Source organism: Oncorhynchus keta, chromosome 4 (genome assembly GCF_023373465.1).
Source record: "Oncorhynchus keta strain PuntledgeMale-10-30-2019 chromosome 4, Oket_V2, whole genome shotgun sequence".
In the NCBI taxonomy this organism is placed as follows: domain Eukaryota; kingdom Metazoa; phylum Chordata; class Actinopteri; order Salmoniformes; family Salmonidae; genus Oncorhynchus; species Oncorhynchus keta.
The window spans coordinates 28,590,287-28,662,375 of NC_068424.1; the positions used below are offsets into that span (position 1 = coordinate 28,590,287).

The 72,089-nt window shown below is 41.7% G+C and overlaps 3 protein-coding genes across 12 annotated transcripts; all 3 read right to left on the minus strand.

Annotated features, from left to right (window-relative positions):
- Positions 1-7,531: 7,531 nt before the first annotated feature.
- LOC118372691 (ADP-ribosyl cyclase/cyclic ADP-ribose hydrolase 1) lies at positions 7,532-19,287 on the minus strand. Its single transcript, XM_035758651.2, has 10 exons — positions 18,217-19,287; positions 16,827-16,957; positions 16,594-16,717; positions 10,909-11,035; positions 10,542-10,680; positions 9,736-9,818; positions 9,484-9,557; positions 9,300-9,392; positions 8,902-8,988; positions 7,532-7,813 (listed from the first exon to the last, which is right to left on the minus strand). The coding sequence occupies exons 2-10, from the start codon at positions 16,879-16,881 to the stop codon at positions 7,717-7,719; spliced, it is 879 nt and encodes a 292-aa protein (XP_035614544.1). The 5' UTR covers positions 16,882-16,957; positions 18,217-19,287; the 3' UTR covers positions 7,532-7,716.
- Positions 19,288-20,615: 1,328 nt separating this feature from the next.
- Positions 20,616-26,517, minus strand: LOC118372699 (E3 ubiquitin/ISG15 ligase TRIM25-like). Its single transcript, XM_035758659.2, has 10 exons — positions 25,858-26,517; positions 25,652-25,747; positions 24,958-25,191; positions 24,713-24,872; positions 22,773-22,819; positions 22,444-22,683; positions 22,177-22,317; positions 21,614-21,844; positions 21,353-21,457; positions 20,616-21,142 (listed from the first exon to the last, which is right to left on the minus strand). The coding sequence occupies exons 1-10, from the start codon at positions 26,443-26,445 to the stop codon at positions 21,131-21,133; spliced, it is 1,854 nt and encodes a 617-aa protein (XP_035614552.1). The 5' UTR covers positions 26,446-26,517; the 3' UTR covers positions 20,616-21,130.
- An 11,428-nt stretch (positions 26,518-37,945) lies between these two features.
- LOC118372707 (eukaryotic translation initiation factor 4 gamma 3-like) lies at positions 37,946-57,028 on the minus strand. Of its 10 annotated transcripts, none has more exons than XM_035758686.2 (18): positions 56,844-57,027; positions 54,696-54,878; positions 54,345-54,437; positions 53,952-54,185; positions 53,632-53,781; positions 51,559-51,795; positions 51,263-51,367; positions 50,784-51,035; positions 50,290-50,385; positions 47,583-47,807; positions 44,845-44,956; positions 44,592-44,615; positions 43,354-43,403; positions 42,976-43,209; positions 41,596-41,721; positions 41,117-41,353; positions 40,931-41,035; positions 37,946-40,725 (listed from the first exon to the last, which is right to left on the minus strand). In XM_035758686.2, the coding sequence occupies exons 2-18, from the start codon at positions 54,729-54,731 to the stop codon at positions 40,690-40,692; spliced, it is 2,352 nt and encodes a 783-aa protein (XP_035614579.1). In that variant the 5' UTR covers positions 54,732-54,878; positions 56,844-57,027; the 3' UTR covers positions 37,946-40,689. The 10 variants fall into 10 exon arrangements, with proteins under 10 accessions (XP_035614579.1, XP_035614571.1, XP_035614622.1 ...); XM_035758678.2 differs by lacking the exon at positions 56,844-57,027 and adding an exon at positions 54,971-56,818; XM_035758729.2 differs by lacking the exon at positions 54,696-54,878 and having other exon boundaries at positions 53,952-54,173; positions 56,844-57,028.
- Positions 57,029-72,089: the final 15,061 nt, after the last annotated feature.

A 72,089-nucleotide genomic window follows, 5' to 3' on the forward strand; every position in this document is an offset into this window, starting at 1 on the left:
GCCAAGTCAACAAACAGATTACCGACCATTTAGAATCTCACCATACCTTCTCTGCTATGCAATCTGGTTTCAGAGCTGGTCATGGGTGCACCTCAGCCACGCTCAAGGTCCTAAACGATATCTTAAGCGCTATCGATAAGAAACATTACTGTGCAGCCGTATTCATTGATCTGGCCAAGGCTTTCGACTCACCACATCCTCATCGGCAGACTCGACAGCCTTTGTTTCTCAAATGATTGCCTCGCCTGGTTCACCAACTACTTCTCTGATAGAGTTCAGTGTGTCAAATCAGAGGGTCTGCTGTCCTGACCTCTGGCAGTCTCTATGGGGGTGCCACAGGGTTCAATTCTTGGACCGACTCTCTTCTCTGTATACATCAATCAGGTCGCTCTTGCTGCTGGTGAGTCTCTGATCCACCTCTACGCAGACGACACCATTCTGTATACTTCCGGCCCTTCTTTGGACACTGTGTTAACAACCCTCTAGGCAAGCTTTAATGCCATACAACTCTCCTTCCGTGGCCTCCAATTACTCTTAAATACAAGTAAAACTAAATGCATGCTCTTCAACCGTTCGCTACCTGCACCTACCCGCCTGTCCAACATCACTACTCTGGATGGCTCTGACTTAGAATACGTGGACAACTACAAATACTTAGGTGTCTGGTTAGACTGTAAACTCTCCTTCCAGACCCATATCAAACATCTCCAATCCAAAGTTAAATCTAGAATTGGCTTCCTATTTCGCAACAAAGCATCCTTCACTCATGCTGCCAAACATACCCTTGTAAAACTGACCATCCTACCAATCCTCGACTTTGGCGATGTCATTTACAAAATAGCCTCCAATACCCTACTCAACAAATTGGATGCAGTCTATCACAGTGCAATACGTTTTGTCACCAAAGCCCCATATACTACCCACCATTGCAACCTGTACGCTCTCGTTGGCTGGCCCTCACTTCATACTCGTCGCCAAATCCACTGGCTCCATGTCATCTACAAGACCCTGCTAGGTAAAGTCCCCCCTTATCTCAGCTCGCTGGTCACCATAGCATCTCCCACCTGTAGCGCAGGCTCCAGCAGGTATATCTCTCTAGTCACCCCCAAAACCAATTCTTTCTTTGGCTGCCTCTCCTTCCAGTTCTCTGCTGCCAATGACTGGAACGAACTACAAAAATCTCTGAAACTGGAAACACTTATCTCTCTTACTAGCTTTAAGCACCAACTGTCAGAGCAGCTCACAGATTACTGCACCTGTACATAGCCCACCTATAATTTAGCCCAAACAACTACCTCTTTCCCAACTGTATTTAATTTATTTATTTATTTTGCTCCTTTGCACCCCATTATTTTTATTTCTACTTTGCACATTCTTCCATTGCAAAACTACCATTCCAGTGTTTTACTTGCTATATTGTATTTACTTTGCCACCATGGCCTTTTTTGCCTTTACCTCCCTTCTCACCTCATTTGCTCACATTGTATATAGACTTGTTTATACTGTATTATTGACTGTATGTTTGTTTTACTCCATGTGTAACTCTGTGTCGTTGTATCTGTCGAACTGCTTTGCTTTATCTTGGCCAGGTCGCAATTGTAAATGAGAACTTGTTCTCAACTTGCCTACCTGGTTAAATAAAGGTGATATAAATAAATAAATAAAAAGAATGACAATAACACAAGAGTTGTGTCACACCCTGATCTGTTTCAACGGTCTTTGTGATTGTCTCCACCCCCCTTCAGGTGTCGCCCATCAATATAAATATTTAATGTGCAATTTAAAGTTTAATAAACATATGCACAGGTTGTACAACCTTGTCTCTATAGGCTACCTTTGAATTGTCTAATTATCCATTAAGCCATCGTTTACCGAATTGTGTGGTGAGACCCCTGAGGGGGACGGGGGCGGTAACGGAACCAGATTGTAACACCTACAATAGCAAATCAACTTGATTCTTGATCACAATTAAAGCTGGTACTTTTTTTTTATCTTAACGCTTGAGCCACCAGTTGTGGCTCTCGACAACATAATTGGTGGCTCCAATTATGTTGTCCTGGGTGACCCTATCGATGAGAATCTCACTCAGCAGGTGATCTTCCTGCTCTCTTCCCCTCCTCTCTCTCAATTAGCATACCTTGAAACCTGTGAGCTAACTTGTAGGCTAAGTCATCGAAGTCAATGGAGTCAATTTGAAAAGGGTATATTTATAAATGAAGCACGAATAACACTTTTACAGAAAATATATTTTTCAGTAATGGAAAGTTTCTAGTGCGAAGTGTGGCGATGCGCCTCTTGCATGAGTAATATTTCTCAAAACGTGACAGTTCTATTCAGATTATGTTTGTGATTTGAAAGACAACTTTGGCAGCATTACACACTTTCAAATCTAATTCTAGTATATTCTACAGAATTAGAGACACATCTCTGGCGATATCAGTTCAATTCTGTTTCCGACAACAGCAGCAACCTATCCTTAATGTGTAGGTCTATAGAAAACACATTTGAAGGCCAACATTGTGGAAAAAACATTGTGGAAAAAACACCAATCATGTAGCCTATATTCAACCTTAGAATCATAATATCCTTAGAATACTTCAAAAACCACATTTATTTTGTATTTCAACAGAAATTAGGCCACCCTTGTTATGTTATCATTGATATGGTTTTGACATGGCTTATGAATGAGAATTATCTATTTTTAGTGGCCAAAACAGGTTTTAGTTGCATAGGGCAGATAGAGTGGAATAAGGAGCTAATTACTTATCAAGGGAATGATTACATTCATTTTGTATTTTATTTATTTAAGCTTCATTTAACTAGGCAAGTCAGTTAAGAAAAAAAACTTATTTACAATGACGGCCTACTACGGCCAAACCCTAACAAACCCTTTAAAATTATTCTTCAAAGAACCCCTTTTAATGGATCCTCAAATAACCTTTTGAAGAACCTTTTGGGGTGCATTTTATAGCTACCCCCCCACCCCTTTTATTATTATTAATAATAATAATACTACGCATATAAATAACAACAATAACACAATATTTTAGTTATCATTGTTTATGATTTTAGTGGCAAAGCAGAATAAAAACATCTAAATATGAGGCAATCTCCCAGCAGAGCCCCAAGTCCAATGGGTATATCCTCTGTCGTGTTGACGATAATGTGTTGATGTTCTCCTTATCCATAGCCAGAATGATTTTGCAGTGTATGGTGATCGAACAGGTTTCCTGTTATATTCATCAGAGGTGTAGGGAGGGTGAAGTCTGTGAATCCAAAAAATAGCAATTATACAATGTTTAATAAAACAATATTCATACCTTGGTTTTTCTGGTGAATGTGAATGAAAAAAACTGTTTCAATAATGGTTGTCATACACGTACCTTGTCCATAATGTAGAGGCCCATGGGATTTTCATTGTAGAGGTAGGGGAGGAGGATGGTACATTTGATCTGCATAACATACCAATACCAATTGGCATACCTTTGTATGCCTCCTCGTCTATATACCTGCAGACACAGACACAAAAGTGAGCAGTTCAGTCATCTGCACCCAGTACAGCTAGCCTGACCTCTTTGTTGATTGATAACCATAGAATTGTGTCCATTTTCACAAATATGAAAAGGTAGATGGTATCATCATGAAACAATATCAATTTAGATCAAACAAGGGACAAACCTTACCTTAAATGTAGGAGATTTTTTTTTTAAATGAAGTTAACTGCCTGCACCTGCTGTCCATTCATATTCAAATCCAAATGTTTCAGTTCAGGAAAGAACGGTAGGCTCCTGCAACAAACCTCACCAACTAAGGAGGTTCCAAGATGAACTCCACCTCCTATGAGGTTCTTGGAAGAACCTTTTGGGGTTAATTTCAGAGCCAAGAACCCTAAGGTTCTTCAAAGAACTTTGAGGATCTTAGAAGAACCCTCGTTGAACCCCGAATTTTGCATAGGGCATAGGGTCGATTTGGGATTGGGCCGTGCACCACTTCCAAGACCCAGTTCACTACATGCAGAGGCACAACACCATTTGGGGTGAAGGGATTGAATGTTGCAGAGTGGTAATAAAGTGACATTAAATTATGAAGTGATAGTATTCAAATGTAGAAAGAAGTGGAAGGTGCGCAACCAATGTGAGTCAAGGTGCAACTGAAACTTTTTACCATAACTGAAAGGAAAGGGTTAACGCCGCTTACCATTATATTTGTTTTTACTTTATTTAAACAACTACTAAAGCAGGGGTTGGAACCAAAATTATTTTTCAAACTTTTAGTTCTGAACAGAAGCACTCATTTGTTTCGTTCAGTTACCACTGTTCCAACCAACAAGATAAAGTTCTGAACCAATTCGAAACAAAACAAAGTACTGGCTTATATCATTAATTTCTTTTCCTTTTCAACCTTTCAAATCAACTGTTTTTTTCTGAATTTTAGCAAATTAAATTAGGATACTTAACCAATCAGTGCAGATAGAGTAGGCAAGATATTTGTTTACATGCACAATGGACAGACAAGTGTAGCCTATGGCGCCAGATGCAACTGAAATTTTGCGGGTGGGGAGAGAGTGAGAGTGGGTTGAGGAGAAGTCTCGAAGCACTAGACATCTTGTTATGACATGCATTATCTGAATTAGGTCCACAGAATTACAGTGCATTTGGATAGTAATTCAGACCGCTTCACTTTTTACACATTTTGTTATGTTACAGCCTTATTCTAAAATTGATTAAATCATTTTTCCCTCGTCAATCGACACACAATTACACAATCCCTGCTGCTGAAAAACATCCCCACAGCATGACTCTGCCACCACCATGCTTCACCGTAGGGATGGTTCCAGGTTTCCTCCAGACATGACGCTTGGCATTCAGGACAAAGAGTTCAATCTTGGTTTTATCAGACCAGATAATCTTGTTTTTCATGGTCTGAGAGTCTTTAGGTGCCATTCGGCAAACTCAAAGGGGGCTGTCATGTGCCTTTTACTGAGGAGTGGCTTCCATCTGGCCACTCTACCATAAAGGCCTGATTGGTGGAGTGCTGCAGAGATGGTTGTTCTTCTGGAAGGTTCTCCCATCTCCACAGAGGAACTCTAGAGCTCTGTCAGAATGACAATTGGGTTCTTGGTCACCTACCTGACCAAGGCCCTTCTCCCCCGATTGCTTAGTTTGGCCGGGCGGCAAGCATGAGGAAGAGTCTTTGTGGTTCCAAACTTCTTCCATTTAAGAATGATGGAGGCCACCGTGTTCTTGGGAACCTTCAATGCTGCAGAAAGTTTTTGGTACCTTTCCCCAGATCTGTGCCCAGACACAGTCCTGTCTCGGAGCTCTACGGATAATTCCTTCGACCTCATGACTTGTTTTTTCCTCTGACATGCACTGTCAACTGTAGGACCTTGTATAGACAAGTGTGTGCCTTCCAAAATAATGTCCAATCAATTTAATTTACCACAGGTGGACTCCAATCAAGTTATAGAAACATCTCAAGGATGATCAATGGAAACAGGATGCACCTGATCTCAATTTCGAGTGTCATAGCAAAGGCTCTGAATACTTATTGCTGAGAATAAAATGAAAAAATCAATTAGAATAAGGCTGTAACACAAAATGTGGAAAAAGTCAAGGGGTCTGGATACTTTCTGAAGGCACTGTATAATAATGAATATGATCAAATCCATATCAATGATAACACAACAAGGGAGGCCTTCAAATGCAAAATGATTGTGGTTCTTGAAGTATTCTTCGGCTATTATGATTCTATGGTTATTAGGTTGAATATAGGCTACACAATTGATGATTTTTTCCACAATGTATTTTTCCACAATGTTGGCCTTCAAATGTGTTTTCTATAGACCCACACTGTAATTGTCGGATTGTCGGAAACAGATTTGAACTTAAATCGCCAAAGATGTCTAATTCTGTAGCATATACTAGAAAAACATTTCAAAGTATGTAATACAGCCAAATGTGTCTTTCTAATCACAAACTTGAGCGGAATAGAACTATCACGTTTTGGTAAATAGTACTCATGCAAGAGGCACATCTGCACACTTCGCACTAGAAACTTTTTCCATGACTAAAAACATATTTTTTCTATATGCCTTTTTCAGATTGACTCCACTGTTTGATTACTTCGCCTAAAAGTTAGCTCACAGGTTTCAGGGTATGTTAATGGGAGAGAAGAAGGGAAGAAGGCAGGAGCAGCAGCGTGCCGCGTGAGGTGAGCGTTGACAGGGTCACCAGCTACAACTCAGGACAACATAATTGGAGCCGCCAATGAATTACCTCGTACCCCTGCACATTGCTCGGTACTGGTAGCACTTGTATATAGCCAAGTTATCGTTACTCATTATTGTATTTATTATAACTTTTATTTTTACATGTTTTACTTTCTCTCTGCATTGTTTGTAAGGGAAGAGGTCCCTGAACCAATAGTTGGTTGTATTTACGAAAGTAATATGGGGTGGAAGCTATTGGAGTTTTAAGGGAGTATTTTGTATTTAAAGCCCATTTGCATTCATAGAAAATAACCAAATTGCCATAGACTGTACAGAGGACGCCCCTGAATCAATAACAGTTGGCAGTATTCAGGCCAAAAAGATCATCAAGGACATCAACCACCCAAGCCATGGCCTGTTCACCCCGTTATCATCCAGAAGGCGAGGTCAGTACAGGTACAACAAATCTGGCTTCTATATCAAGGCCATCACACTGTTAAATAGCCATCACTAGCCGGCTTCCATCAAGTACCCTGACCTTATTTTTTTACGAAACCGAACAGCAAAAACAAGGGGTGTAACTTGTTCGCTATCGTCAGCTGATTTAGAATATGATAATTATATCATCTTGGCATGTTCCTCGAAGAGGTATTGACAAGAAAAGTCTGAATCTTTAATATTAAGCCAGTGGTGTGTATTAATGGATGCCAAGGGAAGCCAGGCTTCCCCCAAAAATGTTTCAATAATTAAAAAAAAAATCATATAAAAACACATATGTCTCTGTGTTTCATAAAAACAACACACCTCTCTGTATGTGTAGCCCATCTATCTGATGCTGTCTGGTCAAAAATAGTATGACATTGTTGACACCTGTAGCATTGAATTCAAGGGAAGCCAGCAGCATTTGGCATTCCTTGATAAAAAAAAGTGTAATAGCCAATCAGCGTTGACCTAAACCAGAGAGTAAGAGGAAGCGAGAGGCCCAACTAGGCGGAAAATCTTTGTCTGTCCCTCGTTTATCAACCAACTGTACATTCTAATCCGACTGTAAAATAGCCTTGTGGTCATTTTCACACAAAGATGTGTATTTATCAATGTGAATGTGATCGTTTGGTGTGCACAAATCCCAAGTCTGCCCTGAGCTGGGTGTACACAGTTTTACAGGTGAACAAGTGGTGCTGGTTTTGGAATACATGATAAAATAGAACTTGATTGTCAAAGTACATAGACTAATAACTGGGTTTGATAAGTAAACAAGATTAGGGACCAATCAGAGAGCAGGGTTATTATGATGTCATTATGAAAGGACCAATCACAGAGCAGTTTTGACGATGTCATTATCACATAAATATAATGAATCTGTCTTTATTTCAGTTAAAATCAACAGACATAGTAAACAAACAGCTAAATGTATGTATATCTAAAGACAACTTGGATAGAGTATAATGCACTGAAAAGTGACAGCCTACTATGGGGGTAATATTTTTAGGGTGGATGTAACCCATCTATAGATGTGGCCTCTGTCTGTGCAGTAGGCTGTTAGCACAGGGCAGGCAGGAGAACTGTTGAGGGTTCTGGATGCACTGGAGGATCATCAGTGTTCTGTGAGGAGACATGAAGATTCAAAATAACAATGTGCACTCTACCGTGTTTAGGGTTCTGTTCACTTTCCCAAAATTCCCAAGTTTTCCAGAAACTCTGTTACTCTGTCGATCCCGCAGAGGCACGGGAGCATGGTGACCTAAAGCACTGGAGAGAGCATACGTGACATTACCCCCACCCCGGCGTGAGGCTCTCGCCGCAGGACACCAACCACAGGGACGATCCCAGGGATCAAGAGCGGACCGGTCCCCTCTTCTGAGGCGCAAGAAACCTGATGAAGCGGCTGAGGCGTGAGAGCCAGATGAGCCGTCTGAGGCCTCCCTGGCTGCCTTGGTCGAGGCACGGGAAACTGTTCACCTAGCTGAGGCATAGGAGTCTATCGAACCCGCTGAGGCATCACAGCCTGTCGATCCCACTGGGGTATGGAAACCCGTCAAGCCAGCAAAGGCAGGGGAACCCGTCGAACCCGCTGAGTTATGGGAATCCTACAAACCTGACTCCCGGACCAGACATCACCTCGACACAAACACTAAAAAACTCTGATGCTTCCCTTTGGTGAGGCGTCATTCTGTAACGTGTGCGCTGGGAGTCGGAAAGCAAGTTCAGGGAGTGAACAATTTAATCAATGAACGAAACATAATACAAAACAAGAAACACAAACAACGCACAGACATGAAACTGAAACAGAAACAAGGACACCTGGGGAAGGAACCAAAGGTCGTGACATATATAGGGCAGGTAATCAGGGAAGTGATGGAGTCCAGGTGAGTGTCATTATGTGCTGATGCGCGTAATGATGGTGACAGGTGTGGCCATAATGAGCAGCCTGGTGACCTAGAGGCCAGACAGGGAGCACACATGACAAGCAGTGGTAGTCTGGACGTTTAAAATTGCTTTGGTGTTGGTAGCTTTTACGGTTTTGGCGCTAGAGGTTCCAGCAGATGGGAAATAATAATCACACGTATGAACAGTGTCTAAAGTTTGCTTTGCTTTCAGCAAGCATACCGAAAACTAGAAAGTTACCGAAATGTTCAAAACAAATAGTGTTTTAGTGAAGGAGGAAGTGATGTATAGGTGATGTGACTTACAGGTCACTGTCTGTGCAGGTCCAGCGGAACCCTCTGGTCTGTAGGACATTGATCAAATCCACAATGGAACCCTGAGTGCAGGATTCTCTAAAGGAGGAGAGAACGAGGATATATAAAGTACATAACATACAGTATTTCTAAAGGTTGGTGTATTGTAGACAAACCGTTTGTATCTGATGCAAACTTGACAATAACATAATTTGCATGACATTTGCACAGATAAACTTATTTTGTGTTGATATTGAAAGATATGCCCAGTTCATAACGTGGGTGTTTATCTAGGGTTCGTTCCAAATGGCACCCTATTCCCAATGTGGTGCATTACTCTTGACCAGGGCCCAACGGGCTCTATGTAGGGAATAGAGTGCTATTTGGGACGCATTCCCAGTCATTCTCACATGAAGGGTCCCTCCAGGTTGGCCACCACCTTGATGTTGACATGATCCACCATTCTGGGGTTCAGGCTGTCCAGCTCCACACCCCCAAACATGCTAGAACAAGATGAAAAGGACCAGAGTGAAACAATCACTACCCCTGTTAGACCACTATGTACTGTCAGTGGCTGTCACGTCTTCGCCTTACCTTTTCCTGTTGAAAGCATTCTCTATGGATCCATTGAGCAGCACTGTGATGTTGCCACATGCCGCTGCAGCAAACTGGCAAACATACAGAGATGAGGCCACCATAGCCAGACATAGACAACAATATACAGTAGACATGTCATGCAGTCACCCAGTATCACAAAATCACAAGGCACATCCCTACCACAAAAATATTGCTGTGAGATTAGTGGCATTCATGTAATTTAGGCTACCATTTTGTGAGTGAGCTTACGTTTTGTGAGGCTTGTCTCCACAAGGAATAGACAGGATGGTGAACACACGTTGACCAGTCTGGGCAAGAGTTGAAATCAAAGCCTAACAAAGAGAAACACATGAAGGAGCTTCATAAGAGAGAGACAGCCATTTTTTTAAATTTTACATATAACAACCACCACAGAGACAAAGTCAATGACATCTGCTGTGAAGATTACATTATCCTTCTAAAAAAAAAGCAGTCATTCTCCTTGTTTGATTCGTGTGCAGAGCAGGGGGGGGTCTCTCCGGTGCAAAATTGGAAGAGTTTACCACAGAGATGGGGGTGTAACACGTGGTGTTGTGATACAGCTGCGCTACATAACACCCTATGTGTGCGATATCCCCCACTCTGTCTAAACTTCCTGTAAGCACTGACCCAAACATTACATCCGTGGTCAACCACAGAGCCCCAGCCTGTCATATTGTGACCTCTCTCCAAATCAGGGGCTTTGGAGTGATGGCTTGGCGCCCACTGGAACAACTGTTCCTTCAGTTCTTTTGGGAACAATGTGAAGAGGGGAATCATAACTCTCTCTCTTTCTCTCTCTCTCTCTCTCTCTCTCTCTCTCTCTCTCTCTCTCTCTCTCTCTCTCTCTCTCTCTCTCTCTCTCTCTCTCTCTCTACCTCCTCTCTCTCTCTCTCTCTCTCTACCTCACTCTCTCTCTCTCTCTACCTCTGTCTCTCTCTCTCTCTCTACCTCTCTCCCTCTCTCTCTCTCTCTCTCTCTCTCTCTCTCTCTCTCTCTCTCTCTCTCTCTCTCTCTCAGATAATGATGAATCCTACCTCTGTCTTTCTCTTCCTGTCCGCACCAGATGAGGTCATTGAACATGTATCCCACCAGCGTGTCCTCCAGGGTCCAGAAACGACGTGTTACAGCTGCATAGCTGTGTATCAGCTCCCTGGTCTTACTCCAGAACAGCAACTACAAAAACCACGAGGGCAACAAGCACAAACCAGATACTAGATCTCAGAGGAATCATACAGTAGATACTCAAGAAATCAAAGATACTCACAAACACAACACAGTCAGTTACATCCTCAGAGGATTCAGGGCCCGTACTCATAAATTGTCACAGGGTAGGAATGCTGATCTAGGATCAGGTCCCACCTGTTTCGGATAAGAATCCAGAGCTGCCATGGTGATACTCACCTTACCACATGTCAGAGTCTGTGGTGTGGCATGGAACATCCTTTTGTAGTCCTTAACCTTCACATTACAGCGAGACTTCCTCATTACAGCCTCCTCAAACTCCCTCCAGATCTCCTCACAGTCATAGCTACAGTAACACACACAGCACTTTTACCTACAGTACCAGTCAAAAGTTTGGACACACCTACTCATTCCAGGGTTTTCCTTTATTTTTACTATTTTCTACATTGTAGAATAATAGCGAAGACATCAAAACTATGAAATAACACATATGGAATCATGTACCATGAAATAACACATATGGAATCATGTAGTAACCAAAAAAGTATTAAACAAATCAAAATATATTTAATATTTGAGAGTCTTCAAAGTAGCCACCCTTTGCCTTGATGACAACTTTGCACACTCTTGGAATTCTCTCAACCAGCTTCATGAGGTAATCACCTGGAATGCATTTCAATTAACAGATCTGCCTTGTTAAAAGTTCATTTGTGGAATTTATTTCCTTTTTAATGCTTTTGAGCTGAGTTGTGTTGTGACAAGGTAGGGGTGGTATACAGAATATAGCCCTATTTGGTAAAAGACCAAGTTCACATCAATCATTACTTAAGACATGAAGGTCAGTCAAGCCATAAAATTCCAGGATCTTTAAAGTTTCTTCAAGTGCAGTCACAAAAAACATCAAGCGCAATGATGAAACTGACTCGCATGAGGACCGCCACAGGAAAGGAAGACCCAGAGTTACCTCTGCTGCAGAGGATAAGTTCATTTGAGTTAACTGCATCTTAGATTGCAGCCCAAATAAATGCTTCACAGAGTTCAAGTAACAGACACCTCTCAACATCAACTGTTCAGAGGAGACTGCATCAATCAGGCCCTCGTGGTCAAATTGGATATCCTTGTCTCATCGCGCACCAGCGACTCCTGTGGCGGGCCGGGCGCAGTGCTCGCTAACCAAGGTTGCCAGGTTCACAGTGTTTCCTCCGACACATTGGTGCGGCTGGCTTCCGGGTTGGATGCACGCTGTGTTAAAACATCTTGTGGCTAGGGGTTCCGCTAGTGCCACCCCCCCACACAACATTCCACTGAAAAGGCAGCGCGGGATATCCAAAAATATATTTTTTAAATATTTAACTTTCACACATTATCAAGTCCAATACAGCAAATGAAAGATTAACAAGATGTTTATCTACCCATCGTGTCCGATTTTTTAAATGTTTTACAGCGAAAACACAACATATATTTATGTTAGATCACCACCAAATTCCCCAAAAAACACACAGCCATTTTTCCCAGCAAAAGATAGTCACAAAAGCAGAATTAGAGATAATGAATCACTAACCTTTGATAGTCTTCATCAGATGACACTCATATGACATCATGTTACACAATACATTTATGTTTTGTTCGATAATATGCATATTTATATCCACAAATCTCGGTTTACATTGACGCCATGTTCAGAAATGCCTCCAAAATATCCAGAGTTATTACAGAGAGCTATGCCAGATAACAGCAATACTCATCATAAACTTTGACAAAAGATACATGTGTTACATATAATTAAAGATACACTGGTTCTTAATGCAACAGCTGTGTCAGTTTTTTATTAAACGTTACTGTCACGTTCTGACCATAGTTCTGTTGTGTTTTCCTTGTTTTAGTGTTGGTCAGGACGTGAGCTGGGTGTGCATTCTATGTTGTGTGTCTAGTTTGTCCGTTTCTATGTATGGCCTGATATGGTTCTCAATCAGAGGCAGGTGTTAGTCATTGTCTCTGATTGGGAACCATATTTAGGCAGCTTGTTTTGTGTTGGGGTTTGTGGGTGGTAGTTTCCTGTCTGCACCAGATGGGACTGTTTCGGGTTTTGCCACGTTTGTTATTTTGTATTTGTGTAGTGTTTCACGTTATCGTATTTGATTAAACATGTTGAACACAAACTACGCTGCATTTTGGTCCTCCTCTCCTTCGACGGAAGAAAGCCGTTACAGAACCACGGGCAGGAGCAGGAGAGGCAGCAATGTCAAGATTTCTGGACATGGGAGCAGAATCTGGACTATAAAACTTGGAAAGAGATAGACAGGTGGGCGGTCGACCCAGGGAGAGTGCCGGAGCCTGCCTGGGAGAGCACTCAACTCTGTTTTGTAAGCAGTGTGCACATGATATGCTCTTATCTATTCAGTTGGGGTCTGGAGTCGGACACGAGCTCTGCTGTACTATAAGGCAGCCCCCCACACCTCTCTGATTCAGACACATTTCATTTGAATGCATTCAGTTGTACAACTGACTAACCTGTCAATATACAATCATAACACTGTCGTGACACATATTTAGGCCTGTTGTGACATGTATTATTTTAAGGCTGGTTATGACACCTACATAAGAGTGTTAAAACCCACAAAGCCTCCCACGATAGTTATTTTATGTCTGGTTATGACACCTACATAAGAGTGTCAAATCCCACAAGACCTACCACACAAGGCGAAGCATTGCAGATTACACCATAGCCTACTTGAAAACTTCATGTGTATGTTATATAACATTTTCTGAAATGTACCATATTAAATTATTGTAATTGTGCACAGATTGATGTCAGACATGTACCTACTGTACCTTAATGCTCTGTTGCTGATGACTGGGATGAATGCAGGAGCAACTTTCAGGAGCAGGACAAGACACTACCTTTGAGTGATGACTGACATATGGCCATGCTCGTGATAGGCCTATCTGGCTTATATGATTATGGTGGTCATAATACTTCATGACAGTGTCATAAAGTGTATTTTCTCCAAGTTATTTAAGCAATAAGGCCCAAAGGCGCGCACGCACACACACAGTCCAACTCCCAGAGAAAGGGAGTATAATGTGGGATTATCTGTCACAGGAAGTCGTGCAGAGCCCAAAGCTTTATGATGCACTACCAATTACACTGCCTCCTTTAAACTTTTATGATCGAAGACATCGGTTACCTCTGTTTTCACGCCCTGATTAGATTTATGATTCAAGGAAATGGATGGATCACAGTGTCCAAAAGGGTGCTAGATGTAGCAGTGCTGTAATTCCTCATTAGGTCTCACACATTATGTTGCTAACCCATCACTCTCTAACAGGAGGGAGTGCATTCATCTTAGCTGTGACATATTCGTTCTCAACAAGTACAGAGACATCACTCACGCTTCTCCAATACAGCCCTCTCTCTCTGCCTGTGAGGCACTGTATCACAATTCCAGTGGGTCAGAAGTTTACATACACTAAGTTGACTGTGCCTTTAAACCGCTTGGAAAATTCCAGAAAAGGATGTCATGGCTTTAGAAGCTTCTGATAGGCTAATTGACGTCATTTGAGTCATTTGAGTCAATTGGAGGTGTACCTGTATTTCAAGGCCTACCTTCAAACTCAGTTTCTCTTTGCTTGACATCATGGTAAAATCAAAAGAAATCAGCCAAACCTCAGAAAATAAATTTTAGACTTCCACAAGTCTGGTTCATCCTTGGGAGCAATTTTCAAACGCCTGAAGGTACCATGTTCATCTGTACAAACAATAGTACGCAAGTATAAACACCATGGGACCACGCAGCCGTCATACTGCTCAGGAAGGAGAAACGTTCTGTCTCCTAGAGATGAACGTACTTTGGTGCAAAAAGTGCAAATCAATCCCAGAACAACAGCAAAGGACCTTGTGAGGATGCTGGAGGAAACAGGTACAAAAGTATCTATATCTGTTACACCCGTTGTTGGAATGAGACCAAGGTGCAGCGTGGTTGGCGAACATCTTACTTTCATTTAAAATGAACACCAAAAATACAAAAACGAGGGTAAAGTTCTGCAGGCTATAGAGCAACTAACAAAATCAAGATCCCACAACTGAAAGGGGGAAAGAGCTGCCTAAGTATGATCCCCAATCAGAGACAACGATAAACAGCTGCCTCTGATTGGGATCCATACTAGGCCAACAAAGAAATAGAAACATAGATTTGCCCACCCAAGTCACACCCTGACCTAACCAAATAGAGAATAAAAAAGGCTCTCTAAGGTCAGGGCGTGACAATATCAACAGTGAAACGAGTCCAATATTGACATAACCTGAAAGGCCACTCAGCAAGGAAGAAGCCACTGCTCCAAAACCGCCATGAAAAGCCAGACTACGGTTTGCAACTGCACATGGGGACAAGATTGTAGTTCTTGGGAAAATGTCATCTGGTCTGATGAAGCAAAAATAGAACCGTTTGGCCCTAATGACCACCGTTATGTTTGGAGGAAAAAGGGGGAGGCTTGCGAACCGAAGAACATCATCCCAACAGGGAAGCATGGGGTTGGCAGCATCATGTTGTGGGGGTGCTTTGCTGCAGGAGGGACTGGTGCACTTCACAAAATAGATGGCATCATGAGGAGGGAAGATTTGTATGCACACATGACTGTAAGTCACTTTGGATAAAAGCGTCTGCTAAATGGCATATAAAAGATTTTGTGGATATATTGAAGCAACATCTCAAGACTTCAGTCAGGAAGTTAAAGCTTGGTCGTAAGTGGGTCTTCCAAATGGACAATGACCCCAAACATACTTCCAAAGTTGTGGCAAAATGACTTAAGGACAACAAAGTCAATGTATTGGAGTGCCATTCACAAAGCCCTGACCTCAATCCTATAGAACATTTGTGGGCAGAACTGAAAAAGTGTGTGCGTGTAAGAAGGCCTACAAATCTGAGTAACTACCTGCAAAGGTTGTGACTGTGTTAGCCGTAGCTAGCTGGCTAGCTAACAAGCAAGGGATAAGATCGTTGCCATTAGCTGATCATTAAGAGTATCTCTACCGCTCGTTGCCATGGAACATAAAAAACGAATGGCTGGGTCGCGTCCATAAATATCGAACTAAGTGAACGAATGACTGGGTCCAAAAGATGAGAAAGTATTTCTTTCTCTCTCTCTCGGAGAACATGATGACTCCTTGCTGTCCCCAGTCCACCTGGCCGTGCTGCTGCTCCAGTTTCAACTGTTCTGCCTGTGGCTATGGAACACTGACCTGTTCACCGGACGTGCTACCTGTCCCAGACCTGCTGTTTTCAACTCTCTAGAGACAGCAGGAGCGGTAGAGATACTCTTAATGATCGGCTATGAAAAGCCAACTGACATTTACTCCTGAGGTGCTGACTTGTTGCACCCTCGACAACTACTGTGATTATTATGATTTGACCATGCTGATCATTTATGAACATTTGTACATCTTGGCCATGTTCTGTTATAATCTCCACCTGGCACAGCCAGAAGAGCACTGGCCACCAGGTTTAGGCCTTTCTATGTTTTCCCTGGCCACTGTGCTTCTACACCTGCATTGCTTGCTGTTTGGGGTTTTAGGCTGGGTTTCTGTACAGCACTTTGCGATATCAGCTGATGTAAGAAGGGCTAAATAAATACATTTGATTTGATTTTTCTTTGGCAACTGTAAGCAATTGTATTTTATTGTTAGCCTGCAATACTTTATTATAAAAGGTGGCTATTTCGCCTACGTTCCACAAACACTTTTTCAAATGTGAAATCATGTTATTTTCCACATATGAAATCAGGTTATTTTCCACGTGAAATCATGTGGTTTTCCGTAAGGGATTCTATGTTAGAAATACATTTGATTTGTCAAGACACTAAGTCGACACTAACTGCCTACTTTTTCATGTCTTACACACACTTTACCTGGAATTAGGCCAAACTAGTGTTATGTAGCTGTAACATCGACCAATCACAATGTGTTTCAGGTTAGGTGTCGTCCCCATCCCAGCTGTCAAACCATCAGTGCAAAACAGGACAATGATAAACCCTGATGAAAGAAAATAACACAAGTAGAATACCTCTTTGAATATATCCATCAATGTCTATAAAGGTGTTCTTTCACTCAGGTTATGGAGGTACTATTGAATATAACTCACATAATATGAGCATGTGGAATATGCTAGAGGTCGACGAAGACTTCTGAAAGGTCATGGTGTTCAGAGCTCATGGATGGAGCTCTCCAAGGTACGCCCCAGACCCCTCTTACTTTCAGAGTTAGGCCCTGTCACTGTCAACAGAGAAAGAAATAGTGAGTGAGAGTAACGAAGTGCGTGTATGTGTGTGCACGTGCTTGGTGACATCAATTGACATCAAGAGTGTGAAGTCAATGAAGAGACCAAATCAAATCAAACTTTATTTGAGACATGCCCTGAATACAACAAGTGTAGACTTCACCATGAAATGCTTACTTTACAAGCCCTTAACCAAGAGTGCAGTTCAAGAAGAAGAACATATTTACCAAGTAGGCTAAAATAAAAAGTAATAATAAAAAGTAACACAATAAGAATAACGAGGCTATATACAGGGGGCACCGGTACCGAGTCAGTGTGCAGGGGTACAGGCTAGTTGAGGTAATCTGCACATGTAGGTGGGGGCAAAGACTATGACTATGCATAGGTAACTAACAAACAGCGAATAGCAGCAGTGTACAAGAGAGGGGAGACTCTTATTCTAATTTCATGCTCTCTCTTTCTCTCTCTCTCTGTGTGTTAGTGTTTGCATGCTTGGTGACCTCAAGTGCGAGTTAAAAGAAGAGACAACCCATGTGTTATCCCAAATGTGACTCTAATTATAATTTCACGCTATACTACTAGGAATCAGATTTGTGCAATGGGGGAGAGGTCAACCACTAGAAGTTTGCAGAAAGACATACAAACAGGCCATACATAGTGTCAGGTTAACATTTTTTGGTAGGTAGTATAAGATTCTGGTCAGTGTGTGTAATAGTGAGGAGTTGGTGTTGGTAGGGTATGTCGGAGGGTATGACTTTAGTTAGAGATAGGGTTTATGAGTTGGGTTAGTAGAGTAACAGTGTTTACAAGTGGCTGGCAGAGCTCCTTGCGTCTCTCACTACTCTCAAGAGAACACACACTGGGTTTGTTGCCTGTTAAATCTAATCAGCTAAGGGAATGTGGCTGTCTCTTCCCACTGTCTTTGTGTCCTGTCATAAAGGTGGTTGTCTTTCAGCTGTTTACAGTAGATGTAAGGGTAAACAGTCCATCAAGCACACACACTCAAAATAAGGCAGGCATTACTGATGAATGATTTTTTTTTGTTTTGGTCATTTTTTTTGTTAAAAGCCAATCATCCATTTTCTTATCACTCGTGAAGTAAAGTACAGTTCAAACTCACCAACTCAACACAAATACCTTACCTACGATTAGAATAAATCAACAGGAAACAATAACATGGTAATAAATCAGTAATCATGTCAAACATATTCAATAGAAATACATAAAAACCAGACAAAGACCAAGAAGCGCTTACCACTGCATAAGAAGGGACACAAACATTGATGAGTTGATGAACAGTTAGCTCCACAACATCTGGATGTCCGTAGGAGTGGTGTTCATTTCCCTCCCTGCACAGTAGCAGTGTCCTGGGGGTGTGCAGTGGACATTACCCTCCTCCCTTGGCAACTAAGAAACCTGAGGGGCTGGGCTCCCAAGACAGACACAGCCCTATCCCAACCCATAGAGCTGGTCTGAGGGAATAAACTAGGCCTTTTCTTGCCACAGACAGATGGCCCGCATGACTCTCATTACAACCGTCTCCACACAGAGGGCAGGAAAAGGACTCTTGGGAAGGACACTTACCATATGCAGGGACAGGGGCGAGCACACATATATCATATGAATACATAAAGATAAGATTTTTGAATTTACTTATATTTATTTTAAGGCTGGAAAAGGGGTGGATTGCCAATCAACATACGGTGTGTGCAGTATCACTTAGTGGCCAGGAGATGGTGTTAATTGTCTTGTTTGTATGCGAGTTATGGTTTCAATCCCCATCCCAGCCTTGTACTCTGTTTCAATCATACAGTCGTGGCCAAAAGTTTTGAGAATGACACAAAAATGAGTTTTCACAAAGTCTGCTACCTCAGTTTGTATGATGGAAATTTGCATACACTCCAGAATGTTATGAAGAGTGATCGGGTCAGATGAATTGCAATTAATTGCCGTGCAAATGAACTGAATACCCAAAAAACATTTCCACTGCATTTCAGCCCTACCACAAAAGGACCAGCTGACATCATGTCAGTGATTCTCTCGTTAACACAGGTGTGAGTGTTGACGAGGACAAGGCTGGAGATCATTCTGTCATGTTGATTGAGTTCGAATAACAGACTTGAAGCTTCAAAAGGAGGGTGGTGCTTGGAATCATTGTTCTTCCTCTGTCAAACATGGTTACCTGCAAGGAAACGCGTGCCGTCATCATTGCTTTGCACAAAAAGGGCTTCACGGGCAAGGATATTGCTGCCAGTAAGATTGCACCTAAATCAACCATTTTTCGGATCATCAAGAATTTCAAGGAGAGTGGTTCAATATAATAATAATAATAATAATATATGCCATTTAGCAGACGCTTTTATCCAAAGCGACTTACAGTCATGTGTGCATACATTCTACGTATGGGTGGTCCCGGGAATCGAACCCACTACCCTGGCGTTACAAGCGCCATGCTCTACCAACTGAGCTACAGAAGGACCGTTCAATTGTTGTGAAGAAGGCTTCAGGGTGCCCAAGAAAGTCCAGCAAGCGCCAGGAGCGCCTCCTGGGGCGGCAGGGTAGCTTAGTGGTTAGAGCGTTGGACTTGTAACCGGAAGGTTGCAAGTTCAAACCCCTGAGCTGACAAGGTACAAATCTGTCGTTCTGCCCCTGAACAGGCAGTTAACCTAGGCCGTCATTGAAAATAAGAATTTGTTCTTAACTGACTTGCTTAGTTAAATAAAGGTAAAATTATTTTTTTAAAGTTGAATCATTGCGGGATCGGGGAACCACCAGTACAGAGCTTGCTCAGGAATGGCAGCAGGCAGGTGTGAGTGCATCTGCATGCACAGTGAGGCAAAGACTTTTGGAGGATGGCCTGGTGTCAAGAATGGCAGCAAAGAAGCCACTTCTCTCCAGGAAAAACATCAGGGACAGACTGATATTCTGCAAAAGGTACAGGGATTGGACTGCTGACGACTGGGGTAAAGTCATTTTCTCTGATGAATCACCTTCCCGATTGTTTGGGGCATCCGGAAAAAAGCTTGTCTGGAGAAGACAAGGTGAGCGCTACCATCAGTCCTGTGTCATGCCAACAGTAAAGCATCCTGAGACCATTCATGTGTGGGGTTGCTTCTTAGCCAAGGGAGTGGGCTCACTCACAATTTTGTCTAAGAACACAGCCATGAATAAAGAATAGTACTAACACATCCTCTGAGAGCAACTTCTCCCAACCATCCAGGAACAGTTTGTTGACAAACAATGCCTTTTCCAGCATGATGGAGCACCTTGCCATAAGGCAAAAGCAAAACATCGATATTTTGGGTCCATGGCCAGGGAACTCCCCAGACCTTTAATCCCATTGAGAACTTGTGGACAATCCTCAATAGGCGGGTGGACAAACAAAAACCCACAAATTCTGACAAACTCCAAGCACTGATTATGCAAGAATGGGCTGCCATCAGTCAGGATGTGGCCCAGAAGTTAATTGACAGCATGCCAGGGCGGATTGCAGAGGTCTTGAAAAAGAAGGGTCAACACTGCAAATACTGACTCTTTGCATCAACTTCATGTAATTGTCAATAAAAGCCTTTGACACTTATGAAATGCTTATAATTATACTTCAGTATTCCATAGTAACATCTGACAAAAATATCTAAAGACACTGACGCAGCAAACTTTGTGAAAATTTATATTTGTGTCATTCTCAAAACTTTTGGCCACGACTGTACATTACCAGGAAGTTGATCCTTCCATCACATACAGTATAATAAAAATTGCATGATTATAATTATAATTTGTAGATTATAACCCCTCTCCTCTCCCCTAGAACTCTTTCCCTGTGTTATTGCTGTAAAATAGACTGGTTTCTCTTAGCCTATTTACCTGGTCAAATGAACACATATATTAATGTCTGTTTCATGCAAATCATTATTTCTGCTGATATCTTGGTAAACCAGGTTACACAGAACTCTGATATAGAACTACAGACACTTTCGGGTAATATACATATTGTAGGGAATACATGTTTAATTTCAGTTTAATTGTATATATCAACAGCAAATAGTCTTACATTATCATATTTTAATTTCACAAATAATTATATCCAATACATGTATTCACTCTTATAACATATTGATGCGTGTGTGTGTGTGTGTTTCCATCTTGTCCTGTGCACATGTTCTCCCCTACTACAGATGAAGCTAGAGACCAGAAAACATACATACAGAGAGAAACATTACATCACTCTTGTCATCACGCAATACAATAATCAGTATTGAAGGACTGCAATTCCTACAATTGATGCATACAAACTGTACTATGGCTTGCTATTTTTTTGCAAGACAAATAGGCAAGCAAACAACATTTTTTAATGTAGACGTTAAACGAGGTTGAGGGATTACTGGTCATACCTTTCGGAGGTCCAGCACATCCTGCAGCATATAGCGGATTCTGGGGGAGGTTGTCCTATTCTTCACAATCTTCACAATCGCGTTGTAGTACTGATCCATTCTGGGCTGTGGAAGTATAGACAGGCCAAGTGAATGTAGTTGACGGATTTGTAGATCTGAATCTATTGGATTGATCTATCTAATCATTTGGAATTAAAATACACTGTACTGCACTCATAGAAATATAACAGATCACATCAATAAATCAATACAGTGCTGCACCCTGGCCTTCTCTGAGCCCTTGTCGATGGTGGGGAGCATTATGCACAGACACTCCAGAGAGTTATCGTCGCCAAGCTTTGCAAGCTTTACGATGCAATCGTGCATAATGGCTTCTGTAAGTATCTTCAACTGGAACAACTCGCAAATGAATCTGATGTTGCCTAGAGACCGTCTGCACCACATGGCCTTGGCCTCCTCCGGCTCCTCCTCCAGTCGCTGGCTGACCTCCCCCTGGAAGGTTTGGACAAGCTTCACAAGCTGCATCAGAGTTTCTTTAAGCACTTTATGGGAATTTAATTGGGAATAACACAATTTATTTCCACTGCAATGTAAGGAGCAAGTTCCGATGTCATATACTGTATCTCAAATATGTGTTCAGTGTGTGCTGTCTATGGATTAACCAAGGAACATTTGTTTTAATGACACACATATTGTAGTGAAATCAGAGCTAGGAACTAGCAACTGTCAATCCAACCCCTTAGTTGTTAAACCAAGAGATCCAGAACTTTTTCCAAGGTCACAAGATGTCAGTTTAAGCTACTCCCTAAAATATGTTATTGTACCTTGGTGGTGGTGTCCAGCTCCTTCTGCTTTCCTCCAAAGAGCTCAGATGTATTATTCTCAAACTCAAACTGGCATCGATTCAGCAGTAATTTACGGAAATTCAAAGTCACTCCCGGATTACATGACGTTGGCACATTGAGCTGAAGAGTAAAAAGGATGTTACAAAAGTCAAAATGCCTGTGAATCAATGTTTTAAGTGGTCCTCACATTTGGCAAACAAGAGTTAAGACAACGGGAGACGGGCACAAACACAGTTGCAGACTTACCCCCATTAGGCAGCGGCACAAGTTGGCGTAGACCGCAGAGCAGGCAGGGTGTGCAATGGCCCTCTCATATATGAGGTCAATGATGCCCTTCAGCTTGGCTTCTGTGTCAATGGTGAGCTCAGTCACTACCACCATCAACTCCCTGAAGTTCTTAGGAGTCAGCCTGTCCAGGATGTGACCCATAGGGACAAACAGCTTCTGCATCTGTGGATCTTCAGCTTGCATGGTTTCCTTCAAGCCCTTTAGGAGAGATATGGGTGACATGGCAAAATATCACTGGCAATATTCCTTTTAGAAGGTACTACAACACAACTACAGTAGGCACTTACCAGGTTCTGTTCTACTGAATCCTCACTGGCAAGATTGCCAGTTATATCTAGACCAGATCCAAAGATTAGAGAGAGATAGAGAGATATAAGTAGAGAGAGACAGAGAGCAGAAAAATAAATACATCAATGTTGAGCTGCTGGTAGTGTCCTAGTGGAGACTGTAGACAATGTACATTTTCACTGTCTGAGCTTTGCTACCTACAGTGCCTTGCGAAGGTATTCAGCTCCCTTGAACTTTGCGACCTTTTGCCACATTTCAGGCTTCAAACATAAAGATATAAAACTGTATTTTTTTGTGAAGAATCAACAACAAGTGGGACACAATCATGAAGTGGAACGACATTTATTGGATATTTCAAACTTTTTTAACAAATCAAAAACTGAAAAATTGGGCGTGCAAAATTATTCAGCCCCTTTACTTTCAGTGCAGCAAACTCTCTCCAGAAGTTCAGTGAGGATCTCTGAATGATCCAATGTTTACCTAAATGACTAATGATGATAAATACAATCCACCTGTGTGTAATCAAGTCTCCGTATAAATGCACCTGCACTGTGATAGTCTCAGAGGTCTGTTAAAAACGCAGAGAGCATCATGAAGAACAAGGAACACACCAGGCAGGTCCGAGATACTGTTGTGAAGAAGTTTAAAGCCGGATTTGGATACAACAAGATTTCCCAAGCTTTAAACATCCCAAGGAGCACTGTGCAAGCTATAATATTGAAATGGAAGGAGTATCAGACCACTGCAAATCTACCAAGACCTGGCCGTCCCTCTAAACTTTCAGCTCATACAAGGAGAAGACTGATCAGAGATGCAGCCAAGAGGCCCATGATCACTCTGGATGAACTGCAGAGGTGGGAGACTCTGTCCATAGGACAACAATCAGTCGTATATTGCACAAATCTGGCCTTTATGGAAGAGTGGCAAGAAGAAAGCCATTTCTTAAAGATATCCATAAAAAAGTGTTGTTTAAAGTTTGCCACAAGCCACCTGGGAGACACACCAAACATGTGGAAGAAGGTGCTCTGGTCAAATGAAACCAAAATTGAACTTTTTGGCAACAATGCAAAACGTTATGTTTGGCGTAAAAGCAACACAGCTCATAACCCTGAACACACCATCCCCACTGTCAAACATGGTGGTGGCAGCATCATGGTTTGGGCCTGCTTTTCTTCAGCAGGGACAGGGAAGATGGTTAAAATTGATGGGAAGATGGATGGAGCCAAATAAAGGACCATTCTGGAAGAAAACCTGATGGAGTCTGCAAAAGACCAGAGACTGGGGTGGAGATTTGTCTTCCAACAAGACAATGATCCAAAACATAAAGCAAAATCTACAATGGAATGGTTCAAAAATAAACATATCCAGGTGTTAGAATGGCCAAGTCAAAGTCCAGACCTGAATCCAATCGAGAATCTGTGGAAAGAACTGAAAACTGCTGTTCACAAATGCTCTCCATCCAACCTCACTGAGCTCGAACTGTTTTGCAAGGAGGAATGGGAAAAATGTCAGTCTCTCGATGTGCAAAACTGATAGAGACATACCCCAAGCGACTTACAGCTGTAATCGCAGCAAAAGGTGGCGCTACAAAGTATTAACTTAAGTGGGCTGAATAATTTTGCACGACCAATTTTTCAGTTTTTGATTTGTTAAAAAAGTTTGAAATATCCAATAAATGTTGTTCCACTTCATGATTGTGTCCCACTTGTTGTTGATTCTTCACAAAAAAATACAGTTTTATATCTTTATGTTTGAAGCCTGAAATGTGGCAAAAGGTCGCAAAGTTCAAGGGGGCCGAATACTTTCGCAAGGCACTGTATAGAATATACTGTACACATCCTCAGCTGTCTAGATGAAGACATAAGGAAAAAGAGAATGGAATTATCTTCTACACAGAACAATCCATTAAGAGACACATTGAGTCATATTTAATAAGTACCTGCTTTAGAGACCGTCCCCAGTTCCTCTGAGCAGACATCCTCTAGTTTTTCTTTCAGTGTAGAGGTGGACTTCTTAACTTTCTGAAAATATACTTCATGACCAACAGGAATCCTAGGTATGTCTTCAAATCCAAGGGGGGCGAATAGAGACTTGCAGCTCTAGATTCAAACAGAAATAAAAGAGAGATGCAGGATGGTACATATATTCCTAACATGGTTCTGAGAGTTACTAATGCTGCAGTACCTGGAGGAAATGGATGTGATCCTCTGTCTGTGTCAGCAGTATAATGTTGGCATCAATCTTCCTCAGTTCAACATTGTCCTTCTCCAGGGTATTTAGAAGTCCTTCAGTCTCGCTCACTATATCCCTCTCCTTAGCTTTGATCATCTCTCTCACCTCAGAGCTTCTTCTCTCAATGAAGCGGATCAGCTCAGTGAAGGTCCTCTCACTGTCCACCACAGCTTCCTGTGCAGAGCACTGATAGGGCATTCAGAAAGTAGAAATGTAATTGAAGCCGCCAACGTAATGTACTTGTTTACAACCTACATTGTTGCGGTTCACAACTTACCTGGTTGTAAGTTTGAATAATTCCTGAAAACATTCTGTGGTTTTATTTTAGCATTGAAAATATGGCTCTACTTGAGCTCCATGAACCAGTTGCCCACAGTGAGAAACAGATTGAGTGACTAATTTCTCTGCTAATCTAACTACAGGAGAGCCACCCGGAAATGAGCCAAGAAATGCCCCTGACATGTTTACCGACAACAGCCTGTGCTGACGAACAGTTCATTAAAAGCTTTGACTAGTACATTAGAATTCATTACATTATTTTCTGTTGATATTCTGACACACTGCAGCCACCCTCTGCTTTTAGACGTTTCTCTTTGCTATGTGTTTTGTCCTTTAATGTTTCCATATTTTCCAGGTCAAAACTTACCTTGACAGAACCCATCATGTTTCGCAAGTCCAGCATCACAGTTTCCCTCTTCTTGATTTTCTGCTGACATTCCCTCTGTACCTTCCTCACCTGTTCCTGTGAATATACATATCAAACCCTATTTGATAGTGTTAATGCCGTAACGACAACAACAACAACAAGAAGATCACACTGAAAGACAAAAGCTTTCTGGCAGTTGGGCATACCTGTTTCTTTGCCCTTTCAGCAGGAGCTACAACAGTTTCATGACCTCTGTGTTGATCTATTGCACACTGATAACAAATGCATTGTTGATCAGTGCAGCAGTAGACCTCCAACAGTTTGCCATGGTAAGGGCAGATCCTCTCCTTTAGTTTCGTGGAGGCTTTACACAGACTATGTTTCTTCAACACTGTTGACTCATAGTGGAGCTGAATGTGAGTCTCGCAGTACGAGGCCAGACACACCAAACAGGACTTCACTGCTCTGTGTTGTTTACCAGTACAGATGTCACATGGCACATCTCCAGGTCCAGCATACGGCAGAGAAGGGGAAACTTCTTGTCCTGTTTTCTTCAGTTTCCCCACTAGTTCAGTTAGCATGTTGTTTCTGCTCAGGACAGGCCTTGGGGTAAAGGTCTGTCTGCATTGAGGGCAGCTGTAGATAAGCTTTTGATCATCCTGATCCCAGTGACCCTTAATACAAACTTTACAGTAGCTGTGTCCACATGGAATAGTCACCGGATCGTTCAGTAAATCCAGACAGATTGAGCAACTAAACTCATCCAGGGACACTGAAATACAGGCCTCTGCCATGGTCGCTGTCCTTAAAAACACTGAGAATAGTCACATTCAGTTTCACTTCTCTGAAACAGTTCTTCTTCACAACGAACTGGCAGGTGCATACACCGCCACCTACTGTACTAGAGTGTGAGTTCAGTCACAACCTACCTATCTTTTATTTATTTAACCTTTATTTAACTAGGCAAGTCAGTATCTTATTTACAATGACGGCCTTCCCCGGCGAAACCCTAACCCAGACGATACTGGGCCAATTGCGCACCGCCCTATGGGACTCCCAATCATGGCCAGTTGTGATACAGCCTGGAATCGAACCAGGGTGACACCACTAGCACTGAGATGCAGTGTCTTAGACCACTGCGTCACTCGGGAGCTCTTTGTAACTTTAACATTATATTCTCTTAACTAACCCTACATTTCTAATAAAATAAAATACAATTCCCAACAAACCTCATCACTCCCATCACCCCCACACAAAATACCAGCCTCTCCCCATGTCCGTCCAACCTCTCTTTATATATATTTTTTATTTAACCTTTATTTAACCTCTCTGACCCTTTCAAACAACATCTCACTTTCTACGTCATACATTTAAAAAAATAATAATAATACATGTTCAACTGTTTCCTCTACCATACAGCCATTACACAACGTCAATTCCTCCCTTTCATCTCCATTATATGACACTATATCCCGTACAGATTTCCTTGTACTATAAAAATGTTTGCCCATTCTACTTTCATCTCATTGTCTATGCCAGCAATCTAACCCATTTTTCAGAATCAATGTTTTAATTTCCCCTCTACCCAACGGCACCTGTATATCCACAATATTATTTTTCACGGGTCGTTTTGCTATTATATCCACTATATCATTTCCATACACTCCTGTATGAGCCCTAATCCAACAGAACTGGATTTCAATACCAATTCCAATAACCCCAACAACAGCAGCATTATTTATAATCCTAAATTCTCATGTTCTGACTTTATAGATCTTAAACTACATCAAATTGATGCAGTCCCAACATATTACTACTCTTCTTGGTTGCACCTCCTCTATCCATGGCAATCCAACAATTATCACAACCACTTCTGTTGCATAGACAGATAAATCATGTTAGTCTCTTCCATTAATTAAAGTCAGGAATTAATACACCTGCTCCTGTGGGATCCTTTGAACCATCTGTATACACTGCAAGACAATAATAATACAACTGATTACTAATATATTGATCCAGTACTGTTCCTACATTATCTTCTTCACACCACTGTTTCCTTTCTTCAATCAGGCTAAGATCAACATGGGGTATTGAGTAAAACCACGGTGGCACATTTCTGAAAGTTGTTCAATGAGTCAGTGGGAGAGCGGCTTTTACCTGCAAATGTAGAACATAGTTGGATAGAGGGTACACCTTTGCCATTATGGCTTCTGTGACAGCATGGGCAGCACCATTGAGGCTTATCTCCATTTTAAAGTAGTACATTTCTTTGTCTTCTATTTCTATTAGTTGATTGACACTCGCTAAACAAACTGAAAGGGTGCATACTGCCACCTGGATTGTGTTGTTTGAACAGGCATTAAGCCAAGGTTGGTGATTCACTGCCACCTTCATTTTTTGGAACGTTTGCTCATAGGCTGATACTTCCTGCTGATCTGGATGTTATTTTCTGTGTGATCCTTCCTTAACCTAGGGTTTCCCAAACTTGGTCCTGGGGCCCAACTTGGATCACATTTTGGTTTTTGCCCTAGCAGTACACAGCTGGTTCAAATAACCCTGCCTTAACCCATGTCAAGTGTTAACAGTGTTTGGCCACCAAGTGCTAAAAGTCATTATATAAATAATGTGTGTGAAATGCTAGATGGTGTACGTGATGTAAACAGAGAGGTCTACTTTCTTTTGGACCTGAATATTGAATGGTTTTCATGAAGCTGTCCACTCAAGAGGTAGCTTCTCACTGTAACCAGTGCCTGTAATCTAGTTCAGGTTATTAATTAACCTACCAGAGTGTTTACAAACACTACAGTAACAAGATCATCCACATGTATAGGTCGCATTTCTACAAATACTGTAGAACTCTGTTCTAAAGCTGTACCCATATCCATTGGATGCAGTGGTCACAATATAGTGGCTATATCTAGGAGAACCAAGGTTCCAACAGCTGGGCCTAAAATAGTGTACAAGAGATCATATAAAGTATGTTGCTGTGACCCTTATGTAGATGATGTAAAAAATATTTGTTGATCTGATGTGATCAATAAGGTGCATCCAGGCGCTGCATTTCATGAATTTATGAAATATCTTCTTCCAATTATTGATAAACATGCACCTGTTAAAATACTGTAAGGCTCCATGGATCGATGAGGAATTGAAAAACGGTATGGTTGAAAGAGATGGGGCAAAAGGAGTGGCTAATAAGTCTGGCTGCACATCTGACTAGCTGACATTGTAAATTGAGAAATTATGTGACTATTTATCTAATAGAACTCAGAGGGGTTTCTTTAATGGAAGCTTCTCTAAATGTCAAACATGTGGTGTACCCAGGGCAGTTCTCTAGGCCCTCTACTTTTCCTATATTTTTACCAATGACATGCCACCTCTCTACAATTAAGATAATTGTATTTGGTACAAATCATTCCCTAAGCTTTATGTTATTTGTGATACAGCCTGGATTTGAACCAGGGTGTCTGTAGTGATGCCTCTAGCACAGAGATGCAGTGCCATAGACCGCTGCGCCACTCGGGAGACCTCAGTTGAATCTGATAATTGTCATGACTTTCCAGTCCTGAGATGGAGATCGGGGGTGCCGGCTAGGCAACAATATTTACATTTTTGAGAATGTGGAAATGTTCAGTGGATACTAGAAGAAACCTCATGTCGAATAAATTTTTGATGTTGTGACATCATGAAAGACGGTAGAACCAGATGTAGACTGTACCTCTGTCTACACTTCTCAATTATGAGGTATGCATCTGAATGTTGTTTAAAATGAATGACTAAGTATCTTAATACCTTTTAAAAGATAGAAATGTGATTTAAGTCTTCTAAATGAGAAAATGGTTTTTCATGTCAAGTTTAGCAAGTCAGTAACCACACCCACGTGAGCACAGAGATTATGCAAAATGTAATGGAACGCCCTTTTTCCCCAAGTGTTTAAAAGGACGGCGCTGAAGAATTAACATATTAGACCAGTTACGTGCAGCACCAGCTGAATACGTGACAAATGGTTGAGAAATCTACCACTCTATAGACCAAGCAGACTAAAGCGTGAGCCGGTTTGTTGCAAAATGGATTAAAACTACAACTCTAAAAACTAAAACTACAAGACCAGAGAACGTGAGGACGCTGGTCCCCACTTTGAAATGGTTGCCACTCTATAAACCAATCAGGCTGAGGTGTAAGCCGAATGTTGCATAATGGTTTTAAACTCTGAAGCTATCGATCACTACAGAAGAAGCCAATCCTAGATGTCGCATTATACATCTGCAGCTGGAAACGTACGTAGCCTAGGATGAGGACACCGAAAACCTCTGAAGCATTCTAACGAGATCAACTCTGAGAACTACTGTACAGGGTAAGTCGAAGTATCCATTCTTAACACCACCATGACCAGGAGCTCTACCTAAGGACATGGTGAACTCTGGTGGCCGAACCAGACCAAAGGATTTGGACGATCAAGGACAGCTCAATCGTAAATACATAAATTGCATACTCTTTTTCCAAATGAGCGGTTATTAGAGTGCTTCAGATTTTGTATTTCGTGAGCGTAGCTTCCCAACGTCCGATAGAGTAACTCCTTTGTCTCCCTTCCTCCCCTCTCTGAATTCGCCACTGTGTTATAACCAAACTGTCCTGCTTCGTTAGACTTCTAGGGACCATTTACTGTATAATGATATTGTGTGTTTGTGTATTCTGTAATTGTTTAATTAGTTAGTAAATAAATAATTGAGCCAACTTGTGTATCGCTGATTCATCAATAAAGTAGGGTTCATGCAGACTAGAAGAAATTAGGACGTTCAGAATGGCTGATGAGGTAATAGTACATTAATAAGTGACTGTAATCGCTAAGATATGAAAATATCTGAACAGAGTTAAATTAGGGAAATAGTAACTCTTCAAACAACATTTTCCCGTGGTGCCCCGACTTCTTAGTTAATTAATGTTACATTAGTTTAATCACGTAATAATAATAATTACAAAGAGAATTGATTTGATATAAGTCTTCACATTAATGAATAGTCACGTCACTACATAATGAATGGTTTGGATGTTGAACAAGTTGAGGAGACTAAATTACTTTGTGTTACCTTAGATTGTAAACGGTCATGGTCAAAACATATAGATTCAATGGTTGTAAAGATGGGGAAAGGTATGTCTGCAATAAAGACATGCTTTTTTTACACCACACTCCACAAAGTCCTGCAGGCTTTAGTTTTGTCTTAATCTTGATTATTGTCCAATCATGTGGTCATGTAGTTAAGCTGCAGCTGGCCCAGAACCGAGAGGCACATCTTGCTCTTAATTGTAATCAGAGGGCTAATATAAATACTATGCATGCCAGTCCCTCTTGGCTAAGAGTTGAGGAGAGACTGACTGCATCGTTTCTTTTTATAAGAAAAAAAGTGTGTTGAAAATTTCAAATTGCTTCCGGAGAGAACTTACGCACAGCTCTGACACACTTACACACTTACACTACCAAACATGCCACCAGAGGTCTTTTCATAGTCCCCAAATCCAGAACAAATTCAAGAAAGCACCATCTATGCCATCTATTTTGTGAAGTGCACCAGTCCCTCCTGCAGCAAAGCACCCCCACAACATGATGCAGCCACCGCCGTGCTTCACGGTTGGGATGGTGTCTTCAGCTTGCAAGCGTCCACCCTTTTCCTCTAAAAATAATGATAGTCATTAGGGCCAAACAGTTCTATTTTTGTTTCATCAGACCAGAGGACATTTCTCCAAAAAGTACGATCTTTGTCCCCATGTGCAGTTGCAAACTGTAAACGTTTTTGGAGCAGTGGCTTCTTCCTTGCTGAGCGGCCTTTCAGGTTATGTCAATATAGGACTTGTTTTACTGTTGATATATATACTTTTGTACCTGTTTCCTCCAGCATCTTCACAAGGTCCTGGGTTTGATTTGCACTTTTCGCACCCAAGTACATTCATCTCTAGGAGACAGAATGTGTCTCCTTCCTGAGCGGTATGAGGCTGCGTGGTCCCATGGTGTTTATACTTGCGTACTATTGTTTGTACAGATGAACGTGGTACCTTCAGGCATTTGGTAATTATTTCCAAGGATGAACCATACTTGTGGAGGTCTAAAACTCTTTTTCTGAGGTCTTAGCTGGTTTCTTTTGATTTTCCCATGATGTCAAGCAAAGAGAGGCGCTGAGTTTGAAGGTATGCTTTGAAATACATCCACAGGTGCACCTCCAATTCACTTAAATTATGTCAATTAGCCTATCAGGAGCTTCTAAAGCCATGACATAATTTTCTGGAATTTTTCAAGTTGTTTAAAGGCACAGTCAATTTTGTGTATGTAAACTTCTCCCACTGCAAATGTGATAAGTTAAATCAACTTTAAACAATTGTTGGGAAACATTTCTTGTGTCATGCAGAAAGTAGATGTCCTAACTGACTTGCCAAAACTATAGTTTGTGGTTGAAAAACGAGTTTTAATGACTCCATCCTAAGTGTAAGCAAATCGTAAATGTAATTCCTCAAACTGTTCTTAGAAATGTGTAGTTTTCTTAGGAACTTCGTAAATATATTTCTTAAGAACTTCGTAAATATCTTCTCATGTGGCATTGACATTAGTGACGTGCTTGAAACCAATAAATACGCCTATGTGACAGGGATGATAGGATTTGGCCCACTATAATAAAGTGTTGATATTTCAATTTTATTAAATGTATTTTTTTTGCTTTATGTCTCGAGAATAAAATGTTTTAGTTGGCTCGGGAACCCTTCACACACAAACAAAAACATCCGACTAACGTTAGCTACTGTACATCAAAACCAAAAATGTGTAACCAAGGAAAGCGCAATAAAAACTTCAGTAAACAAGAGCTTTAAGTGATGGTGGAGGAAATAGCAGCCATGAAATGGTTGCTGTTCGGGAGACTTGATAACTGCAGAGACCAAAAAGAGAGGATGGGCGAGAGTGACCGAGTCGGTCTCTGCCATCAGGGGTATGGCAAGGGACAGTGATGCAGTAAAAAAGAAGTGTTCCGACATTAAGTCGGTTGCTAAGAAGAAGGGAGCTGAGAGACCATTTATGTGAACCAGCTGGAGGAGAAGGTGTCATCCATCATAGAGATGGTGGTAGAGGGACTGCGTGACCGTTAAATTCATTAGCTAGCTAACGTGTAAAGAAAGACATTATAGCCAACATTTTTTATTTGATTTATTTCACCTTTATTTAACCAGGTAGGCAAGTTGAGAACAAGTTCTCATGTACAATTGCAGCCTGGCCAAGATAAAGCAAAGCAGTTCGACACATACTGTGACGGCCCTGAATTTTTCTGAACCGTCTCAGTGCAGCTCCTTCCAATAGGGCGCTTTCCCTTTAATTCCCAATTAAATAGCCAGCATCAGCTGCGCAAAAGTGGGGTTGTGATGGAAACGTGACTGAGGATGTGTTCAACCCTCAGTTCCCGAAGCTTCTCTATTCCATTGTTTTGTTGCCGTTAAACGTGTGTTTTGTTGGCGGATTGGATTGTCTGACTGACCGACTGACTCTAACCTTTTTGTATACAGCATTTCATTTGTTTTGATGTGAGGTATACTGTGATGATTTATGTAGTTAGTTGTAGTTGAGGACTTAGTAAGAGTTGATACGCTTTAAAGTTCTGTGGTAAAATAATTGTTATATTGATGGTATGTTTCAATCCTGGGTTTACGCTGAATGTACGGACAAGCATTGCGTGACAAAAGTCACTTGAGTTCACTGAACTCCTTTACCGGGCTGGACTCTTTTTAGGCCCGAGGTACAGGACATTTCTGGAGGAACCAGAACTCATTGTGTTATATTATTATATGTGTGTGTAATCATTGATGTTGTTAATACAACCCACGCAAAAAGAATATAGTTGTTTTGGAAGTTCTTTCCAATGTTTTAAGGGTTTATGAAAAGTTTATTTCCATCCTGACTTTTACATAAGTCCTTTGTATTGGTGTAGACTTGACGGACCAGATGGGACTCATTCCCACCCAAACTAAAAGGAGAAACCAATGTTTTCTCTGGTAGGCACAACCTACCTGGCACCCCTATAAATAATAACCTCAAGTCAAAACCGTTACATAAAAAATGGCACCCCAGATGGGACTTGAACCCACAATCCCTGGCTTAGGAAGAACTCCTTGCCACATTGAGGAATGTGTTGCATGGAACAGCTCGAGACTGGTGGGATGTGGCATGTCTCACCAATACCTCCTGGGCTGACTTTGAGGCCAAGTTTTCTTCTGCATTTCTGTCTGAGGACTCCACAGATGAATTGGCAGACAGAGTCAGAAATCGAGTACAAAGAGAGAAAGACAGTATCCGTGACTTTGCATACGGTTACCACTCCCTGTGCAGAAGGTGGCAACCTGGCATTGAGGAGGAAGAGGTCATTAAATTGATCTTGAAGAACATCAACCCACTACTAGCCAGTCAACTCCGAGAACGAGTCACCACTGTCGATGGACTGGTTCGCTTGGGACAGCAGTTTGAAAAGGTCAGAGAATGCCAACAGCAATATGACCAGAGAAAGAAACAGACACCCAAACATTTACCCAAGACAGACCATCAACAACAGCCAGAGTCTCCAGCCAAGACCCCTCTCATGTTCTGTTGGAGATGTAGCCAAAAGGGACATTCTTCAGCTACATGTCCAAGACCGTATCAAGTAAACCCTTCCAGAAAGCACAAATCACAACAGGCCAACACACCTAACTCTCTTCGCAGGAATGACCATCCTTCTCTGGGTGCTTTAACCAGAGCTGAAACCCCAAGAGTCACTGCCTACGCCCCCCCATCGACATCCCCTTCCTTTCAGTTAATACCGCACCAATCAGAAGCTAAAAAGTTACATGATTGGGGTTCAAATGTGGCACTCTTCTCTGCCGTTGCTCCGGTACCACTAACCCTTGATAATCCTTCTGACGATCTCCTTTTACAGGCTGTGAGAAGAGCTCAGCTGGAACAGCCAGAGGAGTTAAGGCTGTTGGAACAGCTGCAGAATAATGCTGATGTATGTACTTCAAAGCTAGGACGCACCGGGCTCCTGAAGCACAAAATATTCCTTACACAGGAAATGCCGATCAAGCAAAAGCCATATCGTTTGTCCCCAGCGACGCTAATCATCCAAAAGGGACTCATAAATGATACGTTAACACAAGATATAATAGAACGTTCCTCCTCTCCCTGGGCTGCTCCTGTTGTCCTCATCCCAAAAAAGACTGGTGGTCTTAGATTTTGTGTGGACTATAGGAAGACCAACAATGTTTCCCAGACTGATGCCTATCCTATTCCTACCATCCACGAGATCCTGGAGTCATTGTCTGGCGCTGTTGTGTCCTCAATAGTGGCTATTGGCAGGTTGAGATGGACCAGGAAAGCAAGGACAAGACTGCTTTTGTCTGTGCTGAGGGCTTGTTTTCCTTTAAGGTGATGCCCTTTGGATTAAAGAATGCACCTGCCACTTTCCAAAGACTCATGGAGATTGCGTAAGGTGAGCTCAAAGGGAAGATCTGTTTCGTCTACCTGGACGATATAATTATCTACTCCCAGAACAGAGAACAACACTTTCAAGATCTTCAAGCAGTGTTGGACAAGCTAAGAGAAGCTGAACCTTGAATATGAAGAAGAGCAACTTCTGCCAAACCTCCCTGAAGTTCCTTGGCCATATTGTGTCTTTTGACGGCATTCATGTGGATCCTGAAAAGACAAAGGCTGTACAAGACTTCCCTGTGCCAACCACACTCAAGGCCCTTCAACGGTTCCTTGGGATGGCTGGATGGTACCATCGGTTTGTGTCGAACTTCTCTCAGGTGGCAGAACCCCTCAACGCGTTGAAGCGAAAAAGGAGCGAAATTCCAATGGACGGCAGAGTGCCAGACCTCCTTTGAAACCCTGAAACGACATCTCGTCACACCTCCCATTTTAGGTCATCCCAACTTTGATTGCCCTTTTGTTGTTTACACTGATGCAAGTGATGTTGGACTTGGTGCTGTCCTAGTCCAACAGACTGGACTTGGCACTGAAGAAGTGCTAGCGTTCGCCAGTCGGACATTGAATGGAGCAGAACGGAACTACTCCACAACCGAGCAAGAGTGCCTTGCAGTTGTCTGGGCTTTGGAAAAGTGGAGGTACTACCTGGAGGGTAGACACTTCACTGTGGTCACTGACCATTCCTCCCTTGTGTGGGTGTTCAAGACCAACAAACCAACTACCAGACTCATAAGATGGGCTCTACGTTTGCAAGAGTTCACCTTTGCAGTGGAATACAGGAAAGGAAAATACAACACTGTTCCAGATGCCTTGTCCAGAGCTCCTACTTGTGATAACGGTGGCCCTCATCTTACATGTGCTACTGTCCTGTCAAGCAGTCGAGATTCGCCCAAAACGGACTTTCCTATCTCTGATAAGGCCATATGGAAAGCCCAACAGGATGATCCAGAAGTACAGGCTTTGTACCAGACTATCCTGGAAGATGGAGAAAAGATGGTCAATCCTACCACAAAGCTGACCATCATTGAAGACAAAGTCTACCGAGTTGTACAACTACCTCACAGAACACTCTACCAAATGTACATACCTGAAACTCTACGCCTTCAACTGCTTCAACATTTCCATGAAGACCCATTAGCTGGTCATTTGGGCAGGTTCAAAACCTACAAGCGGTTGCAAGCGTTACTGTACTGGCCACATCTGAGCATGGATGTGAAGTCACACATCCGAAACTGTCAGGAAATGTTAGGAGTGGATTTGATGGGTCCATTTCCTAGAAGCTCCAATCAGAATGTGTACATGCTTGTTTTTGTTGATTACTATTCAAAGTGGGTGGAGCTCTTTTCCCTGCGTCAGGCCACAGCAATGACCGTCTCTAACATCCTTACGAAAGAGATCCTGACTCGCTGGGGAGTGCCTGATTACATCCTGTCTGATCGAGGTTCCCAAATTGTCTCTGATCTCTTTGAGGAGACCTGCCAAAGATGGAACCGGAGACAGAAGTTGACCACGGCCTATCACCCACAGACCAATCTCACTGAGAGAGTAAATCGAACCTTGAAGACAATGATTGCTTCCTATGTAGGGACCCAGCACAAACACTGGGACAAGCACCTTCACAAGTTTCGATTTGCCCTGAATTCTGCTGTGCAAGAGTCCACTGGAGTCACACCTGCAGAGCTGAACCTAAGTCGTCCTCTCAGAGGACCCTTGGATATGGTGCTACAGCCCCAGCAGCTTACTCCAGACGCTGCTTGCTATGACCAGGTAGTCCATCTCCATGACTTGAGAGCTCTTGTCACAAAGAACATGATCCAGGCTCGACTCAAGCAGAAGAGAAATTATGATAAGAACAGATGAGACATGCAGTTCCAGCTTCGTGATCGGGTGTGGCTTCGCTCTCATCCTTACTCGAAAGCTGAACAATTCTTCTCGGCCAAGCTCGCTCCTAAATGGCAAGGACCATATAGGATTGTGGAGCAGATGGGCCCTTTGAACTACCGAGTGGTGAAAGAGGACACAGGTGAAGATATGCGCATTGTCCATGTCTCACGCCTTAAGGCCCGTTACCCCTCGGCTGAGGAATTGAGGCGATTGAGCGCCGCAAGGTCCTGGATATCTTTCAAGAGGAAAGTGAGGAGACTTTTCTCGGATTCCCAGACCCAGAAGTCTCACACCTTAAGGCCTGTGACCCCTCAGCTGAGGAGCGCGAGCTCCAAAAAAGTCATGAATATTTTTGTAGAGGAAAGCGATGAGGAGAGCAATGGTCGGCTTTTTCCAGGGGAGGGGTGTGTGACGGCCCTGAATTTTTCTGAACCGTCTCAGTGCAGCTCCTTCCAATAGGGCGCTTTCCCTTTAATTCCCAATTAAATAGCCAGCATCAGCTGCGCAAAAGTGGGGTTGTGATGGAGACATGACTGAGGATGTGTTCAACCCTCAGTTCCCGAAGCTTCTCTATTCCGTTGTTTTGTTGCCGTTAAACGTGTGTTTTGTAGCCTAAGAAAGTTTCCCCAGGATCCGATCCACTCTTTTCTCCGTGGACTCCACCTCTCCGTTCTTCATGGCCTTTCTCCGCTGGAGATCTGTTGGCGGATTGGATTGTCTGACTGACCGTGTTTAATTTGTTTCTGTGGCGCAAGAAAACATGAATGGTTACAAAAGTACCCATTCGTCTCAAGAAAAGGGTTTAGCTGTCCTAAAGTTAAGTACATTTCAAAAGAAGAAATCCTAAAGCATTATTTTCAAGAATACCATTTCTTCTGAACTTTTTTCTTAGGAAGAAACGTAGGTAAAACTTTAAGAACATTTCTAAAAACTTTATTGAGGAAAAGCAACTTTGCTTAAGTCCGAAGATAAGGGAAAAAAATGCCAGTTAAGAAATGTATTCTTAAAGTTTTGTTAATCCGGCCCCTGGACCCCAGGGCGAGTAGCTGCGGCTTTCACAACAGATAATGGGGATACTAATAAGATACAAAAAATACCATAGGAAGTCCCACCCAATTGACTAGTCCATGCTAAAACAAACTTTGGGGGCAAGTTTGCCCTCTATCCAATTCTGTGTAGTTGTGTTGCCAAAATAGCTTAAAGGGAAATACTACTGTTTTATCAGATGGTCTTACCTGGCAAGTCATTTTTAAAGGATGGAACTAGAAAGTTCATTTTGGAACTGATGCCTGTAATTAATCTGTATAAACGCTGATGTCACCCCTGTAAATGACTAGTCACAGTATCCACTATGATGATGCTTATATCATCAGGTAATTTATTTGTAAGCATATTAAAGTACAAATAAGTCATATTACAACACAAGCTAGGTTTCCACTCAATTGGCGACAGATTTTCATGCAAATATTCTAATATTAGCATTTTCTCACCAGAGATGTTTCCATCAAATTTACTTGTTGCCAATAAAAGGCTGTGGGTGATGACATAGTGCACATAAATACAACTTTTGCAGTTAAATTCCTGCATGTACCAAATGAAAAATACAAGTAAAATGGGTTTCCATTGCATTTTTAACTCTACTGATGATTTTGCCACAAAATATGTTGTGTTATAGAGCAAATGTGCCCACTGTGGTATCTACTGTAGCCAACCGCTCGAAGATACAGTGGGGGTATAGCCTACATGAGATTATTATTTATATATTTTATTTGTCAAAAAGCAGCCAAGCATCGATTATCATGTCAGAATAAGACCCTGGATGTTGATTGGAAAGGAGCATCAAGTTCATCACCTCGCACTTTCACCTCCCTGAAGTGAATAAACTTCCATGCTTTCCCGAGTCATAGTGGGAGGACCAGACAGCATGTCATGTTGTGACTCCAAGTTTACTTCGATATGATGGTTATTGTCCCCCAGGATGAATCCGAGAAGGGGACAGTGGATCGGTCTCCATCCATTTGTCCATCTGAACGTTAGTCACACACGGTCTCAGACACCACTGGCCCAATTTCGACAAAACTTGGGTGAATAACGCGTCCTGCGATAGAGTTCCAGCATTTACAAAATTACACTGATTGGCCCAAGGCAGAAGCTATAATAATTAACTGAAATGTGGAAGAGGCGAAGTGAGAGGGATAACTGGGCACAAAATGTGTCTTCTCCTGCAGGTGGTGTTTTTTCTTTGGCCCATGACATAAGAGTACAGGGAGTGGATTAGCTAAAGAGACTGCAGCGGCCAACATCCAGGGCTGCCTGCTGGCCCGGGCAACATCTGCCAAGCTCACCGGGCCAGTTAATCAAGCTTTCATTTAGCAAGACCCGATGAGAAGTTTGATATGTGCCCTAGCCAACCACACAAAGGCACGATGGATTCATTTTCCCAGGTTGACACAGACATGCTCAGGAAAGTGATATCACAACTTAAGCCATGAGCTGGCCTGGCAACATCTGCCTTCTCGATCCTATTCCACCACCTTCAAAATAGTTTTTAATTGCATATCTAAAGTACAATCTATTGTTTATCAATTTTTTTCATTTTTGAAAAAAATCCAAATCTGGTTTTCGTGCCCACCACAGCAGAGAGACAGCCTTGGTTAACGTGGTAAATTATCTTAGAGCCAACACAGATGCCAATCGCCTCTGTGCTTGTACTCTTATATTTAAGTGCATGAGTGAATTCCTTGCATAGCAGTCAGTGCAAACTTGTAGCATATTCAAAGTTTAAAAAGCTTTCTAAAGTTTAATTTCCACTTTAAAATGTCAGACTTGATTTGCCCTAACGTAAAATGCAGCAGCCCCAACAAAAAACATCCACATTTACTGTTGCTGCAGGATTATCTTCCCGCTATAACAAACTGCCTCAAATTAAGATCCTACATTTTAATTTTTATTTATTTAACCTTTATTTAACTAGGCAAGTCAGTTAAGAACAAATTCTTATTTAGAATGATGGCCTACCCCGGCCAAACTCTAACCCGGACGACGCTGGGCCAATTGTGCGCACTGCCCTATGGAACAACCAATCACGGCCAGTTGTGAAACGCCTAGAATCGAACCAGGGTCTGTAGTAACTCATTTAGCACTGAGATGCAGTGCCTTAGACCGCTGCGAACCTCGGGAGTTACATCTGTACTTTACTTGCATAAAAAGGTTGAATTGAAACCTGGTAACCCACAAGAAACATGCATTTCAATGCAAAACGGCAAGGACAAAGATAACAGTCGCTCATTCCAACAGAGTAGGAGTGTACCACAGGCTATGTTCAGTTCTTGTGATTGGACTCTACACTATCGTTCAAAAGTTTGGGGTCACTTAAAAATGTCCTTGTTTTTGAAAGAAAATACATTTTTTTGTCCATTAAAATAACATCAAATTGATCAGAAATACAGTAAAGACATTGTTAATGTTGTAAATTACTATTGTAGCTGGAAACGGCTGATTTTGTATGGAATTTCTTCATAGGCGTACAGAGGATGCTGGCCTTCTAGGCAGAGTTGCGATGAAAAAGCCAAGACTGACCAATTACAAGAAAACAGATTAAGATGGGCAAAAGAACACAGACACAGGACAGAGGAATTGTAAAAACACATGGTCCTGGTCTTCAATGGTCTTCCTTTTGGCCCTTGTACAAATGGAGCTGGAGAGAGAAAGTGGAATTGTGAGTGAAACATTACATCAGACTTGAACAAGAATCTAATATCAGTGCTTTAAAAGATTAGAGAATAGGTGAGAGGGAGGGGGAGAAATAGAGAGAGAGAGAGAGAGAGAGACAGACAGACAAACAACCAAAGACACAGAACAAACATAACAGGTAGTGGAGGTTGATGGGTAGCTGGTCATACCGTTCTGCGGTCCAGCACATCTTGAAGCATATAGCGGATTCTGGGGGAGGTCCTCCTTCTCTCCTGTATCAGATTAATCTGGGTGTAGTGTTCATCCATTCTGGGCTGTGGAAGTATAGACCGGCTAAGTGAATGCTATTGACTTAAAACAGACGCACATCAATAAATCCATACAGACAGACAGACCTGGTTCTTCTCAGAGTCCAAGTCTTTGCCAATGGTGAAGAGTATTGTGCACAGACCCTCTAGCGAATCATCATCTCCATCCTTTATTAGCTTTACGATGCAGTAGTCTATGAGGCCCTCGGTCATCATCTTCAACTTGAACAAATGGCAGATGAATGTGATGTTGCATAGCAACTCCCGCTGCCCCTCTGCCTTAGCCTCCTCCAGCTCCTCCCTCAGTCGCTGACGGTCCTCCTCCTGGAAGGAAATCAGGATGTCTGTTCAGCCTGCCTTGTACTACTAATACAAATTGCATTGGACAAAACAAGGTACAGGTGTTACAATGATCAGTTGAAGGGAATACTTTAAATGTAATATCAATGTAAAGTTAATCAATTACAATTGTTTATAAAATAATAAGGTATTATGAAGAGAAATAAAGTTGATGTAATGTGGATTTTGACATCTCAAAGATGAAATGTTGCTGTATGAGGTGCTACCTCAGTGGTGGTGTCGAGTTCCCTCTGCTTTTCTTTTAAGATCTTTCTATTATCCTTCTCAAAGCCCTTCTGGCATTGGTTCAGCAGCAGCTTCCGGAAATTTACTGTCACTCCAGGTATTTTGAGCTGAAAGGGCAGGATATGTAGGAGACAAACTCATTAACGGGTTTTCCGATTATGGAGCGAGAGAGACAGAGTTACATTTGAATTAGTTCGGATTAGATTCTGAACATTGACCACTATTACATTACTGTATTGGATACTTATTTGGTAGATATACAGTCACTAGTGAAGGTCTACACCCCTTGCACACAGTCTTCACATTTTAGCTGCCTTCAAATAACAGAAGGGTTCAAAATCTGGATTTCTTCCTACAGATCTACACAAACTACTTCACATTTTCAAAATGAAAGACAAATTAATAAAAATTGTAATGTGAAGAAATATTGATTGCGTATGTCTTCACACCGCAGTTAGCCCAATACTTGGTGGAAGCACTTTTTGCAGCCATTACAGCTGTGAATCATTTTGAATAAGATTCTACAAACATTACATAACTATTAGGGCATTGTTTTTAGTCAAAATTGCTTAAGCTCAGTAAATTTGGTTGAGAATCATTGATGGACAGCAATATTCAAACCTTGTCTATATATTTTTCACGCAGATTTAAGTCAGGGGGTTGATACTATACCACTCAAACACTCAATACCTATTGGAATGCCATTGGTGTGTTCTTTGCATTAAAATGTGCTTAACTGTCCCACTAAAAGGGCACTCTATCCCATGGTTAAGTTTGTAGAAGACTATGGCGGGTTTTCCTTAAACCTTTCAAATGCATTTTGATCTTGACAAACTCCCCAGTTGCTGCCGGTGACAAACACACCCATAACATGTTGCCACCACAATACTTGAAAATGTTGACTCCAATGCTTCCCACAGTTGTGTCATGTTGGCTGGATGTCCATTGGGTGGTGGAATATTCTCAATACACAGGAAACATTTGAGCGTGAAAAACCCAGCAGTGTTGCAGTTCTTAACACATTCAAACCGGTGCGCCTGGCACCTACTACCATATCCCGTTCAAAAGCATTTACATTTGTCTCACATACACAATTCACATCTCAATTGTCTCAAGGCTTACAAATCCTTCCCTCTCCTTCATCTACACTGATTGATTGAAGTGGATTTAACAAGTACATCAATAACGGATTGTAGCTTTTACCAGCTCAGTCTGTCATGGAAAAAGTGTTCCTAATATTTTGTACACTCAGTGTATGTTGCTCTAAGAGTTGGTAAAATTGTATTAAAAACAATAAAACAGCTGTTGGTGACAGGCAAACACAAATACACACATGGAGACTTGTACAGATGCATACGTACCCCCTTGAGTTGGTTGCACACCTTTGCATAGACCTCAGCGCTGGTAGGGTTTAAGATGACCCTCTCATATATAGAGTCAATGATGCCCTGGAGTTTGTCCTCTGTGTCAATGGTGAATGCACTCACTACCTTCATTGACTGATGGAAGTTCTTGGGAGTCAGGCTGGTCAGGATGTTATCCATTTGTTCATACATTTCCTCTGTTTTCACTGTCTCTAGGTCCACAAGGTCCTGCTTCAAGTAATAAGTTAAGAGGGCAGAAGAGGGAGTAAGCAGAGTTAAATAATAAAGGGGCAGCATCACCAACAGATATTATCTCCATCGTTATTCAACCAGGAGCGTATTACACATGTACATATTAATCTGACCCGATCTTACCAAGTCCTTTTCTTCCACTGCCTGTCTGCTCGTGCTAAGAGAACTGATAGCTGAGAGGGAGAAGAGAGAGAAAGAGAGGAAATGAAAACAAGAAGAAAGAGGAGGTTGTATGTCAGTCCTGTATGTTAGGTCCTTCACTTTATGCCAGTAATTGTGCTGTGATGGTACTACCCAACTAGCACATTTTGGTTCCTTGGAAGTTGTGGGAACGAACATTTTTGGTTTCCCATTAGTTCTGGAAACGAAGTCATAAGTTTCCTGACTGGTAAAACTGAACGTTTTTTAAATTCTCTACACTTCTCCCAAAGTATTGAATGGAAGTGAAAACGTAGCCTGTTCAGGGAACGTACATAAATGTTTCAAGGAGGTTCTGAGAGCGTTTTACTATGTTTCCCTGAAAGTTTTCCTGGGAGGTGGTATTAACATTCTGAGAACTAAAATTATAGGTAATCAAATAACGTTCTGAGAATGTTTCAACACTGCTAATTTCATTTAACTGATTTTAATTCCAAGCATAGATAGGACACATGGACATTATTTTGCTTAAGCTTTAATCACGCAAACACATTTTTAATTGTGGTATGCCGTCAGTGAGACTTGAACCTATGATCTTGGAATTAGTCCACAGTGCCTCCACGAAGGAGCTATCACGCCATGTTTTTTTTACTCACACAAAACTGTTAATTTTTGTTTATTTAAACAGACCACATTTCAAAGGGAACGAGCACTCATCAAAATCAGGTGTGGCCAATTAGTGGGTGTGGCCAACACACGAACACACTTAACAAGATAGGAAATATATGTTTTTAAATAAAATTCTTAGAAACTTTTTTAAATGTTACTAATGTTTTCTTGTGTTTTTTTTATAGAAAGTTTTCTTAATGTTCTGAGAACATGACTTTAAATAGAACATTGAGGAAACCTGTAGAAAACTTTATCATGAAGTACTGAAATTCCCACAGAAAAACGTTGTTTCTTAAAACATTCTCTGAACAATTTGAGAACATTATTTGAAATAGAACCATGAGGAAACCTGTAGGAAATGTTAAGATGAAGTACTGAAATTCTCACCAAAGAAACATATGGTTTTCAGAACATTATGTGCTAGTTGGGTAATCTGCACCATTTCCAGAACGTTGTGGGAAGGTTGTATGCAAACTAACCATAGGACAACCATGCTCTCACCAAGATCTAAGAAACACATGGTTCTCAGAACGTTGTGCTAGCTGGGTACTTACTGTATGGTCCCAGACTTTCTTCAACTGTTGAAAGAAAGAGAAAAAAAAAGGTGTTCATGTATGAAGGAATTTGGCTTGTGGACAGAAATAGTAGGCCTTGGGTTGCAAAAATCCCAGTAATTTAACCAATATTCTCAGGTTGGCAGATTCCCTGTATAAGGAAGGAATAAGCAGGGAATCTAAATTCCTCTAACCAGGATTTCTGGAGAATCTGGGCATGTTGGGAAACATTTTGCAGACCTAAAATAAGCACCTGATTTAGAAAACTCCACAAATTGCAACTTTGAGGAATCTTCAAATTGCTGTTGCATTTCAGAGGCACATGTCCTCACTTCTTCAAAAGCCTCAGTGATGCTGGGCAATTTCTACAAACAGACAAGGAAACATGCAGGACATCAGATATACCACAAACCCATTTCACCGCAACATGGTAAAAGTCAACATATACGGTGTTCATATAAATACTTATATGTAGTGAGCAGAGATAGAAGTTTGCTATATTATTGTTTAAATATATATTTATAATACCTTTTCAAAAAAGTTAATCAAAAACAGATCAAAACAATGAACTAAAGGTTCACAAGATATTAATTAATAAAGTCTTCCTGGTTTGTGAATGATGTCAATTTCTCCCAGTTACTTTCGAATAAAGGATTTTGGAGTCTTGAGGTATATGTATGTCAAGCTTTCCATATTAAAGATATCTTGGATTATCATTTTGGGGCTTCTACTTTATACCAGTTCCTGGTAATGGCTTTTTTACTTGGAGCAAGGTGCCTTTAACAAGTATTTGTGACTACCCATCACATTCTCTGGGACAAAATAAATGGGTGTGGTTGGCATCTACATAGCCACACAGCTGCCAGCATGGCTGTTGTATAGTTAGCTGTTGACTTTTGATTCTAGGTGTGATAAAAAAACGACTTGTTTCTCCAACAGAACTCTCCATGTTCTTGAGCTTGAAGAAGTACAGTGCATTCGCAAAGTATTCAGACCCCTTTCTTTTTCTACATTTTGTTACATTATAGCCGTATTCTAAAATTGATTAAATTAATGAAACATCTTCAATCTACACACAATACCCCATAATGACAAGCAAAAATAGCAAATATTCAGACCCTTTGCTATTAGAGTCGAATTTGAGCTCAGGTGCATCCTTTTTCCATTGATCAACCTTGAGATGTTTGTAAAACTTCATTAGGGTCCACCTTTGGTGAAATCAATTGATTGGACACCTGTCTATATAAGGTCTCACAGTTGACTGTGCATGTCAGAGAAAAAAACCAAGACATGAGGTCGAAGGAAATATTCATAAAGCTCCGAGACAGGATTGTGTCGGGGGAAGAATACCCCCAAAAATTCTGCAGAATGAAGGTCCCCATGAACACAGTGGCCTTCATCATTCTTAAATGGAAGAAGTTAGGAACCACCAAGACTCTTCCTAGAGCTGGCCGCCTGGCCAAACTGACCAATTGGGAGAGAAGGGCCTTGGTCAGGGAGGTGAACAAGAACCCGATGGTCACTGACAGAGCTCCAGAGTTACTCTGTGGAGATGAGAGCATTCCAGAAGGACAACCATCTCTGCACCAATCAGGCCTTTATGGTAGAGTGGCCAGACTGAAGCCACTTCTCAGTAAAAGGCACGATAGCCTACTTGGAGTTTGTCAAAAGGCACCTAAAGGACTCTCAGACCATGTGAAACAAGATTATCAGAGGCAGGGACTGGGAGACTAGTCAGAACCGAGGGAAAAATTAACAGAGCAAAGTACAGAGATCCTTGATGAAGAGCACTCAGGACCTCAGACTGGGGTGAAGGTTCACCTTCCAACAGGACAACAACCCTAAGCACACAGCCAAGACAACGCATGAGTGGCTTCGGGACATGAACCCGATCTAACATCAAAGGAGAGACCTGACAATAGCTGTGCAGTGACGCTCCCCATCCAGCCTGACAGAGCTTGAGAGGGTCTTTAGAGAAGAATGGGAGAAACTCCCCAAATACAGGTGTGCCAAGCTTGTAGCGTCATACCCAAGAAGACTCGAGGCCGTAATCGCTGCTACAGGTGCCTCAACAAAGTACTGAGTAATGGGTCTGAATAGTTATGTAAATGTGATCTGTTTTTTAAGTTTAATACATTTGCAAAAATGCCTAAAAATCTGTTTTTGCTTTGTCATTATGGGGTATTGTGTGTAGATTGATGAGAGAAAAAAAACAGTAATCAATTTTAGTATAAGGCTGTAAATGTAACAAAATGTGGAAAGTCAAGGGGTCTGAATACTTTTTGAATGCACTGTATGTTGGGTACTGCATATATTGTCCCAGTCTTCCTCTGAGATGTCTATATTCAGTTCCTTTTCCCATTTTGCTTTAATATAACGAGTTGAGTCTATCAGGCCATAACACAGTGAAGAGGTTGTCTTCGACATTGCCTGTTTATATGCATTTCGAATCACATGGATAGTCATACGTGGTATGAAAGAAGGCTCTGTCATTTTTTTCTCTTTTTCAAAATAGTCCATTAACTGTAAGTATCTGAAGAAATCTTGGTTTTCCATCCCACATTTCTCCTTGGAATGAAAACAGAGTTCTCCATCCTCTACAATTGGCACACGATGCTGTCATGCCTTTCTCAGCACATTCCTTAAATGTTTTTATCGTAGATACCTGGTTTAAATTTTGAATCAAACGCAAACCATTTCAACATTCTGATTTCCTTTTCCAGGTTGTGTTCTACAATCCAAAACAAGAGGTCTAGTGTAAATGATGATATAGGGTTAAGTATTCCTGTACTCCCAAATGGGTCTTTATCCCCAGCTGAAGTTGTCTATAGTATAAGTGCTGAATGATATTGACTGACCAATACAGAGAAAATAAATACCTTTGTTCAAAACTGATCCAAACATTTCCCTTTATAAATGTTCAAACTTTACACACTTCAAAATGTGCTTGTAAACATCTGTAGCACTTTATTCGAGCGCTACTGATTTTACCTGTAGGAAATGGGGGTAGACATCTATGTGTGGAAGCTGTCTACCCTCTGTTTCGGTTCTCTTCAGCTCATCAAGCTCCTGCTCCAGTGTCTGTAGGAGTCCCTCAGCCTCACTCACCATCTCCTTCTCTTTAGCTTGGATCACCTCTCTCACCTCTGAGCACCTTGTCTCAATCAGCTTGGTGAAGAACCTCTCACTGTCCTCTATTGTAGCCTGTGATAAGCACTATCAAAAGACAGAGAGAAAGAGGCATTTTATTGAGACATTTGGCTCAGAAACTTTGGTAAGCATTGTCTGCGTCCCGAATACTCAGCACTTCCCCCAAAGTATTGACTTGCATACTCCCCGTCATGATTGATGGGCTGCGGGGATAGCTGACGTTTTACGGGTTCCTGACAAATACTGCTAATTTGTGTTTTTTAATGCTGATCTTAACTTTTTGTTACATAATGTCTCTGCCATAATGTCCTATGATCGAAAATGGCTTCTGGACATCAGAGCACCTTAATTTGGATGAAGATTTCTACTTCAACGAGTCAGCAGCTCTAGACGTTCTTCTTACTTTGTACCAGGCCCTAATCCCTGGGACTTGAAAGAGGAAGCAGCGGCTACAAAGAGACAGGCGAGGCGGCATGCTAATGAGATTACGTCGGCGAACAAATAGACGGCCATTTCCCTCTGTTCTGATGGCGAATGTGCAGTCACTGGAGAACAAACTGGATGAACTCCGTTCGAGACTATCCTTTCAACGAGACCTAAAGAACTGTAATATCCTGTTTCTCAGAGTCTTGGCTGAACAAGGTCATGGATAAGAGATATCTCGTGGGTTTCTCCATGCATCGTCTAGACAGGACGGCAGCCTCGGGTAAGACTAGGGGATGGGGGTGTGTCTCTTTGTTAATAGCAGCTGGTGCGTGATCTCTATTTTTTAGCAAGTCTAGTTTTTGCTCCTCTAAGTTGTATACCTCGCAGCTGTCTATTTACCACCACAAACCAATGCTGGCACTAAGACTTCACTCAACAAGCTGTATAGAGCAATAAGCAAACAAAAAAATGCACATCCAGAAGTAGCGCTTCTTGTGGTCAGTGATTTTTGTATTTATTATTGGTACTTTTTACCCCTTTTTCTCCCCAATTTCATATCATCAAATTGGTAGTTACAGTCTTGTCCCATCGCTGCAACACCTGTACGGACTCAGGATAGGCGACGGTCGAGAGCCATGTGTCCTCCGAAATATGACCCCGCCAAGCCACACTGCTTCTTGACACACTGCTCCCTTAACCTGGAAGCCAGCCACACCAATGTGTTGGAGGAAACACCGTACATCTGGCGACCGAAGTCAGTTTGCACACGCCCTGCCACCACAAGGAGTCGCTAGAGAGCGATGGGACAAGGGCATCCCATCCGGCTAAACCCTCCCCTATCCCAGATGGCGCTGGGCCAATTGTGCGGTGCCTCATGGGTCCCCCGGTCGCGGATGGTGATTTTAATGCAGGGAAACTGAAATCCGTTTCAGCTCACTTTTATCAGCATTTCACCTGTGCAACTAGAGGTGACAAAAATCATCTTTGATCACCTTTACTCCACACACACAAAAAAATACAAGGCTCTCCCTCACCCTCCATTTAGCAAAACTGATCATAACTGCATCCTCCTGATTCCTGCTTACAAGCGAAAACACAAAAAGGAAGTAGCAGTGATGTGCTCAATACTGTAGTGGTCCGATGAAGTGGATGCTAAGCTACAGGACTGTTTTGCTAGTACATACTGGAATATGTTCCGGGATTTATCTGATAACATTGAGGTGTTTACCACATCGGTCAGAAGAATGGGAGAAACTCCCCACATACAGGTGTGCCAAGCTTGTAGCATGATACCCAAGAAGACTTGAGGCTGCCAATCGCTTCCAAATGTGCTTCAACGAAGTACTGAGTAAAGCTTTTGATATTTCCAGTTTACTTTTTTATAAATTACCAAAAATGTTGTTTTTTTTAAAGGGTTTTTGCTTTGTCATTATAGGGTATTGTGTGTAGATTGATGAGTGGAAAAAACTCTCATCAATTTTAGAATAAGTTTGTAACGTAACAAAAAGTGGAAAATGTCAAGAGGTCTGAATACTTTCCGAATGCAATGTATGTTGGTTACCCAAAATAAATGCAAATAAAAAAGGCAAACACAATTGAGATTCACCCATAGACGAGCCCTAAAACAGCTCATTACACAGTGTGGGTGACTGCATACTTGGGAGTGTTTCTGAAAGTGGGCGTTGCAAAAGTAGTGTGTGGACCAACTGCGATGGGTCTAACATTAGTGCTCCACTATCCGTTAGACCAGCTTAATGTTTACAGAGCAGGTGAAGAGAACTAACGTAGCAGATTAGGAGAATTAATGTGTCAGGTTGGGAGAATGAGGATAAGGTTAGGAAAAGGGTTAGGGTTAGCTAAAATGCGTGGCAGGTTAGAATAATTAACGTGGCAGGTTAGGAGAATGAGGATAAGGTTAGGAACAGGTTTAGGCTTAGCTAAAATGCTAGTTGTCAACAATAGACTCATCGTGCAGCCCAATCAGCCAAATCTGCCCAATTACATGATTCACTTTCCATACAACCACTTCTGTTGATCCTCCCACTTCTGTTGACACGACCACTTTCAGACACACTAAATGTGTGCAGTTATCCAGGACTCCATCAGTCAGCTAATGTCGCACCTTTAGAGACTCCACTTCCTGTCTCAGTTTCTGTAGTTCCTCCTCTCTCTCCTGGATTATCTGTTGGCATGTCTTCAACTGCACATTCACCTTTTTCTGTGGACAAACATACAGATAGTTGTAATTGACATCACACAATGGATCAAACCACATCCCTTTCTGATAGATACAGTACCAGTCAAAGGTTTGGACACACCTACTCATTCCAGTGTTTTTCTTAATTTTGATGTAGAATAATAGTGAAGACATCAAAACTATGAAATAACATACATGGAATCATGTAGTAACCAAAAAAAAAGTGTTAAACAAATCAAAATATATTTTATATTTGAGAATCTTCAAAGTAGCCACCCTTTGCCTTGATGATAGCTTTCTATACTTTTGGCATTCTCTCAACTAGCTTCATGAGGTAGTCATGAATGCATTTCAATTAACAGCCTGCCACATATCTATGTACCTCTTATACTAAGCCTATAATGGTATCCCATCCACACCTTTTTGGTAGCCCCCCAAGCAGCAGCTGAGTCTTCAGCTTTCAGCTTATCATCATGATGAGGACATGTGTTCTCCTGTAGTGGTATAGATGTGCTGATCAGCTTCTGATTCTTCATGGCTAATGACTTATAGTGAGGACGCAAAACAGGTTCTGTGTCTCCAGGTCCCGTGTGTTTCTCAGCATCATTGTCAGCTTGCAGCCCAGTCTTCTCCATCTTTTCCACCAACTCACCAAGCTGGGCCGTTTCTTTCTGGAGAGAGAAATACACACACAACAGAAACATTACATCACTCATCTAAAACATTACATTTTGGCAATGCAATAATCTGTAATATTATAGAATTGATAGAACTGTAATTCCTACAATTGATACATATAAACCACATAATATGGGTTTAATAGCATAGAACAAGAAAATGAAACAACTAAGAGGGTAGATATGGGTGTTTAAAGAGGTAGACAAATAAACGGTCATACCTTTCGGAGGTCCAGCACACCCTGCAGCATGCTTGTGATTCTGGGGGAGGTTGTCCTATTCTTCATAATCTTCACAATCATGTTGTAGTACTGATCCATTCTGGGCTGTGGAAGAATAGACAGGCCAAGTGAATGTAGTTGACTGATTTATAGATCTGAATCTATTGGATTGATCTATCCCAAAATGTGGAATAAAAATGCCATTAATTTAGCTGTCATGGATAAAAAATAAAATGTTTTTATTTTGTTCAAAAACAGACAGACGGATGGATGGATGGATAGACAAAATTCTGTACCCTGGCCTTCTTAAAGTCCAAGTCCTTGCCGATGGTGTAGAGTAATGTGCAGAGACCCTCCAGAGAGTTTTCATCTTGGTTCTTCAGCAGCTGTACGATGACGTCGTGCATGACGTGCTCAGTCAGCATCTTCAACTTGAACAACTCACACATTAACTTGATATTACCTAGCGACTGCCTCCGCTCCTCGGTCTTGGCCTCCTCCAGCTCCTCCCACACTCGCTGGCGCTCCTCCTCCTGGAAGGAATAAGGAAAGTTAACAAGTTAAACTACAAATTGTTACTAGTTAGATAACAAACCATGTTCCAATTATCAATTGAAGGGAATAGCACCACAATATGCACTGCTCAAAAAAATAAAGGGAACACTAAAATAACACATCCTAGATCTGAATGATTGAAATATTCTTATTAAATATTTTTTTAATTTACATAGTTGAATGTGCTGACGACAAAATCACACAAAAATGATCAATGGAAATCAAATGTATCAACCCATGGAGGTCTGGATTTGGAGTCACACTCAAAATGAAAGTGGAAAACCACACTACAGGCTGATCCAACTTTGATGTAATGTCCTTAAAACAAGTCAAAATGAGGCTCAGTAGTGTGTGTGGCCTCCACATGCCTGTATGACCTCCCTACAACGCCTGGGCATGCTCCTGATGATGGATGGTCTCCTGAGGGATCTCCTCCCAGACCTGGACTAAAGCATCCGCCAAGTCCTGGACAGTCTGTGGTGCAATGTGGCGTTGGTGGATGGAGCGAGACATGATGTCCCAGATGTGCTCAATTGGATTCAGGTCTGGGGAACGGGCGGGCCAGTCCATAGCATCAATGCCTTCCTCTTGCAGGAACTGCTGACACACTCCAGCCACATGAGGTCTAGCATTGTCTTGCATTAGGAGGAACCCAGGGCCAACCGCACCAGCCTATGGTCTCACAAGGGGTCTGAGGATCTCACCTCGGTACCTAATGGCAGTCAGGCTACCTCTGGCGAGCACATGGAGGGCTGTGCGCCCCCCCCCAACGAAATGCCACCCCACACCATGACTGACCCACCGCCAAACCGGTCATGCTGGAGAATGTTGCAGGTAGCAGAACGTTCTCCACGGTGTCTCCAGACTGTCACGTCTTTCACATGTGCTCAGTGTGAACCTGCTTTCATCTGTGAAGAGCACAGGGCACCAGTGGCACATTTTCCAATCTTGGAATTCTCTGGCAAATGCCAAACGTCCTGCACGGTGTTGGGCTGTAAGCACAACCCCCACCTGTGGACGTCAGACCCTCATACCACCCTCATGGAGTCTGTTTCTGACCGTTTGAGCAGACACATGCACATTTGTGGCCTGCTGGAGGTCATTTTGCAGGGCTCTGGCAGTGCTCCTCTTGCACAAAGGCGGAGGTAGCAGTCCTGCTGCTGGGTTGTTTCCCTCCTACGGCCTCCTCCACGTCTCCTGATGTACTGGCCTGTCTCCTAGTAGCGCCTCCATGCTCTGGACACTACGCTGACAGACACAGCAAACCTTCTTGCCACAGCTTGCATTGATGGTCCCTCCTGGATGAGCTGCACTACCTGAGCCACTTGTTGGGTTGTAGACTCCGTCTCATGCTACCACTAGAGTGAAAGCACCGCCAGCATTCAAAAGTGACCAAAACATCAGCCAGGAAGCATAGGAATTGAGAAGTGGTCTGTGGTTATCACCTGCAGAACCACTCCTTTATTGGGGGTGTCTTGCTAATTGCCTATAATTTCCACCTGTTGTCTATTCCATTTGCACAACAGCATGTGAAATGTATTGTCAATCAGTGTTGCTTCCTAAGTGGACAGTTTGATTTCACAGAAGTGTGATTGACTTGGAGTTACATTGTGTTGTTTAAGTGTTCCCTTTATTTTTTGGAGCAGTGTATTACCAATGCACAGTTAGGGCAACATAATCAATCGCACATCAAAGCATTAAAATCATACAGAGGAATGAATATAATTTAGATCAGATTAGAATATCTCAAAAAGATGTTTCAAAATGTTGGTCTATAATGTAGTCGACAGTCTCTGAAGGGATGGATGTGCTACCTTGGTGATGGCATCCACCATCTCCTGTTTTTGCCGGAAGATTTCGCAACTGTTTCTCGTCATGTTCTCAAAGTTTGCTTGGACTCGGTTCAGAAACAGCGTCCGGAAATTTACTGTCACTCCTGGTTTGGCAGCGGTGGGTACTCTAAGCTGAGGAGGAAGATATGCAGAAGGGAGAAAAAAAAAAACACAGGTTAAAAGCACAATATGTATGATTTCCTGCTGTTCTTGGTGTGTGGTCACTGGCATTTGACAAAAAATAGCAATCACCTCTGAGAAACAGACAAAATAAAAACAGACGGAGAATTGTATAGACTTACCCCCATGAGGCAGCGGCAGATGTTGGCATAGGTCACAGATCTGGTAGGATGTGCCAGGGCCCTCTCATATATGAGGTGAATGATGCCCTTCAGTCTGGCCTCTGTGTTAATGGTGAACTCAGTAATTGCCAACATCGATTGCTGGAAGTTGTTTTGATTTACCCTATCCAGGATGTTATCCATTTGAGCATACAGTTCCTGTGTCTTCTCTGGCTCTGGATCCTGAAAATCCTTCTTCAAGTTATAAATTGGGGGACAGGTGAGGCAGTGACAGACATCAAAGTTAAAGACGGTAAGGAGGTCAGAGAAACAATTAGGGGGCAGTGTGATATCACCAAAAATTTAAACTGAACACACATGTACCTACTGTGTACATATAAACTCTGGACTTACCAAGTTCTGTTTTTCCACAGCCTGTCCACTGGAAGAGGGAGCTGGTGATTGGGTTTCTTGTTTGCATGTCTTCTTGGTCCCACTCATCTTCTTCTGTGAACAAACATGCACTGGTATTGAGGCAATACTACCGTGGTATTACAACATACACTCTTCCTGAATGTTATATTGTGATAGATATAAATGTGTCTTTGCCTTCTCTGGTAGATGGGAGGGGCCTGTGTAATTCACTGAACTCACATGACATGTATAAAGTACAATGTACAAGTAGGCTAATTTCATACTGTGAAACATTCAATGATACTCCATGTAGTTTAGTCACCGCAGACAGGAAAACGTTATTATCCATACCCTTTTCTTGTTAACCAGGTGCTGATTTCTCAGCATATGTTTGCTGAGTATTTCCTCAGTATATGACTGTTTCCAGATCCAGTGTCATCCGTTTGCAATCCAGTCTTCTTCCTTTTTTCAATTTCATCCAACTTGGTGTTTGTGTTTAGTACAGGTATTGATTGGGGTGTTGGTCTCTCTGCACTGGAAGCATATCTGGTAAGGTTACTTTGGTCATCCTGATCCCAGTTACCAATACATAATTTGCAATAACTCTGTACACAGGGAATTCTCACCGGATTCAGTAAACCCACAGATTAGACAATTTATTTTTTTCTGATTTAAAATATCAATAGTTTGAGCCACAGTAGTTGAGTCACTGCAGGTTACTAACGTGCGATATTTCCGGTGCAGTCTTCATAAAACACGTCAGTGTACTGCTACAGCGCAATTGTTGGTTTTTGTTTCTTTCTTTCTAACGTACCAAAATATAGACCACGGTCTGTACTTTCCAACGTCGGCAAATGACTCCTAGTGGTTAGAACAAACGAGGTGGGTGGAGCCAAACACGAGCTAGCGAGAGCCTATTGGCGCGTTCTAGCATATATTTGCGTATTTCCGTTAGTAAACGACTCTGAAGTGAACGTGTATAATAACTCAATTCGCACATGCACTCCTTCTAAAGAACGACATTTTAGAAACGTTGGCAACGTTTCTAAAATGTTTTTCTAAAAAAAACATTGTCCACTCTGTTCGTAACATATTTTAGTTTTGGAAACAGTGAAAAAAGGAGGAACCCGTACACAGTTCCTGATAGTATCACTGCTCTTTATTCAGCGTTTCGCTACACTCGCAATAACATCGGCTAACCATGTGTATTTGTCCGATTTGAGTTAACGTATCCGCCTCACCGCCTTCGTCAGAGCGTTTGTGAGTTTATTCTTCTCCTTCGTCTTCTATGAGGTTTAAACGGTGGTTGGCAGCCAATTTGTTGCATTACCGCCATCTACTAGACTGGAGTACAACTTCAACTTGACACACCCTGTAACTCTTCTGCTGTCAAGTCTCGCACACCCAAATACCGCTATGCAGCTGCCACCACAACCTCAATTTTCTGAGACTTCCGATCCATCCCTACAGTACAATTAATAACCATTGCTATAAATGCTAAAAATCCCATTTTACTGAAACTTATATCACCTTTTAGCCTATCCCTCTGTACTGGTATATCTCTACTACTCTCACCACTCCTCCCCCTTAACCCATCTTCCTCTACTTTCTTCAATGCCTCAGTATATGACAACTTCTGCACTACTGTAACCCTGGAAATGGCAACCTGCTTCTCTCGCACGGGACATTTCTGATCCCCAGCTCCATAGGCACCCCTACAATTAACACATTCCACTACTTTCCCCAATACTACACATTCCCTTGTCTCATGCCCTTCTGCACATTTCTTACACCTTGGACCCTCCTTTATACACACTGCTGCCACATACCCTTAAGCTTGACACCTGTAACATTTTAATGTCTTCGGAACATACGCTCATATATATCCTAACTTCACTTTGTCAGGGAAAGACTCAACTTCAAAACTCAAAAGAACAGACAAAGAATCTTCTGTTTCCCAACTCTCGCCACCCTGTCCACGTTGCATCAAATGACGAGCATCACATACACCGGAAATCTTTGCCCTCAGCTAGGCAACTTTTATATCTACTGCCACCCTGGTTTAACACTCCTTTCATTGGTGCCCTTTTCTTGAGAACAAAACAATTCACTTTTCTTACCCCCATTTATTTGACTTTGAGCGCATTCTTCCTCTGCCCAACAGAAACACAAACAATTATCACAAGACCACTTCTAGTTACCCTCACCGATTCCACATGACCCAACACTTTTTTCACCCACTGTGAAACCACAAATGGATCAGCCAAAAGGCAAGAGTCCACTTTTTCCATAAACTTCACTCCTACTGTCAGACTCTTCTTCATCCTGATCCTCAGTGCATACCTCGGTCTAACTTTACTGCAAATACCACCTCCTATACTTCACCTTAATTCACTTCCCTTTCTCCTCCTGTCTTCAGCTCCCTCTGCGTACACCTTCTACCATTCTTCTTTGACATACCATCTTTTTTAACATGATTTTTATCCGACTCAAGCTTACCCGCTTCTTCCCTCTCTCTCTTAGGGCTCTTCTCCCTCTCTTTTTCCCCTCTACTCCTCCTCCGTTTTCCAAGTACACGTCTTCTTAGGATAATACTGCTGCTCCATTCCTGACACCCATCTTGTTCTTGCTTTCTCTAGGCACTCCATTTTCCCTTTCTTTCTCGACACGTCATGACCCTCGACTCAATACTATCTCCTTTTGTACGTTTTTTAAATTTAGCACCCTTATGTAGACCTAGCCCCACCCACATCCGTTCCACGCATCGAATGACATTACTCAATGACATGGATCCCAATCTCAAATTCACTATTGAATGTGACACTAAACATGTTCATTTCCTTGATATGTGGACTGAGAAATCGACTAGAACCCTGTTTACAACTCTGTGTAGAAAAGTAACCGAAAGAAACACTGTATTACATGGGGACAGCTTCCACCCTGACTTACAAGAAGCCAGTTTTTCAGACTGCACAATACAGAATATGCCACTCCACAGAGGACTATCTAGAAAAAGCAGCAGAGATTCGCAATAGGTTTCTAAGAAGAGGCTATTCACCACAATGTGTGGATGAAGCTCTTAATTTGACATTGGGGAAAACACGAGATGAACTGCTACAAAAAAGACCCACTAGCGCTAACGAACACTCTGTAATGTTCACAACCAAATATACTTTGAACTCGCGGAAAGTGGGAGATGCTGTCAAGAAACACTTGCATGTTTTATCACCGGACCCAGCAGGCTGAATTTAAGAATCCATCACTTATTGTATATAGGAGAGGTCACAATGTACGCAATAAATTGGTCCATGCCAACTGCCAGCCACAAAAGAAAATAGAGAGCCAGGCTCTTTTAAGCCCTCTTCCGAATGGTAGCTATAAATCCAGAGGTTCTGCACAGTGCAACAATATGATGAAGTGTGAATATTTCTGCCATCCACATACAGGAAAACGTTTCCAAATAAATTACATTATTACGTGCTCCACCACCCATGTTATCTACATTATTAAATGTCCATGTAGACTGTGCTATGTACAGTTGAAGTCGGAAGTTTACATACACTTAGGTTGGAGTCATTAAAACTTGTTTTTCAATCACTCCACACATTTCTTGTTAACAAACTATAGTTTTGGCAAGTCGGTTAAGACTTTCTGAGTGACACAAGTCATTTTTAAAACAATTGTTTACAGACAGATTATTTCACTTACAAATCACTGCATCACAATTCCAGTGGGTCAGAAGTTTACATACACTAAGTTGACTGTGCCTTTAAACAGCTTGGAAAATTCCAGAAAAGGATGTCATGGCGTTAGAAGCTTCTGAAAGGCTAATTGACCTCATTTAAGTAAATTGGAGGTGTACCTGTGGATGTATTTCAAGGCCCACCTTCAAGCTCAGTGCCGCTTTACTTGACATCATGGGAAAATCAAAAGAAATAAGCCAAGACCTCAGAATTGTTTATGTAGACCTCCACAAGTCTGGTTCATCCTTGGGAGCAATTTCCAAACCCCTGCAGGTACCACGTTCATCTGTACAAACAATAGTACGCAAGTATAAACACCATGGGACCACGCAGCCTTCACACCGCTCAGGAAGGAGACGCGTTCTGTCTCCTAGAGATGAATGTACTTTGATGCGAAACGTGCAAATCAATCCCAGAACAACAGCAAAGGACCTTGTGAAGATGCTGGAGGAAACAGGTACAAAAGTTTCTATATCCACAGTAAAACGAGTCCTATATCGACATAACCTGAAAGGCCACTCTGCAAGGAGGAAGCCACTGCTCCAAAACCATGATAAAAAGCCAGACTACGGTTTGCAACTGCACATGGGGACAAAGTACTTTTCGGAAAAATGTCCTCTGGTCTGATGAAACAAAAATAGAACTGTTTGGCCCTAATGACCATCGTTATGTTTGGAGGAAAAAGGGTGAGGCTTGCAAGCCAAAGAAAATCATCCCAACCATGAAGCACGGGGGTGGCAGCATCATGTTGTGGGGGTGATTTGCTGCAGGAAGGACTGGTGCACTTCACAAAATAGATGGCTGCATGAGGGGGAAAAATTATGTGGATATATTGAAGCAACTTGTCAAGCCATCAGTCAGGAAGTTAAAGCTTGGTCGCAGTTGAGTCTTCCAAACGAACAATGACCCCAAGCATACTTCCAAAGTTGTGGAGAAATGGCTTAAGGACAACAAAGTCAAGGTAATGGAGTGGCCATCACACTGTGGGCAGAACTAAAAAAGTGTGTGTGTGAGCAAGGAGGCCTACAAACCTGACTCAGTTACTCCAGCTTTGTCAGGAGGAATGGTCCAAAATTCACCCAACTTATTGTGGGAAGCTTGTGGAAGGCTCCCCGAAACGTTTGACCCAAGTTAAACAATTTAAAGGCAATGCTACCATATACTAATTGAGTATTTGTACCCTTTTGACCTACTGGGAATGTGATGAAAGAAATAAAATCTGAAATAAATCATTCTCTCTACTATTATTCTGACATTTCACATTCTTAAAATAAATTGGTGATACTAACTGACCTAAGACAGGGAATTTTTACTAGGAATAAATGTCAGGAATTATGAAAACTGAGTTTAAATGTAGTTGGCTAAGGTTTATGTAAACTTCCAACTTCAACTGTAGGTAAAACCTTTCATAAATTAGGAGAAACAAGAGGGATTATCCAGTCGCAGTAAATGATGTAAGATAAATGTATTTACATACAGTGCCTTGCGAAAGTATTCGGCCCCCTTGAACTTTGCGACCTTTTGCCACATTTCAGGCTTCAAACATAAAGATATAAAATTGTATTTTTTTGTGAAGAATCAACAACAAGTGGGACACAATCATGAAGTGGAACGACATTTATTGGATATTTCAAACCTTTTTAACAAATCAAAAACAGAAAAATTGAGCGTGAAAAATTATTACATATCCACACTATACTGAACTGGACAGGAACGACAACTAGGCTATACTCGGATTCAGGTTGATCACCGTAGGTTTTACCCTGATTGATTATGTAGAATTGAGGAGTGCACTACACTCACAGTGCGCTCTGTTTACCAACACATACAGCTTAGATAAATAATGTGCATGTCCAAGAGCATGCTACAACATGGAACATGGTCTGTTCCCAAAAGCCGGGGAGATGGTTCGCACTCCTAGCACTATCTTATCTGGATCCCCAAATTCCCCGTCACTACCTGTCTTCGTCGCCGGCTGCCCTACCCAGCAGCGAAGAACAACATCCCCGTTAAATTGAGTGCAATGCAGATAGTAGCAAAGGCTACAAGCCCAATGTTCATCAAAGCACAACTACCCCACCAAGACCTGCCTGTGCTCTCAGCTCTGCCTTATATCAGTTTCTCAGGGTCCCGGGCAGAGTCTTGCAAGCAGGCACGGGTGTGAGAAATTCGTTTTTTAACGTCATCCCTTACAAGCTGTCCCACAGCTACACTACACTACCATAGCATCCGCTCGCCAGTCAACATATGCCTGGTGGCGTGCGGGGCGGCTGATGCCTACTACCACATGAGCATCCACTGCTGGGACATGGCTGGAGGAGCTGCCATCATTAGAGAGGCCGGGGGTACCATTATGGACACCTCAGGTGAGTCATATCATAGACATCTGAGGTGAGTCACTATGCACTGCGACTATGATAGTACATATTGGACATTGAGTTGTAACTAGGAAGTGGCGGGCTTCTGTGAAGAAGTGTGGACTGTAGATGGTACATGATCAAGGCCTCCAGTGAGTAAATTATTTTATTGATCTTAGTAATATTTCCACCATCTTAAAGTTCTCCCAAGTGAGTAAAACACTGTTTTACTTGCAGACCACTTGCTATAACATCTTTATCTTTTATTGTTCTCCTACCCTGGAGGACCATTTGACCTGATGTCCAGGATGCTGATCATAGCCAGCAGTAAAACCACTGCAGAGCACATCTCCTAGGTGATTCAAATAATCCCCTGTAGGGAGGGAAGGGAATACACCAAGGACTTCACCATCACACACACCCCAGCAAACAACAAACGTTACCACAACATAAGAGAACGTTCCCTTAAGTCTCATTAGGTAATTACCTAACGTTTTCATAGGAATGTTCCAGTGCCTTTCAACGACTGTTTCCAAGAGGCCATTCCTTTACAGGAAAACTCCACCTAAAAAAATATGTTTTGGGTAGTTGTTTCATTAGTCCGCAATCAGGTTTTCAAGATATGTGACTTTCAAAATACAGAAATCATCCCTGTATGATGCATTTTGCATCATATGATGCTACACTTTTGTTTTTTGACGGTTAGGAGAATATTCCATCAACGTACCACCAAACATACGCAGAACATTGTTAGGATGTTAGGATATTAATGTTCTAGACACGCTTCATAGGAACGTTGCAAGAACATTCATGTTTTCAGCTTTCTGTGGGTTAGGAAAATGCCTTGTTTCTGTCGCCAAGCAAATCAAGGCCCTGATTGGTGAACCACTGATCCATTCACAGCTCTTTGTCTGTGTTAAGGGCAGACACACAGGGCTTTTAACATACATATTTCACACACTTTGACATGTATAATTTCATTATGCATGTTCATTTATACAGTCATTATTATTCAACATGTCCTCACGTGGGATTTGGACCTCTTGGTTCACGGTACTCTGATGTTCCTGCTACACCACCAGGTATCAGTTAATCCGACTATACTCTCATCATTGATTTGATTTACTTAATTCAGCTATTTAAGTGCTTTCTGTATAGTTGTCTCATGTTGGTGGGGCATATTAACCTGTTTTAATGATATTTCTGAATCACTATGACCAATATGTGTATTATGTTGTATTTATATGCTGTGTGTATGCAGGGCTGCCTTGTAAATTACATCTAAATCTCAGTGGGACTATTGCTTACACAGATCAAGTTGTTTTTGATCAACACACGTTGATCAAGGCACTGAATGGTCAATCTGTGGTGTGCATTGGCCGTGCAGCATTTACAGTGATTCAGCCTCTGCAGAAGTCAGGGCATTTATATTTCTTGTGCTTTACGGAGCTGATCAGAGCTGTTGTGAAGGAAGTTGTCAAGGAAGTGAGTTGGTGTTTACACAGAACCTCCCGCCCTCACCTACCGTCAACCAATCATGCCGATAAGGAGCTATACGGACCCCTTCGCATTGTTACAATATTTGAGAGGTGCACGGTGATGCAGTACGGAGCTCAGTTGGACCTTTGTGTGCCTCCAGAGGCTTTGCAATTGCATCACACCATCCATACGGTGCCTCCGACCGCAACATTTGTCGGATCAAGCATAAATTGTCTCTTACAAAAGCTGTTGTAATCACTGCCAAAGGGGTTTCTAACATGTATTGACTCAGGGGGTATAATACTTCTGCAACGACCATATTTTCATTATTTACATTTCTATCAATCTTTTCAAAACCATTTATAGAAATCTTCCACTTTGACATTAGAGCATTTTGTGTAGATTGTTCCAACTTTGTAACAATAAAATGTGAACAAATTCCAGGGGAATGAATACTTTTGCAAGGCAAAGTAGTTTGAGTTCAAACAATATGTTTTGAAGTACTTTCTGAATTCCTGTTCAGAAGAGTGCAGAAAAAGTTGACAATGTTTGTTTATTCCACATAAGAAGTCATGCACAGCTTAGGAACATGCTTCCTTGAGAGTATATTCTTTCATATCTTAAGAAAATAGACTTCAGTATACTTTCAAAAAGTATATCTAACTTAGTTTTTTTTTTTTTACAATTGCTTACACACTAAAAGTGGTACTTGAGGCACACTCAGTGAAACCATTAACTCATGTAGCTGATCTTCAGACCAAGTCTGCAAAACTGCAAGCACATTATCTGCTTTACACTCAGTTTGCAATTGTAAAACACACTTTTTGCAAAACACTAAACACAGTTCTCTACATAGACACATCATTCAAAACTAACAGGTCTTGTGTTTTGTTTGGAAAACTCTGTCATTCCAAATGCCTCACTCATTTACCAATTACCTGCACCCAGTGCTCACGTGTGAAAACACTTATAGCTAATTTCTTCACTTAGAAATCAGGGCTTGAGCACTATAAATAGGCTTCAGGTCGGCTTTCTTGGTTTGGACAACAATGGAGGCCAATTTTGGAGAGAGAGTTAGAGGAAGAAGAGGAGGAGGACGAGGACAAGGAGGAGGACGAGGACAAGCCTATTTATTTATCTTCTACTGTATTTGTTTTGTCTGTTACTGTTCATCCAGGATTCAGGATGAAAATACAATGTTTTGAGAAAGAAATACATTAGATTTTTCCCCCCTTGCATTTCTGTTTATAGTGTAAATATATACTGAATATGCATACGTAATGTATATATTTGTGCACATACATGTACAAAATGCTGAGGACTCCACTGCACATGCAAAAAACACAAGATAGTAGTGTTTTACATTTGTCACATCTGTGTGTAGTTGGCGTGTATAAGAGCTAATCATTTTGGTTTGTCTGTAGAGTTTTGATGCAAAAACAACATTTTGAGTAGAGTTAAAATAGTTTTGAATGAAGTGTTTGGTTTTGCAAGAGATGTGTGTGACATTTTGCATGTTGTGTGTGTGTGTGTGTGTGTGTTTTGGGGTTTTGTGTGGAGTCTAGAGAAAAGGAGCCATAGTTTCAGAAATCATGTGTAGGCAATTGTCAAAAACTGTAAATGCCCAGGAAGTATATTTTCAAAAACGAATTGAGCACAAACATTTGCATATTACCCAGCAACTTTCTGCAGCTGAGGTTTTGATTTATAATATGATATTGTTCCTGTCACACCCTGACCTTAGTATTCTTTGTTTTCCTTGTTAAAAATAAAATACAAATAAAATTGACATTACATGTATTTAAAAATGTTCAATTGAGAGAATTCTAAATATATTAAAATGTGTTAAAGTATGATTTAAGTATATCATTTTTTTAACATATTATTTTTCCACTTGGGTACGTAGCCTTCTGAACATGTGATACAGTATGTAAATTCCTCCAAGACCACTTCAAAACCCATAAAAACACAAGTAAAATCATTGGTGGTATAATTTCCTTTGTGGTCCTCAAGGGAAATCTGCAACCTCATACCAATTAACATAGGCTGGCTAGAAGCTCAAAGTTATAAGCTTGTGTCTAAATAGCACCCTAGTCTCCTGATCAAAAGTAATGCTCTAAATAGGGAATAGGGTGCCATTTGGGACGTAACCAAGGGGAGACATGGGATAGCCAAGACTACCATGTTGAGTGTGTAGTGGTATCTGTATTTATGTTGAGTGTTTAGTGATGTGCTGACAGGGTTATAAATTAGAATTGTTCATAGATAGCACTGGTGCTCCCAACTTAAAAAAGTTAGTATCACAATCTCAAATTCAGGAGCACCAGAAAAGCAGATTTAAAAAAAAATGGATTTAGATCAAATTAAATGTTATTCTTCACATGCTTTGTAAACAACAGGTGCTTACTTATGGGTCCTTCCCAACAATACAGAGAGAAAAAAATTGAGAAATAATAGAAAAGTAAAAAACATAATAATAAAAGTATTAACCCTGAGGGGCCCCAGTGTTGAGCGTCAGCTTGTCGGATGTGTTATTGCCTACCCCCACCACCTGGGGGCGTCCCATCAGGAAGTCCAGGATCCATTTGCAGAGGTAGATGTTTAGTCCCAGGGTCCTTACTTTAGCAAAGATCAAGGAACATTCTCTCAGCATTCTGGTTCAGTGTTGCTTGCCTTGAAGCAAGCAAAGAAGGCATTTAGCTCATCTAGTAGGCTTGCATTACTGGGTAGCTCTCAGTTGGGTTTCCTTTTGTAATTCGAGAGAGTTTGCAAGCCCCGCCACATCTAAAAAGCAGAGCCGGTGTAGTAGGATTCAATCTTAGTCCTGCATTGACGCTTTGCCTGTTTGATGGTTCGTCGGAGGGCGTAGCGGGATTTCTTATCAGCATCAGGGTAAGTGTCCTGCTCCTTGACAGTGGCAGCTCAAGCCTTTAACTCAGTGGGGATGTTCCCTCTAATCGATGGCCTCTGGTTGGGATATGTACAGTTGAAGTCGGAAGTTTACATACACCTTAGCCAAATACATTTAAACTCAGTTTTTCACAATTCCTGACATTTAATCCTAGTAAAAGTCCTTGTCTTAGGTCAGTTAGGATCACCACTTTATTTTAAGATGTGAAATGTCAGAATAATAGTAGAGAGAATGATTTATTTCAGCTTTTATTTCTTTCATCACATTCCCAGTGGGTCAGAAGTTTACATACACTCAATTAGTATTTGGTAGCATTGCCTTTAAATTGTTTAACTTGGGTCAAACATTTCAGATAGCCTTCCACAAGCTTCCCACAATAAGTTGGGTGAATTTTGTCCCATTCCTCCTGACAGAGCTGGTGTAACTGAGTCAGGTTTCTAGGCCTCCTTGCTAGCACAAGCTTTTTCAGTTCTGCCCAATTCTATAGGATTGAGATCAGCGCTTTGTGATGGCCACTCCAATACCTTGACTTTGTTGTCCTTTTGCCACAATTTTGGAAGTATGCTTGGGGTCATTGTCCATTTGGAAGACCCATTTACGACCAAGCTTTAATAACTTCCTTGCTGATATCTTGAGATTTTTCTTCAATATATCCACGTCATTTTCCTACCTCACGATACTATCTATTTTGTAAAGTGCACCAGTCCCTCCTGCAGCAAAGCCCCCCCACAACATGATGCTGCCACCCCTGTGCTTCATGGTTGGATGGTGTTCTTGGCATACAAGCCTCACCCTTTTTCCTCCAAACATAACGATGGTCATTATGGCCAAACAGTTCTATTTTTGTTTCATCAGACCAGAGGAAATTTCTCCAAAAAGTACAATCTTTGTCCCCATGTGCAGTTGCAAACCGTAGTCTGGCTTTTTTTATGGCGGTTTTGGAGCAGTGGCTTCTTCCTTGCTGAGCGGCCTTTCAGGTTGTGTCGATATAGGACTCGTTTCACTGTGGATATGTATACTTTGTACATGTTTCCTCTAGCATCTTCACAGGGTCCTTTGCTGTTGTTCTGGGATTGATTTGCACTTTTCGCAACAAAGTACATTCATGTCGAGGTGACAGAATGCGTCTCCTTCCTGAGCGGTATGAAGGCTGCATGGTCCCATGGTGTTTACTTGCGTACTATTGTTTGTACAGATGAACGTGGTTACTTCAGGCATTTGGAAATTGCTCCCAAGAATGAACCAGACTTGGGAGCAGACTGCGATTTGTTTCTGAGGTCTTTGCTGATTTCTTTTGATTTTCCCATGATGTCAAGCAGAGGCACTGAGTTTGATGGTAGGCCTTGAAATGCATCCACAGGTACACCTTCAATTGACTCAAATTATGTCAATTAGCCTATCAGAAGCTTCTAAAGCCATGACATAATTTTCTGGATTTTTCAAAGCTGTTTAAAGGCATAGTGAATTTAGTGTATGTAAACTTCTAACCCACTGGAATTGTGATACAGTGAATTATAAGTGAAATAATCTGTCTGTAAACAATTGTTGGAAAAATTACTTGCATCATGCACAAAGTATGTCCTAACCGACTTGCCAAAACTATAGTTTGTTAACAAGAAATTTGTGGAGTGGTTGGAAAACGAGTTTGAATGACTACAACCTAAGTATGTGAACTTCACTGTGGGGATGACGTCATCGATGCACTTATTAATGAAGGCAGTGACTGATGTGATATGCTCCTCAATGCCAACAGATGAGTCCTGGAACATATTCCATTCTGTGCTAGTGAAACAGTCCTGTAGTTTAGCATCCACCTAATTGGACCACTTCTGTATTGCGCACGTCAATGGTACATCCTGTTTGAGTTTTTGCTGGTAAGCAAAAATCAGGAAGATAGTTATGGTCAGATTTGCATGCGTGGGAGAGCTTTGTATGCGTCTCTGTGTGTGGAGTAAAGGTGATCTAGAGTTTTGTCGCTTCTAGTTGCACAGGTGACATGCTGGTAGAAATGAGGTAAGACAGATTTCAGTTTTCCTGTATTACAGTTTTTCTCAATTGCTAAAACACAATTTCTGAAACCTTGCTCCATTTCCTGAAACATTAAATACAAAACCTCATCTTCAAGCAGTATTTACATAACCTCAGTTTTACCTGTGTTTAAAATCAAACACTGCTCTCAAATCATAAACACGTGATCAAAATGATATACACTCTCAAGCAGTCAGTAAACAATACACCGAAAAATAGAAAACACATTGTTCAAAACATTCAATTCTTAGGGAGAAGTCAATTTTGAATCAAAAAAAATATTCATATTTTCCGTTATTGTCTTTGTCACGTTCTGACCTTAGTTCCTTTTTTATGTCTTTGTGTTCGGTTGGTCAGGGGTGAGTTGGGTTGGGTAGTCTATGTTCTTTTTTCTAGGTTGTTATATTTCTATGTGTTTGGCCTAGTATGGTTCTCAATCAGAGGCAGGTGTCGTTTGTTGTCTGATTGACATTCATACTTAGGTAGCCTGTTTTCCCCATTTTGGTTGTGGGTGTTTAATTTCTGTTTAGTGTCTGTTCACCTGGCAGAACTGTTTCGTTTTCTCTTCGTTATTATTTTGTGTAGTGTTCAGTTTGTTCTATTAAAACATGAAGAACACTTAACATGCTGCATTTTGGTCCTCCTCTCCTTCCACCAACAATAAGCGTTACAGTCTTTTGATGAACGAAAACATGTTCTATCATAGTAGCTCAAAATTGATCAGAAATTACTACTCTGCTTTGCTCTTTGCAATTTTGTTTTTTGTTCTTCCTCCTCCTTGTACCCCTATTTTTACAGTACTGTACCCTGCATCTCACAAACTTGTCCTTTGTCTCTGTGATACTGTAATTCTTGTTCTTTGTTGATATGAACCTGCAACCAGTCAAAATCTATTGAGCAGTCAGTACTGTTAATAAATGGAAAGCACAATGTTCAGGGCCATACAATTTGTCCATTGTACAGTATACAGCCTACAATGCACTGTACTACAGTATACAATACTAAAAGGGACAAAAATCAAAGGAGTAAACATGTGATCAATGTGCTTCTTCTTGTCTTTGGGCTGGGTCAGGCCAGAGCACTTCGTCGACATCACAAGCAATATTGTCCCTCCTGAGGCAATGGGGGAAGAAGCCTCTTGTGTGCCGTTTCCAGCCCTGACATGAGTCTTCACCTATCTCACCACAGGCTAAATCCATGGCTTGCAGCAGATTTACTCTGGTGTAGGGTTGTCTATCATACACTTTCCATCTCCAAGAGGAGAAAAACTCCTCAATCGGAATTAGGAAAGGAGAGTATGGAGGGAGGTACAAGTTCATAAACTACCCATTGATGTTAAACCATTCCCTTACCTGAGCAGCTCGGTGGAAACTGACATTGTCCCACACTATCACATAGGTGGGAATGGGATTCTCATTTAGCTCTTGATCCTGCTGCTCTTGAACCTGCTGCTCAAATAAAATATATCTTAGATTGGCAATAAATCTTAGAAGGTGCTGGGTGTTATATGGCCCGAGTGTAACATGGTGATGTAGAACACCATGGTTGCTGATAGCAGCACAGATTGTGACATTGCCACCTCGTTGACCAGGGACTTCAACAATGGCCCGCCGTCCAATCATGTTTCGGCCTCTCCTTCTCCTCTTTGTTAGATTAAATCCTGCTTCATCGACAAAGATGAACTCATGGGGTCTGTCCAAGGATTCCAAGTCAAATATTGTCTGTGTAGAAATACAATATACTGTATGTAGGATTTTGTAAGTCGTACAGAGACAGTGCTATACTGTAGAGTACAATTAGGCTTCTGATTCACATACATTGTATGTACTGAAGAGTAATGTCATTCACATAGTATGTGTTAGTACTGTAGACAATCTGGATTACAGTAAATGTTTCTAAATGTACACTTACTTGCACATACTGAGCTCGCAGTTCTTTCACCCTTGGTGAGTTGCGCTCAAAAGGTACTCTGTATACTTGTTTCATTCGCATCCTTTAACGATGGAGGACACGGTCAATTGTGGAAATGCTCACACTGTCGATTCCCTAGAAGTGTGTGTTGTCTTGTATCACTCGTTCCTGGATTTCTCTGAGTCGTATTGCATTATCTTGAAGGACAATGCCAACTATAACGGCCTCTTGCTCCCGAGTGAATATAGCTGTCCTTCCACCTGCATGTGGCAGCCTTGCAATTCTACAAAAAGTAGTTACAAAACTTATTAATGCAGTACAATACATACAGTGATTAACTTTACAAATGTCTATTGGAACAGCTGCATATAGTGTAGTACAGTAAATTTGCAATTACAAAAATACAGTAGTATCCTGTACCTGTTCTCTTCTCTGAATGTATTTTCTATGGTGGACACAGAAAATCGTCTCAAATTGGGTTGCACTCTAATTCCTGCTTCCCTCATTGTCAGTCCATGGACAAGAACATGGTCTATAACTGTTGCTCGAATTTCATCAGATATTTCCACTCTTTGTCTTCCTCTTCGTCCTCCTCTTCCCCTTTCTTGCCCTCCTTCTTCTCTTCCTCCTCGTCGCCCACCTCACATACGTCATCACACATTGCTTCTTCTATCCATTCTCAGACTTTCTCCTTCCCACCTTCAACAACCTGTTTGCTCTCTGAACTGGCGTATATTGGTTGTGTCGTATCACTTGAAACAGGTTAAATCAATTTTGAGTGGTTGTGTTCAATGAATGACATGTGTTCTCTATTTGTATTTGATTGTTGCCACTTGTGTTTACCAGTATGGATGACATGTGCATTAGAGTGAAGAATGTGTTTTGAGAATGAGAATGTGTTTAGAGTTTTGCTGAAATGTCTAAGTGAGATCTCCAAATTGTGTTTTACCATGTGAAATGGTTTAAGGTATTGACAACAGACTGCATAATTAGCTAAATGAGTCCAGGCAACTGAGAACTTTGTTCAGCCAATGGGTTTTAGTGTTTTAGCAATTGAGAAAAACTGTAAAATCACCGGCCACCAGGAGCGTCGCTTTTGGATGAGCATTTCTACTTTTCTTTTCTTCTTTGCTTATGGCCCTGAACAGCTCGTTGCGTGGGGTTTATGGTGGTAAATAGGCAGCTATGAAACATATAAATAGTATGGTCTACAACTTATCATGAGGTATTCTAACTCATGTGAGCAGCACCTTGAGACTTCCTTAATAACAACGAGCTGTTAACAAAGAGTAAAACACCCCAACCCTTGATGTTACCCGATACTGCAGTTCTGTCCTGCCGATATGTAGAAAAAACAACTAGATGTGTATTATCCATGTCCTTGTTCAGCCAAGTTTCAGAGAATCATAGGATATTACAGATCTTCAGGTCCCGTTGATAGGATAGTCTCGAACGGAGCTTGTCCAGTTTGTTCTCCGGTGATTGTTTATTCACCAACAGAACAGAGGGCATTGTGGGGGTTTATTTACTTGCCGCCGTAGTTTCAACAGGGTGCCTGCACATCAGCTTCTTTATCACTGTCTCTTTCTCTTCCAGTTGTTGGTCATTAGGGTCTAGTCCGGGGTGAGCAGTATGTCCTGCGCAGTCGACTCATTGAAGTAGAAATCTTCATCCAAATCTAGGTTAGTGATCGCTGTTCTGATGCCCCGAAGCTCTTTTCTGTTAAATGAAAACGGTGGCGGAAACGTTATGTTTTAAGAAAAAGTTAAGATCAGCAACAACAAATTAAACACAACATAGAAGAATTTGTCAGGAGCCTGTAAAACGGCCGCTATACATTCCAGCGCCATTCTGTTAGATAAAGCCTACATGAATTATCACGGTGGCAATTCCCTTTCCATCAGTCAACGTCAGTACAACATACTATGGGGAGTCACACTCTCGCAACTTCAGTTAAAGGATCTACAATCACGCCTGACAGGCTTGGATTCATTCCTTAAATTATTCCTCTCTTCATCTTGTTGTGAACAGGAACGATTCACGGCACTAAAATAAACAATTGGAACGCAGGACTGTCAAACATGGCGCCAACTAAACTATCCCTAAGGGTGGTAGAGCGAGCTCACCGCCTGAATGTTGTGTACGGAAGTTTGTATGGCTCTCATAAGTTTCCTAATCACAAACAATTTGTTATTCTTAGAATTTCTTGGCCTGGCTATACCAAAAAGTAAGATGGCCAATGCGACCGAAACAATGAAGGCTAACCAGGTTCAGGTTCGCGGCCATGCCCCAATTAATTAAAAGAAACGTACGTTTGTATGTCTCGGCTCGGTGCCCTTGGTCGAATCACTTTGTGAGACTAGCGGACAGCTGGCATTGTTCCCCTACTAATCCACGGCACAGGTTCTGTTGGCAATTGTGTGGCATTCTTTAGTGGGCTTGGTGGTTCCGATTCCGACTATCTTTTCTGGATGCCCATACCACGGCTGAGTCTGAGCTGCGGGTAGCGGAGATGGTTTGGGTCATTGGACACATTCCGTGGTGTTCACATTGTCAATCTCCCCAGGGTATGAGTAATACGTTGGGCCATTCACTCTCTGTCCACAAGGGGGAACCCTCCCCATAGGTGGCACATTACTGGGATACATTTCTGATTTCTGCCTGTAGCTCACCAATCCCTATAAAGTAGGTGTCTAGTGATACAGGTTATGGACCCTGTAGGCGATTTGTCGTCGGTAGCAGAGTCGAGGGAACAAGCAGGGTTGGACACGACCCTGTTGTTTTCCCATACACAGTCTCTGTGGTTCATATGAACCCTGAAATGAGCTGTCTTCCTCCAGCTCTGCGCTTTTTATTCCTTGGAATTAGAGTTGATTACGAATTGCCCCTGTCTGTTACCACAGAAGGGGTCTATTTTTCAGAGCTGTCAGTCCCATTCCCAGCTAGGTTACAAGGCACTTTGTCGCCAGTAGGCTGCCTATGACTGGTCAGTAGGGTAACCTCCATGATAACATTGTGACAACAGGCTAGTTGTTACAACAGTACCCCCAGGTGGCACATAAACACAGTTTTTTCAACCCCAAGTTCCACAGTGTTCACGGGTGTCAAAATGGTTGTGTCTCCCGCATGTGAGTTAGATGAAAAGTGTCGCTTCTCCACGGTTGTCAAGAATGGTGGTTATTTTTCCATTTCCAATCTCTCTGTCCACAAGGTGGCGTCCCGCCTCTTCAGATGGCATTACATGAGAGGCTCACGCTCTGCTCCGACCAATGGCGCGCATGCGCAGTGTGGCCCTGGGTTATGCGAACAGTGACTT

Bases quoted from the DNA above. Each gene is read 5' to 3' on its own strand.
- LOC118372691 (XM_035758651.2), bottom strand. From the start codon at position 16,881: ATGACCTTTCAGAAGTCTTCGTCGACCTCTAGCATATTCCACATGCTC. The intron at 16,718-16,826 runs GTGAGTTATATT...TTCTTTCATCAG, and splicing joins ATTCCACATGCTCATATTAT to GGTTTATCATTGTCCTGTTT. The intron at 9,393-9,483 runs GTAAGGCGAAGA...ATCTTGTTCTAG, and splicing joins AATGCTTTCAACAGGAAAAG to CATGTTTGGGGGTGTGGAGC.
- LOC118372699 (XM_035758659.2), bottom strand. From the start codon at position 26,445: ATGGCAGAGGCCTGTATTTCAGTGTCCCTGGATGAGTTTAGTTGCTCA. The intron at 21,845-22,176 runs GTACAATAACAT...CAAACCTTCCAG, and splicing joins AGCTGGACACCACCACCAAG to GGGGAGGTCAGCCAGCGACT. The intron at 21,458-21,613 runs GTGCAGCACTGT...ATACTTCCACAG, and splicing joins AGGGCTCAGAGAAGGCCAGG to CCCAGAATGGATCAGTACTA.
- LOC118372707 (XM_035758686.2), bottom strand. From the start codon at position 54,731: ATGCTGAGAAATCAGCACCTGGTTAACAAGAAAAGG. The intron at 50,386-50,783 runs GTGTGGATGGGA...GTTTGTCCACAG, and splicing joins CTTGGGGGGCTACCAAAAAG to AAAAAGGTGAATGTGCAGTT. The intron at 41,354-41,595 runs GTAGCACCTCAT...ATTTCCTTCCAG, and splicing joins AACTCGACACCACCACTGAG to GAGGAGGACCGTCAGCGACT.